Source organism: Scleropages formosus, chromosome 9, assembly GCF_900964775.1.
Source record: "Scleropages formosus chromosome 9, fSclFor1.1, whole genome shotgun sequence".
Taxonomy (NCBI): Eukaryota; Metazoa; Chordata; class Actinopteri; order Osteoglossiformes; family Osteoglossidae; genus Scleropages; species Scleropages formosus.
Genome location: NC_041814.1, coordinates 32,330,832 through 32,398,925, shown reverse-complemented (window position 1 = coordinate 32,398,925; position 68,094 = coordinate 32,330,832). Strand labels below are relative to the sequence as shown.

Sequence of the window (68,094 nt, the reverse complement as noted above, 5' to 3'; positions counted from 1 at the left end):
GCAGCTGTGCTCAGCGCTTCAGTTGGCACTGCAGTGTCCCGGGTCCCAGGCAGCAGTGGCCTTCGCCAGGAGTCGCCGTCCAGGCGCCGTGCCGGTGCGCCATGACGCGCCATCCGGTGCGTGTGCTCGGTCGCGGGTACCAGGAGATGGTGGTTTGGGTAAAGTTCTGTTTGGCCTCGTGGTACCCGGTGTTTCCGTTCATTCCGCTCTCGCACCCAGGGCACAGCAGCGTCACTCGGGCCTCAAGACTGCGCAGTGTTGTCGCGGTGACCTTATTCTCACACAAAGGCCCTCTTCCGATCAACAGCTCCGTCCTGCAGCGCTCAGTGTGAGCGTAACCTACTTCTGAAGAGGAGCGAGAATCACACACACACACAGAGCAGTGATAAAAGACTCTTTATCTGACTCGGAGCTCTGCTGTGGGATCGACCGGGTCGCGATCAGCGTTCAGGTGCCGTTGCCTTCAGAAGGAGGGCCGTCCTGTGTAAACGGCGTCTCCGAATGGACACGCACACCGTCTGCGTCCGGCACGCTGTTCGGGGTCAGCGCCTGCGGAGGAGCGTGTCCCTCTCTGGGCTCTGGTGGCGTCACCGGTTGCGCGTGCAAGAGTGCGGACGGACCGGTGCGGCGGAAACACGTGAGTGTGTGAATAGGGAAGCGAGTGTGTGAATAAGTAAAGGGGCAAAGTGGAGAGAGCAGCACTTGAAAGCACTGAAAGCACCACAAAGCCTGACAGCGGTGCGCAGTGCACTGAACTGCACTCATCTATTATTCACCTAAAGCACTGCAGCGCCCAAGATGACACACGCACACGCACACACAGCACTAACTGGTTCGGTATCGGGCCGAGTACCGCGTGTGAGCTGAGATTGGAGCCAGCTGACTCCTCCCCTCGCGCCCGGGCCGCCTTCCCTGCCGAGGACCCGTCTTCTCTCCTCGAGGCCGCCGAAGGGTCTCGGTTCACGATGACGAATGACGCGCCAGCGCAGCTCGGGGGCCTCGGCAGCCCGACCGGGAGCTGGAGAGGAGCGCAAAGAGGCGTGCGACTGGGCCGGAGGGACGCGGTGGCGCCGCGGGGCCGTCGGAACCGCACTCTCGTGTCAGGGTCCATTACGTCCTGTCCAGGAGCAGGTGACTGCAGCGGCTGCTGGCCGGAACGGTGCCTCTCTCCTCCGCGTCTGCGTCTGCGTCTGGGTAGAGTCACTGAGCGGCAACGGCGCGGCGGCGACCCACGGGCATCCCACAAGCCCCTGGGACTGCAGGCCAGGGCACGCCGCGCCGCTCCGCGTTTCCTCCTCGTTTGCTCCTCGTGAGAAGAAAGCTGTAAATCAGGGGTGTCTCGGAACGGCCGGTTGCCGCTTCTGGAGGCAGAGACGCGTCTCCGTCAGGGTGTCTGCCCCCCTCCCCCAGCCCCAATTAAGCCACACCCACGGGTCTGCTGTGTCAGCATACCCAGGGGTGCCTGCTGAGAACAAGCTGGAAGGATGCGGCTGAGGCCACACGCACCCTGCGAGACCCCACCCACGCGACCCCTAGCGACCCAGCCGGTCGAAAGGCCTCCTCCCAGACCGGAGGAGCGGAGCGGCGAGTCGAACCCGGAGTCGGCGGAGCTTTTCTGGCTTTCGGAATACGAATGACAAGATGAGGGATTTTGCCGTTCGCATTTGAGAGCTCCGCTGTCTGTGCTTAATCCTCGGTGCAGTTAATCCCGCAGGAGGAGAACGAACGAACGAACGAGGAGAAGGCTGCGGGGAGGAAGGATGTTCAAAGAGGAAAAAGGAATTATGGGCCAATAATAGGACAGTGGAGCCCGTCGCCGTGTATCTCGCCACGCCGCAGTGGAGCGAAGCCACTCGGGGGACCAGGCGCTTCTCCGGAGGGCGTGGCCTCACACTGGGTCTCGAACCTGGGGCCCCGCAGTTAGGGCCCTGCAGAGAGCGGACCGGGGTCCCGTTTTCTTGCCGGACCGTGTTGCGTCGGGGGGTGGGGGGGTGGCACCCTCGTTTCTGTCTGCTTGGTGACAGAAAAGCAATATTTGGGTGTAAGAGGATAATCCACTCTTTCCAAAGAGGATTGGAGACTCTCCAGAGGTTTAGCGAGGCCCGCGTTGCCCGCCTCTCCTCAGCCCGTCTTCAGAGAGCCTCTCCCAGTGAATCGTGGGTAATTACTGTTTTGCTTGGGGAGGAGGAGAGCCGCCGCAAGATGTTGAGACAACCCCTGCGAAGATGTTGCGACAGGAAGGGGATGTTGTGTTTAATCTTCTCAGATCAGATGGCTTGGATGATGAGCCCTGGAGATTACGTGTGAGCTGTAATGAGAACCTCAGGAGAAGAGGCTCTTCAGCGCCGACTGTGCGCTCTTGATGGAAGTTCATCAGGCCAAAGAGTCACCGTGGAGTGCAAAGAGCAGCATCATGAGGGGGAAGAGTCACCCTAACCCTAACCCTAACCCTAACCCTAACCCCTAACACTAACCGCTAACCTCCAGCCCCTAAGCGCTAACCTTAACAGCCATATGCGGAGCCTGAATACACACACACACACACACCTGACTGTGCTGCTCTCATTTCAAGTTAAGCACTTTGAAGGCAGCGCGGAGGCTAAGCGGGCGCCGTCAGCGTGATCCCAGGCGCTAAGCTGATTGCGCTCCATTATCCGCGTCTCGGAGCAAGGAGGCGGCGCCGAGGAAGGTGCGAACGTGGGTAAGACGGCGAAGCTCTCCGCGCTGCTCGGGACGACTCAAGGAAACGTACCAGTAACCGGCAAGCCGATGAGAAGAAGGTCAGGGGACGCGGAGCGCGCGGGAGGCAGTCCGTGGCTAAGGCGTGGACCGAGCCGGATCCAGGCTCCGGCTGGTCGCCCTCTGGAGCTCAGTATGATTCTGCACTCGTCTGTACTTCTGGCCGCACGATGAGTCGCTTCCACGAATGACTCTCTCGCACCTTTTCCCTAAGTCCGTGCTGTACAGTGGTTCGTGTCGTCTGCTCTGCCGCGAACGCATCCTCGGCCGGGAACGTTCCACGACCGGGACTCCTTCTCCGCCCTCTTTGCTAAAACCGTTTCCAAGCGTTCGCGTCCCGGTCGAGGTGTTTCGGGCACCGTGTTCCGGTCACGTCTCACCGGTGCGTTGTCCCGCTCCGGCTGCGCACGCTTACACGCTGTGTCCCGGCTGCGCCGAGGACGCCGGACACCAGCTGTTGCTGCCGGATCTCTGCCGGCTTCCTGTAGCCGAGCACCGGGTACAGCAATGAAGACCGTCGATGGATCCGTTCGCCGATACCTGCAGGACTCGAACGCTCCCTACGCCCCAGCGACAGCTCCGTGCTTCTCCGCCTCTGCACGCCTGGTCGCTTCACTCACAAGGGCTGCAAACCTGAAAGCCTGTAGGTTCTCAGTTTTGTCCCTGATGTGGTGACATGAGGTTCCTCTGTCCCTCGTAACTGCTGAGTCCATACAGCATTCAGGAAGGGTCTCAAAAACTCTGCTTTCAGAGCAATTTCTCTCCTGACCCCCTAACAGCTTCTTAAATTTGCATCACATCACCTATGAGCCGCGATGGCGGTGCGGCTCCGCAGTACCGACTGCGCTCAGCCACGTCTGGAAGCGCGTTGAGCCACAATGGCGGTGCGTTCTGCTCTGAGGAATGAGGGCGGCCGACCAAATGGCCGACTGAACGGTTCTGAAGTCGTCTGACCTGTAACTCCGGGCAGAAATGAGTCAACCTCGCCGCCCCCGTCAAGCGCCCAGCTCCACGGTTGCCATGGCGATGCAACGTCAGTCAAGCAGCCCCTCGGGGGTGTTTTGTGCGCCGGTTGGCAGGGAGAGGGAGCTGCGAAGGGAAGCGATGGCTGCGATGGCAGCGACCCGCTGTTGGTACAGCGTGAGTACACACGGTGGAGACCAGAGGACGGAAGCGCTGGACTGAAATGTCTCCACGTGTGCGCTGTGGGTCCCTCAAAATTTTACTGCTTCTTTTTTCTCCATCCTTTCTAGAAAATTCTCAGCCACTTAAGCTTCCCTGATTGTATCTTCCACAGTGTGTGTTTTTTCAACTGGTCACCATCTGACTCGGGTTTCTTCAGCCTCCCTTGCTGTGTGTGTGTGTGTGTGTGTGTGTGTGTGTGTGTGTGTGTGTGTGTGTGTGAGATGCGTGCGCGCGTGTGTGTCTGTTGTTCTAACCTTTGGAGGACCAACTGTTCCCCACAAGGGCAGCGAACAGCGAATAGTGCGGGCTGTGGGACTCCCCCGCGGTAAAACATGGTTTTTTTAAATAGTGACTCAGCTTTTCCATAAAGAGCCAGAGCAGAAACAGTGTGTGTGTTATGAGCTTCGCTGGGTCCATGCGAGCGCGACTGGACTCATGAACGTGAAGCTCGACAGCAGTGTGTGGACAGAAGTGAAGTCCCTGGAATGATGTGTAAACACGAGTGTGTGTGTGTGTGTGTGTGTGTGTGTGTGTGTGTGTTTGCGGGGGCAGCTCACTAAACAAATTCAGATTCTGATTTCTGTTAGGAATCTATATTTTTACTCTGGAATAACTGTAACAGCACACAACCGCCAGAGCGGACACGCACTACCCCCGTCAGCGTGCGTTGGCGCGTGACAGTCCGCGCTCCTTACGATACGACACACACCTCGCACGCTCACACACCTTGCGGTCTGGAGGCAGGAGGCCCGTGCGCTGCCGATTTGGAGATGACGCGTCATCCCGTTACCATGGAGACCCCCCACACCTCCCTCCACGGCGAGGACTGCCGTCGTTGGGACCCGTGGACATCGGGGCTGTGCTGGTCGATAGCTGAAAGCCTGCGGATACGAACACAGAACACGGATGCGAACACGTACACGCAGATATAAACAAACCGCGCGGCGATGGGGGGGGGGGGGGGGGGGGAGTGGCGTGGCCAAATGAGGCGTGTCCTGGGTGGGTGGGCGTGGCTAACCGGGTCCATGCCGTCGCCCTCAGGTGCAAAGGAGCCTCCCACTACGGGCTGTCGGGGGACCGGAAGCGGCGCTCGCAGGAGGGCGACTGCACGGACAGCACGGCGGAGCTGACGGTGGCCACGCTGCCCTCCGAGATGCCGCCCTCTGCCAACGTTGCCCTGCTGTCCGACGACCCCGGCCTGGTGAACCCCGCCTTCGACCCCAGCGTCGAGGACAACAGCCAATCAGGGAGCACCACGAGCCTGGCCGCCCGCAGCAACACCAAGAAGAGTGAGCGTGTGTGTGTGTGTGTGTGTGTGTGTTTGCCCGGTGAGCACTGTAGGAGCACACAACGTGCCCCATGTCACCCAGAAAGAAGCTCTGGGTTTGAGGGGAGGAGCCTTCTCAGGGGCAGAGCGGGCTGCTGATTGGCTGTTACGAAGCCCCCAGCAGTTGGTATCGCTGAGGCTGACGCAGATGAGTCTCAGAGCATCCAGGAGAGGTCGACCCCGACCATAACTTGAACCGTAACCATAACGGTACCTGTAACCGTAAGCCCCCCCCCCCCTCTCTCTCTCTCTCTCTCTCTCGTTCCTGCAGTTCGGAACTTTGACCGCTCCTCAGTGCGCAGCCGGTCCTTTCGCCGTTTGAACCGCGCCTTCAGTGTCCTGCGCAGGACCAAGAGCGGCACGGCGGTGGCCAACGAGAGCGCAGAGGAGAGAGACAACGCGCGCAACGCGAGTGTGCCGCAAGAAGGTGGGAGGAGCTCTCTGCGTCTCGCACGCGCACACACGGTGGCTTGACGCACAGCAACACCCTGACCTCTGACCTCTGACCTACCGCGCCGCAGTGCTGCCCCTGCCTCAGCTGCACCACCTGATCCCTGATGGAGAGGTCACCAGCATCAAGATCAACCGGCCCGACCCTTCGGAGCCGCTGGCCATCAGCATCGTCGGGGGCAACGAGACGCCGCTTGTGCGCATTTTCATCCAGGACATCTACCGGGAGGGGGCCATCGCCCGGGACGGCCGGCTTCTGCCGGGGGACATGATCCTCAAGGTCAGGGCTGCGTGTGTGTGTGCGCGCGCGCCTGTGTGTGTGCAAAGATGGCACTCGCCCGCAGCGTGACGGCGGCGCGCACGCCCACCTCTCCTCCCTCAGGTGAACGGCATCGACATCAGCAACGTGCCGCACTGCTACGCTGTTTCAACGCTGCGCCAGGCGGGGGCGCTGCTGCGCCTCACCGTCCTGCGGGAGCAGCGGCACCGGTACCGCTCGAACCCCCCGCCGCCCGAAAGCCTGGTGCTGCGCGACGACGGCCTGCAGGTGGCGCTCACCAAGAGCTGCCCCTCGGAGCAGCTGGGCATCAAGCTGGTGCGGCGGCCGGATGATCACGGAGTCTTCGTGTTCCACCTGCTCGAAGGCGGGGTGGCGGCGCGCGATGGGCGCCTGCGCGTCAACGACCGCATCCTCGCCATCAATGGCCACGACCTGCGCTACGCCGCGCCGGAGCACGCCGCGCTGCTCATCCAGGTGAGCCGACGGTTACGGGGCGCTGGGCTCAGAACCCGGCCGAGTGTTTGCTGCACCACGGTTTTGCTGTAGAGCTCAGCTTTTCTCTGGTTTACTCTGGTTGAGTCTCTGTTGTAGGTGTGGGTTTACTCTGGTTTACTCTGGTTGAGTCTCCGTTGTAGATGTGGGTTTACTGTGGTTTACTCTGGTTGAGTCTCCGTTGTAGATGTGGGTTTACTCTGGTTTACTCTGGTTGAGTCTCCGTTGTAGATGTGGGTTTACTCTGGTTTACTCTGGTTGAGTCTCTGTTGTAGGTGTGGGTTTACTCTGGGTTACTCTGGTTGAGTCTCTGTTGTAGGTGTGGGTTTACTCTGGTTTACTCTGGTTGAGTCTCCGTTGTAGATGTGGGTTTACTCTGGTTTACTCTGGTTGAGTCTCTGTTGTAGGTGTGGGTTTACTCTGGGTTACTCTGGTTGAGTCTCCGTTGTAGATGTGGGTTTACTCTGGTTTACTGTGGTAGAGAATCTAGTCTTTTTCTGGTCAAGACTGGAGACAGTTCTTCCCACTTCCTGTTTGCTCAGCTCTCTTGTGGGCTGCGATGAAGCAAATTCTCTTTGTTGCCTCAAGATGTTGGCTGGACCTGAGGTCCCGTCCCCTCGGCCACCGAAATCTCAGCCACGGAGCAGAAGACGTGGAGCCAAGAAGGAAATGGAAATGATTCTACGCGTCGTTTCGCTCATGCGGTGCGGTGCGGTGCGGTGCGGTGCGGTGCAGACGCGTGTCCAGAGCTCCTCGCGGCCTGTAGCGCGATCGGTGGCGAGCGGGACCTGCGTCTCGCTGCGAAAGCGCAGCCGGCGGATGAAGGCGTTGGCGGCAGCGCCGATGCGCCTGATCGCGGCTTCCGCTTCACTTTCATCGGACTTCGGTTTGGCTTTCTTTTCGCTTCCTCCCGATTCCTCTTCCACGGTCTGACGCTCTTCGGAACGTCCGCTGACGGCGCAACGCGGTTCGAACGCGGCCCCTTCCCCGGGCGTTACGGAGATGCCTCACGGGTAGTCGGCACGTTTATGACCCACAGGCGAGCGGATCGCTGCTCCCGCTAGCGAATCGGGTGTTCTGCTGCCTGCTTCTCCGGAGGGCCGAGGGTTCGATAACCTTCTGGGCCACTTGGCAGCTGTTGGGACGGGTTTGTTTACGCAGGCTTGTTGGTTCTGAACCCGCTGCTCTCTGCTCTTCAGGCGAGCGAGGAGCAAGTCCACTTCATCGTGTCTCGGCAGACGCGGCTGCAGAGCCCAGACATCCTGCAGGAGGGACCGTGGAGCCTGGATGGTCCTCCGCCCTACTCTCCTGAGGACAGAGAGCCAGGCCTGCTGGTGAGCAGAGCACAGCAAACACACGCACGAACGCACACGCACGCGCACACACCCACCAGCATGCTGCTCCGAGGAGGGGCGGGGAAGCAGTATCTTTCTTTCTCCCTTTCAACTCGACTCATGCTGAATATTCCCTTTCATGATGGAATAATCTGGAGCGCAATTAGTGTGGCCTCAAACGAGGACCCCCCGCACCCATGTGTCGGCACGAGTTCAGGGCCTCTTTCCGGCACCCTTTATTTCAGCCAGAAAACACGAGGAATATGCAGGGGGGGAACACTTGCCTCAGTGCCCCAGTGGGGTTCTCCCCACCTCATTATGCGGAGAAGGCGGAGCCTCCTGGCGAACTACTCTCTTTCTCTTCCTCCTTCTGCTCCGCTGGTCTCAAGTGCTGCCACCACGGGTGTGGGGGCAGGGGTGGGGGCAGGGGCGGGGGCCAGGTGAAGAGCCACCCGCCACCCTGAGAGGTTCTCACATCTCCCACAGTGGAGCTCAAATACTGTAGCTCCCCAGCAGCCGTAACCATAGAAACTGTTGTACAGTTTGTTTACTCGGTCTGCAGCCAACAAGTGACCAAAATGCACACGAGCTCCTGAGAGACCAACATCCACCTGGAGACCCTTCTGACCCTCAGCCCACTATGCGACGTCAACCAACTGGGACATCCCATCGAGTTTCACACACACACACACACACACACACACACACACACACACACGACTTGTCAGGAGGAGCCAGTGTGATGTGAAAGTGGGTCAGGCCTGCCAGATGTGCTCAGCTGCGTCACTTTGTGGTGTGAACACTGCGGTGTAGGGTGCTGCTCCACACACACACACACACACACCATTCCTCCTCTGAGGACAGCGCTCGCTGTCACCTCCCTGCAGGACACCTGCCAGAAGCCGGCCTGCTACGAGAAGACGGTGACGTTGATGAAGGAGCCGCACGACTCGCTGGGCATGACGGTGGCGGGGGGGATGGCAAGCCGCGGCTGGGACCTGCCTGTGTACGTCACCAACGTGGACCCTGACGGCGTCGTGGGACAGGAGCGCTCCATCCGCAAAGGTAACGGCCATCCGGCCCACACGTGTCCCTGCGCCACCCACCCAGGGTACAGGCAGGACGTGTTCCGAGGTCACGCGCTCTCGACTTGTTCGTGAGCTCCTTGCGGTGTGAGCCTAGCCGAGGTAGAGAGACTCACCGTGAGCGCGTCGCACAGCAAAGCGCTCACAGTGCGTGTGTGTGCGTGTGTGTGCGTGTGTGTGCGTGCGCGCAGGGGACATCCTGCTGGGCGTGAACGGGCTCGACCTGACGGGCGTCACTCGGGCCGAAGCCGTGGCCAATCTGAAGAACGCCTCGTCCCCCGTGGTACTGCGAGCGCTGGAGATGCGCCCCCCGGAGGACGTGCCCCCTCCACCCAGTGGCAACGGCTCTCCGCCGTCGCCCGACGACGACTACTCCCCCTTGTGGGTGTCTTGGCTGCAGGTGCCCAGGTCAGTCGGCCCCCCCACCACCTCTTCGGCTCTTTCCCTCTCTCTCCGCCCCTCCTCTTTCCTTTGTCAGACTGCTCTCGTGTCCTTCCTGACTGACAGCGTCCCTCCATGCTGCCCCACGGCTGTCCTCACCCAGACCCCCCCGAGACCCTGTTTACGGCTCATCCCTTGGCCGCCGTGGCTTATCCTCCTCATGAGTTTGCCGGGATGTGATTGTCTCCCTGAGACGGATTAGTGCCGATTTCCTGCTCGTCCCACTGCTCTAGAGCCCAAAGGGGGAGGGCGGGTGGCACTGCGGTGACACTCTGGGGCTACAGATACAGCATCCCCTCAGGACACCCTTGGAAGTGGGCGGCACGGTGGCACAGCAAGTAGCGCTGCTGTCTCACAGCACCTGGATGGTGAGGAAGGACGTGGGTGTAATCTCCACTCAGTCTGTGTGAGTTTCCTCTGGGTGCTCTGGTTTCCTCCCACAGTCCACACACATGCTGTTCAGGTCCCCCCACAGTGTGACAGACAGAGAGAGAGTCTGTTTCACTGATGTATGGATGAGTGACCCAGTCTAAGTAGTGTATCTAGCAGCGTAAGTCACCGCGGTGAATAAGGTGTGTGGCCTGATAGTAACACTACAGGGAGTTCATTGGAAGTTGCTTTGGGGAAAAGTGTCCGATAAATAATAAATGTAAGTGGGCAGTGTGGTCCAAACCAAGACGCGGCTAAAAGTACTGCCTTAAAAACAAGTAGTCGAGTAAAAAAACTCGTTCCAAAGTTTACTAGAGTAGAAGAGAACGAGGTAAGAAAACAACTCTGTACAGTTTTTGCTTTAAATGAGTCTTTTTCAAGTGTTGAACCACTGGCAATGGGAAGAGCTTCAGTGAGACGCTGCTTCTCTCAGTGATTTTCATTAACCGTCATTTAGTGGCGGAGGGGTGCGGTGGCACAGTGGGTTTGACCGGGTCGCGCTCTCCGGCCGCTCTGGGGTTCGAGTCCCGCTTGGGGTGCCCTGCGATGGACTGGCATCCCGTCCTGGGTGCGTCCCCTCCCCCTCCAGCCTTGCACCCTGTGTTGCTGGGTTAGGCTTGGGACAAGCGGCTTCAGCAAGTGTGTGTGTGTGTGTGTGTGTGTGTGTGTGTGTGCGTGTGTCATTCACGGGACCGTTTACGCTGTCCTGTCTGTCCACTGCGTTACACTCACTCACCCATTTATAGAGTGTGGTCATTTTTACCGCGTCTGGGGGAGGGACCTGGGGCGGCGTGCAGCTACAACTCAGTGAGATGCACGGTCGTCCGACTCCAACACCTGGACACAAATCCATGGGTCCTACAGCCGTGTGCTCAGTGATGCACTGGAGAGCGCCAACGAACAAACCAGTGAGGAAGCCCCTCCCCCGCCGTGTCGGCTCAGGGATCAGGGCTCAGGCGTGCTCACGGTCCACACGGTCGTGTCCCCGTCCCGCACCTTCTGCAGACACCTGTCCTGCTGCAAAGACATCGTCCTGCGCAGGAGCACCTCGGGGAGCCTCGGCTTCAGCATCGTCGGAGGTCACGACGAGGTCAACTGCAACCAGTCGTTCTTCATCAGGTCCATCGTGGAGGGAACCCCAGCGTACAACGACGGCAGGATCCGGTACGGTGACCTCTCACCACGTTGCCCCTGCATTGAGCTCTAGAGAGCGCCCCCTATATGTACGCGTGTGTGTTTCCAGGTGCGGGGACATCCTGCTCGAGGTGAACGGGCAGAGCACGTGGGGCATGACCCACGCCATGCTGGTGCGCCTCCTCAAGGAGCTGCGAGGGAGGGTCACGCTCACCATCGTGTCCTGGCCGGGGAGTCTGCTGTAGAGCGGCGCTGCTGACGGACGCCTCGCTCTTCGGTCCGTGTCCGCAGATGCCCCGCCCCCTTTCCGCCCCACGGGAGGCTGCAGGGTGGAGAGGCACACTTGCCAATTGCATTAGTTATCTGTCAGTTATTAAACGCTTTCGAATGGACTTGCGTTATTTCACTGTCACTGTCGGTGTCTCAGCGTCCGGGTTCGAGGACTTGTGCTTCTTCTTCTTCTTCTTCTTCTACGATGGCCTTTGAGCAACGGCTCTCCGTTCGAACTCAGAGTGGTTTCTCTTCCCCTCTGTTGGACACTTTGCCAAGTAGACTTGTGTGGATTTTGTTCTGATGCTGTCAATTTTTCAAAGCGCATTAAAAAAATCTGTTTAAATATACAGTGTACATACATATATACATATATATATATAATGACACGAACACACACACGTCACCATGTTCAGAACGCGTGCAGACGAGGAGAGGACTAAGGAGGCCTTACTCATTTCGTACCTTGCGAGGGAAGTCAAGGGCCGAGCTGCTGGGCCGTTTTACCTGCTTCCGCCTGTGTGACACGTCTCGTGGCACCTTTGGGTAAATAATCAATAAAGCTCTTTGAAAGGACTGCTTCCTGTCTCACTGCCATCTATGAGGGCGGGGCCACACATCCTTACTGGGGGTGGGGGGGTTGCACTTCCTAGAGGCTCCTCTCACCAATCGACTGCACACAAAAGCTCCTCCAACGGGGACAAGCAGCCGCCCAACGAGTCACCGGGAAACATCTCCATCCTCCACATTAAAGGAGCTCGTTTTGACCGCTTACCTCAAGTTTACGGCATCTCAACGAGCATGAGAATCAAGTACACTATTCCCTCCCCCGCAGTTTCCACGAGTAAGAGAACTGAATTCATGTTTCAATTAATCGCATTCCCACTCGCTGGGGGTCTGAAAACCAAAGGTCATTTCTCAGTCCTGTCAGTGCTGTGGTGAAATGAGCTCCGTGTCCCGCCTGGTTGCTGAATCCCTCCCTCATTGCAGAAAGGGCTCGAACCCATCTCTTTGAAAGCCACTTCTCTCCTCATCTCCTGACTGCTCCATCAATGAGTCCAATACCATCTGCTATGATCATCCATGTATTTGCTGTTTGGAGGTCACATCTACAGGAGCTACTGGAGGGATGTGAACCAGCACCATGGTGGTGTGTGTCCCTAGTCTTCTGCATGTGTCTAAAGGTCTTTATCTGCTGCTGAAGACTTTTCTTTACTTGGAGTTGTACGGCACTGCGGAGAAAAGCGTCTTGCAGACGAATACGTGTAAATGAGATTTAATGTTCATACAGACACAGCAGCAGTAAGAGATGCACGCACGGTACACACAGGACCTCCTCATGCCAGTGAAAGAGTCACACAGTTAGGGAAATTCATTTATCAAAAGATTTTTTTATTCAAACAAACACCATTCACGGAGGTCTTGTGGAAAATGAATAAAGAAAAAAAAAAAACAGCAGGAATTGAGACAAATGAGGAAATTTGCGACTAAATTAGAAACATCCTGCTAACTGATTTCCTGCAGAGGGCCGTAGGGTGCAGGGTCGGGGTGACAGGGCGGCGCTCGGCTCACTCCGCAGCGCCGCCGTCCTGGTTCTCCTGCTCGGCCGAGTTCTCCTCGCTGGCCTCCTTGCCCTCCTTGCTCCTCTTGGACTTCTTGTGCTTGTGGCGCCGATGGGCGTCGCCCTCCTCGCTGTCATGTCGCCTCCTGCTGCTGCTGTGGAGGCGGAGCAATGCAAACGATGTGTCACGTGACCGGCTCCCTCACATCCACCAGGAGGGCACGCGCATGCTTGCTGTGCCCCCGAAACACACACACACACACACACACACACACACACACACACACACACACACACACAGCTCTGAGCAGCTGCGTGTTTCTGCTCAGAAAAGGAAGCTGTGTGAAGCATTAACAGGAGTGAAATGACTGACAAAGAATGCAGCTGTTGCACCAGGGATGGGGGGGGGGCCACGCCTTTCCTACCTGCGCGAAGACTTGTGTCGCCCTTCCTCTTTGTCGCGGTGGCGTCTCTCTCGATGCCGCTCCTCCTTCTCCCGACTGGACCGGTCTCTGTGGCGCTCGTAACCACGCTCACTGTACTCACGGTATCGGTAGCGCTCCTCATCGCTGCACGCACACGCACGCACAGAGAGAGAGAGAAGAGACCTCAGTCACTCTCGCTGGCTCATCACCTCAGCCCGTTACTTGCCACGGGCACTCCTCAGTCCTGGGTTCGACACAGGATGGGTACACAAGGTGCTCGTGTGCCTGCCTGGCCACACCCACTGAGGCACCACCAAACAGAAGAGCCCTTCCAAGACTGACAAGCTTCATGTATGAGTTGGGTGCCATGAGCTGGACATGTGTGTCTTGCAACAGAAGATGAAGTGGGGGGGAAGGAAGAGTGAAGCTCTCTGTGAAATATTGATCACCACAAGTGAACGGATGAGTGTGAGGGGGGCAGCTGGAACACACACATACACGACAAAGTATTGGGAAACACGGGAAGTGGGCAAGACTAAACACACGCAGCCAGATAAATGCCCATCCGCAACGAGCCATGTCTGTCTCTCTCTCTCACACACACACACACACACACACACACACACACACACACACACACAAACAAACCTGTGGGCTAAAAGGACTCACCTGTTGTAGGCGGGCGTTGAGGGGCTGTGCTCACGCTCCCGGTCCCGCTCACGCTCCCGATCTCGGTCCCGTTCGCGCTCGTGAACTCTCTCACGGGGCCTGTCGCGCTCTTTGTCGCGCTCACGCTCTTTGTCGCGCCGCGAATAGTAGTCCCACTGCTTGGCGCTGTCCACGACACCGGGCCACGTGGACACGGCACTCGCTAGGGGCGGGAATCCTCCTGAGTGGGATAGGCCACAGATCAGCGTGGCGTAGGCAACACAGGCAAATCAACTGCTTAAAATTGCTCACAGCTTCCTGGGAAGCTGAGCGGTGGTCCGACAGAAAGAGAAGTGAAGAAACAAGTTGAAAGCTTGGGAAACTTGAACAAAACCCACAGAGGGGCTCTTGGAACGGCATGTTCAGGACAGACGGACGGGGGGGAAACGCAGACAGCTCAACACACACACGCACGTACGTACGTACATACAGACACACGCAGGACTGTTTGAGGGCACCCCCCCCTGCAGGCTGTGCTCAGCAGTGCAGCTAACGACCACACGTGATCCAGGTGCAGGCCATTAAGTGCTTGTACCCAAACTGGCACAAGAAAAAAGGGCCCATCGACAGCGACCCCTGAAACCCTCACCGATGCATGCACCCCCCACCCCCCGAAACACCAGAGGCCATATCATCACCTACCTGCGGAGAAGGTGTATGTGGGCACCTGGCGGCTGTCGTAACCTCCCGAGTGTGCGCTGGGAACAGAGGGAACAGCATTAGCGTGTGTGCACAGAGCCTGAGAGACCCCAGGGGCTTTATGAAACGCGCGTACCCTGCCCACCGCACACCACGTAATCGTAAAAGACAGCCAAGGCACCGATCAAGGGGTGCAGGGAGACTTCCGGTCCATATGGAGGTCAGTGGATTCTGGGAGCAAAGCTGTTCCAATTGAACACTTCCCCACTGCAGGTGCGTTACAGCTGGTCCAAACACACACCCCACCGCATAGGTGTGTGATCAAGCACAGATAGGGGGAACAAAGGGAGAACAACAGGAGAAGGAAGGGGGTTTGTAACCAGCAGTCAGATTTCACTGGAGCTGGAGGGAACACAAACAAGTGCAGTTTGATCGCAGGCACACGGCTGAAGAGGAAAGAGGCAGACAGCCCGTGAACAGAGAACGTGGCCACACAGGCGCTGTGACTCTGGAACTGGCCTGAGGAACGATGAGTCGATGCAAACCTCCCATAGACCGGAGCAGGGAGCACGGAGACCGCTATCAGTCCAGCCATTTGGACCCTCACTCGCCCCCCCGCCCTTCCGTTTGTTCCGTGTGTCTGTACTCCAGACTCTCATGACTTCTTGCTTTGCACATGCAGGGGAGGGAGGAAGCGAGTGTTCCAGTTTCATGATCCAGCAGAAAGAGGCACGCGGACCCGGTTCACACAAACACCCAAGAGCACAGATCCCAACTAGACTGAGGTCAAATGTCATGCAGCAATGTGTACGTGTGTGTGTATGTGCGCGTGCACATGCAAGCACTGCCCTGACTTACCTGTCCAAGGTGGGGATCAGAGAAGGAGGCGGTGGGCCAGGAGGGGGAGGGAAACCTGCAACACCAGAGCATCAGTGAATTAACTACAGTGCACCACACCACCCAAAGACAAGGGGGAGGTTGAGGGGCGAAGCAGTAAAGACGACTCGTAAAGAGCGAGAGCGAGCGAGCGAGAGAATTAGCACACCGAAACTCACCGGTTCCGCTCCTGACCAACACACAAGGCGCCAGCGCTCCCAGACATAAACACTGGGAAACACACTGCGCTCCGCCCCAACCACTCTCTCACACTCACACTGACAGCAGTATGGGGACATGGTCACGTGAACACACTTGCAGTCACACTGAGACCTGATTGGTGCGCCCAAGGGGTGCTCAGTGTCAGCACGAAACAGGAAGGGCAGACACGGCACATTTGTGAGACTTGCAGGCAGAACACAGAACGGAGGGTGGAATCGGCCCACTCTCTCCAGGTATCCACCTGCACCTGACCGCTTTGGCTTGTTCCTGCTTACCGGGTGGCGGGACGGTGATGGGTATCCCTGTAGGAGACACACAAACAAAACGAGAAATCAGCCAGGAAGCAGCATCTGTGAAGTCATGCAACACCGCAGCTGTGTGACATATGAAGTACTGACCCCATGACCCAGAGTGCATTGCGCGTGGGACCCTCCCTCAGGGGCCAGACTGCACCGCATGTGTCCCGATGCCCAAAAGATGCACTATTTTTACCCCTCACATGTGGAGCACAAAAGGAAGTGAAGAAAGTAGAACTTCAAAGGGAGACAGAATGGTACAGCAGCACAGTGGAGAGAAGGTGAGCGAGAGAGACAAAAAGAGAGGGGGAGAGCAAGAAAGCAAGAGAGGGAAAGCAAGCGAGAGGGAGGGAGAGAGAGCGCGAGAGAGCCATCCTGGCACGTCTCCAGCCCACTGGAGAATATGTGGGGCCCTTTGAAGCAGTGCAGCCCCACAGCTGGCAGAGGAGCACATCTGGACATGCTGAGCCACATGGCCTACACTGGTCTGCAGGACCACAAGGCATAACCGGCTTTAGGACCACCCCCAGCCCTGCCCACAAAGCCATGAGGCTGACCCCACCTCCCTGGCCCAGTGTGAGGCAGCCTGGGCCCTGAACCGACAAACAACTGGCACCAGGCATTGCTAATCCACTGCTGATGATTAACAAGTGCTGATGATTAACTTTGTGTGTGTGTGTGTGTGTGTGTGTGTGTGTGTGTGTCACTTACTTGGTGGGGGAATAAGCGGAGGAGCGGAGCTCACATTGGGAGGTGGAGGCAAGAAGGGAGGCGGGGGGATGTTGGGAGGGATAGGCCCAGGGGGGAAGAAGGGGGGCATCTTGGCAGGCGTGGGCTCAGCGTCAGAGGACGGGTGTTCCGAGATCACCTGGAACACATGACGACAGCGGGTTTGAATGATCACATGCGGCAAGCACTGTCTGGTCTTGGCCAAAAGTGAGCGTTTCCCTGAAGCAAATGCATCACACCACTCCTCACACACCTCTCACCACACTGTGGCACTGCCACAGCCCCCGCACACGCACACACCTGGATGTTGTTGCCATCCACATTGTGGCGGCGGCGTCCCTCTACGCGACTGATGGTAGCTGTCTGTCCTCCAATGACATCAATGGTGCCAGAGTTCTTCCTGTGGGTACAGAGTCATTTACAGGGGTCTCTCTCTCTCTCTCTCTCTCTCTCTCTCTCTCTCTCTCTCTCTCTCACACACACACACACACACACACACACACACACACACACACACACACACAAACTGCTTATTGCTCCACTTCTCGGTCAGCCACTGGCTGTTCAGTGTGTCTGTATCACAGCACCACACAGAAGCAGGACACTAACCCACTTCTGTCACCAGGCCTTAATCCAAAAAGCCTCAGAATCCTCACGTGCTGCAGATCCGCAACGTGCCGCTTGCTAACGCAAGGGACAGAGGAAGGAGGCGGCAGCGCAGGCGCGTGGCCACATTTCGCCCTTCCCAGCAGAATGGACCGAGGCGGTCTTTCCCCACTGATCCGTACAGCTGTGATGCAGTGACGCCCACTCCTTGGACACTGCACATCCCCACTTCCCTGGCAGTATCAATAGTGATGCGCGTACACTGGGGCGACAGAGAGGAGTGGCGCATATGGTTCAGGGGGTGGAAACACTCAGTGAGTTGTCAGAGAGCTCAAGGCCAACGACAGCTGGGGGTGCAAAGGCATTCAAGACCAAACATTTAGAGAGAGTCGCGTTCAGAGAGGCATCCCACCAAGAGGTAGTCAAAGAGCCCCTCACCCCACGCACGCACGCACGCGCGCGCGCCACCAAGACCCAAAAGGTATCTGGGATCCACCTACAGTGCTAAAGCAAACACAAGCAGTGAAGGAGCTACACCCAGGCCCCAGACCACCCGCGGGCATGCAGAGCAGAGCCACGTAGCCTCAGTCCCTTTGCCTTATTTACAAACAAAGAGTGAACACACCCCCACTCCCAGCCCCACATGACAAAACACACAGTCACACGTTAACTTTGCAGAAATTAAGCTATGTTGACTAGAGGAGCTTAAGAAGCCCCATGGAGAGCTGAGTGTGTCACAAGTCCCTGCCATGAGTGTGTGCAAAGAATAAGTGCTGTGCTCTGCACACTATCATCACATCACCCCCTGTTCTATTATAATACTGTAGTACAATGTGGTAAACACTCTTTGCCCAAGACAGACAACTCATTGTTACCACGAACACCACGGTACAGAGCACAGCTTCTTCCACACGTTTACCTGGAACTCAGCCAGAGCCGTGTCTCGCTGCAAGACACTGTTGCCACAGAACCAGAAGGACTACAGACTAACCTGAACCCAAACCTGAGCCCAGGAGCTGGGGCAGGGGCACTTGAAAGGCAATGATGGGTGTGTAAACTGAGAAAATACTGCACAGCTACAGTCTTTCACACTACAGTCCTAGATGAGCTTTGCTGCCTCCTCCAGCTGCTGGGTTCAATCACTGCACAGGCCCACCGGACACGAGGTGGCAGGCACGGCCACACGAGTGCTCACACACACCGCATACACGCGGTAGATGGATCCTCTGCCGTTGGCACACGACACCAAAATGACAAACCACATGCAGCCCTACAGTCCAGCCCATGCCACACCACGCCACACAAGTACATATCACAGGGCAGGACACGTCACGCAAGTGCTCGCGACACATAGCAGCGGCAGGCCATGCGAGAGTCATGTGTGTTAGGCCATGCACACTTACGTGTAGAAGGAGGAGGAGGAGGAGTCCTGCATGGGGCCACCAGGCCACTGGGGAGGGGAGATCCTGGAGGCGCACGGGGACAGGAAGTCACAGCAAGTCACAGCACAGAGAGAGGTGAGGCAGTACACTGCGCCCAGGGGGATGGGAGAGTCACAGCAACAAGAACAACAACAACAACCCGAAGAGGAGAGAGAGCGAGCGAGCAAGCAAGAGAGAAAGCACTATGCGTTTACTGCTGAGCGACATGGCTCTGACAGCAGGACTGATCAGTTCCTTGACCTCCACCACCACTGAGGAAGGGGGCAGAGTCAGGACTCACAGCACACCATGGTAATTCAGGGTATGGTTCCTTAGCACTAAGGAGCCATGTGCAGAGCACGAGACTCTAAAAGCAGCCTTTGTGTTCAAGGTCATGGGGCAGCTACCGGTCACCAGCGGTCACCTCCTGTAATCTATGGGTTTAGCTCAGACACGCTTAACTTGCTCTTGTGTTGCACTAGTGCAGCGTTTCCCCAACACAGCACGACCGCAACGATGCGCGCGTCACAGAGGAATGCTCGGGTGTGTACACATGCCAAGAGAAGCTGTTTCTGAGCTTCCAGGTGTGGCTCAATGGCACACAGCTCACACAGGGTCACCAACACAGAGAGCATACGCAGGAAGAGGAGCACAGCACTGAGGGCAGACCACGAGTGCCACATAGCAACGAGACAAAGCTGCTGGAAACACCGATGTCTACAAATCCAGAGCAAAAAAATTACCATGTGTGCACACACACACTCACACATGCTCGCACGCACACAATAGAGATGGGACCAACCCAGGGACCTGGCACAGCCCGTTTGCAACACATGACCACTGACCTGGTGGTGGGCGCTGCTGCCTTGTACACACTGCCGGGGGAGGCAAAATCCACCTTGGGGGTGCTCAGAGCAGACTCCCTCTCGCTGTTGCCCGTGCGGCCCTGCTGCACCTATAGCATGGGCAATTAAAAGCCCTGTATCAGCAGGCTCCTCCTACTCGCCTCAGCAGTCACCAGCGCGAACTGTGCAGCTGCCGTATTTACCATGATTTTACTTGTGGCTGATGCCAGCGTCATGACGTCCAGCCCCATGCGCAGCCTCTTCTGCTTCTCACAGTAGGCCTTCCAGGTGTCCTCGTTGAAGCCGTAGTTGAAATAGTCCGAAAGGTCAGCTCCTGCGGGAGCACGGAGAGGTCAGAAAACCACCCTGAGCAGGAGAGCCAGCCACATGCGCGCGCACACACACACACACACACACACACACACACAAGGGCCTCACCCGGCTTCCTCCAGGGCTTCTCCTCGAAGGACTCCATGTCCACTTCAAGTACAGGGATGCCATTGATGCTGCCAGGGGCATCCAGGTCTATGCCCTTTGGCTTGGTGCCAGCTGCAGGATGACAGCAGGTGTGAGCGGGCAGAAAGCTCAAACCCATGGCCAAACCCCTGCGCTTGGTGACGAGGGTGCAGAGCTCAGCGTCCTACCTGGCACGTACGGTCGCCCGCTGGTCTTTATGTTAAGGTTCACAGGCGCTGCTCCGTATGCCCTAAACGGAAGATCCAGAGATGACCTCAGTGGCACAATGCAGCACAGTGCAGCATTCCCCACCCCCCCAATACACGTTGAGTTCGCAACCATGTGCCCCGCTCTCACGGGACTCACCCATACTGCGGGGCCCCAGTCTTTATATCGCCAATGGTAACACGGACATCGTCATCATCGTCATCATCACTGTCGCTATTGCTGTCCTCCTCTTCTGCAGCAGGCTGCTGAGACATTCAGATTTACTCAAGTACATTAACACACACACACACACGCTCAGGACAGCACACTCTACGTCCGGTCACTACACTAGAGTGTAGCCTTGGCAGTCCAACTCCTCAAAATCATGGAGCTCTTCTGGCTGAACAAGTCTACCGACCACCCAAACCCACACCCTGACAGCACACCTGACTGGCCACACCGTTCCCAGCAGCCTCCTCTTCCTCAGGGGGTGGAGCCAAGGCACTGTGGAAACAGCAATGTGAAAGCAACTATTTGAAAGTACAACACAGGACATGTCATGTCATTACCAGACAAGTTACTGAAGTAGTTAACCCAAGTGCACGTTAACCAGCCTGGTTGGTGTGTGGCAGGTGAGCTCATAAGGCTCAGTGGGTCACAGCCCAGTCCAGTCTGAAGGGTACGAGCGCTGTCCCTTTTTGTGGTACGTCTGACGACATGTGAAGGGCAGCAAGTGACGTACAGATTAAAGCTCCTGCAGTTGGAAATTAGTGAAAAACACTGATCCTGTACTAAAAGTAAAATTGGCAAATCACGTGATGTTGTACGTAGTTCAGCGTACAAACACTGCAAGTTGTCCCTGACAAAAGGTGTCACTTAAACAACGATTAATAAAAGGTTTCCTGTTGAGTACTGCGACTACTTCAAAACGATGACATGCTGAGCGGTAAGGAAAGGGCCCAACTACATCTGACAGGTAACATGCAGCACCAACAGTCTAAACAAAACTTCCGAGCTTACTAATAATAATGTAACCCTATCAAAATTAACTATCACTCAAAGCAGCTAGAGCATAGTCACTCATTATCTATCCTGGCTGATGCCATATCCCAGAAGGCATCCTCCTCACACAAAACCAGTTGTTTTATCAGCATGGAATGTACTCAGAAGTGGCTACGAGACCAGAGTGACCTGTCTGTGGCCACCCTCCTACCACAGTGCCTTTCGTACATAACAAAGGCTGGTCTCTAGCTACATGGTCGTTTGCGGTTCCATTTGTGCTGAGCCGCTCTGCGCGTGCTTACTCCATGAAAGAGCCAGATGTGTTCATGAGGTGCTCACAACAAAAAAAAACACACAGAGGAGCACGACAGCAGGTTGCATCCTGAGACTAGGAGCAGAAAACTTGCTACGTTTCTGAAGACATCCAGATTACACATGCGTGTACACTTAATCATTTAGCAGATGCTCCTGTTTACTCTTCAGTTGTAAACTACTTTGACAAAAAGTATCAACAGCACAGACACAGATCCAGACAGGCAACAATCTCAGTACAGTCAACTAGTCCAACAGAATCCTGTGTAGTGGTGCACAGCACACCAGTAGCTGGATGTAGAAGTGAGAGAGAACAGAAGTGTTTTACACTGCATAATGTACTGAAATTTTATGGAGTAGGTAGAAGATCAGAAGATAAGTTGAACCAGAAGATGTGTTACTCCTTGTGAGAGTTGAGACGGATTTAGAACTTCTGAGCGAGGGTGGGCACTCATTCCACCAAAATTCAGCCAAAATCAAGAAGCGTGGGGTTTTGATTTTGGAGCGCTCATGTGGGAGATGCCCGAGCAACAGGTTGCTCTCAAAGAACGTTTTCTACATGATCAAGAGTAAAACAACGTCACACCAATCCAGGCAATGCAGACAGTAGACTGAATGACTAGAGAAGGGTAGGGGAGCAGAGAGGGAGAGGCAGGTGTGGTGGGCTCACCTGGCAGTAACAGATGCCTCCATCTCCTCTCCCTCCTGCTTGCTCTCATTTTCATCTGTCAGAAAGAGACACACAAGCACCACTGCTCACTGGCGCAGTAGAGACTGCTGACATACAGAGACAAGACTGGTGCTGCAGAATGAGACACACAGCAACAACACACACAACAACACTGGTTCACAGGTGATGTATGGAGCTACAGGAGAGACGCTGCAGCCACAACTTGTTCCACCACAGGAAGAGAAGTAGTCCAGCAAGAGCTTAGTTTCAGCAGGCAGCTCTCCGACCCATGACTGCGATGATAACATTTACATTACATTTATTCATTTAACAGATGCTTTTCTCTGAGCTGTACCTCACTGTGGAGAAAATACAATTTGTACATTACATTAGGAGAAAGAGAGACAGAGTTGCAGACATGTGATTCTTAAGTATACCTAGTTTGTTTTTTTCCACTTTATACAGTGACGTTCATCACACGAGAAGGTGCATAAAACTCAGGACAGACAATTCCTGATAACTTTCCTACAGTTTTTTTTTTTTTTAAATAAAAAAAAGTACACAAACATTTACATACAAAACAGGAGCAGTGGCTGTGTAAAGGCGGCTTATCTGGGGATGATCATAAGTTACAGCGCAAGAACATTTAAACCATACATGAGCTTGAAAGATAATGGGCAAAGTTAATGTGGAAAAGACCCTTTGTAGACAGAGTTTCAGCAGTTATGAGTGAGAGGGGGAGATCATTCCACCACATGATGATGATGATGATGATGATGTAGTAACATGATCACAGTGAGCTCACTCTCACTAACTAACCTCTCCTCTGCCCCAACCTCCCGTGAAGGAATATCTAATCAGGGACAACGTGAACCATTCTGAATTCGTGGGAGATCGGGGAGGGGGGGCTGCGAGAGCTGCATCATGATCATCATATCCCTCACCTCCATAGAGCCACTCCTCCTCATCGTCCCCGGCGCTCACATCGGTAGTAGTCCTCTCCGCCTCTTCTGCTGACATCGCGGCCTGGCTGCACTGACTGCTGCACAGAGAGAGAAGGCAGGAGAGAAAAAAGAACACGCGCTTCAGCTAAGAAACGCGACTACAGCCGGAATTAAGCCGCGTCGTGCTAAACAGCCACAGGACGCACTTCTGCTCTGAGAAACACCAGTGATACGTTACACATGACCGCGTTCTCACGCAGCAAGGTACACAAACACCGAATCGCTAAATGTTGAGAAACGACACTAAACAATAGTGAATAAGAAACTACACACAAGCGCGCGTCTCTACAGCGGCATCGTCGTATCACCTTCGACCCGGAAATCGAAATACTACCAATATGACCCGGGAAGTGCTCCGTTATTGGCCAGCGAAAAGCCCCCTTCTTCGCATGACTCAAGAGGTGCTCTCCTATTGGCCAAAGAGAATCCCCGCCCTCGCTGTCTAAAGCCAGAAACGGTCCTCTATTGGCTAGTGAAGCCCTGCTTAGGGTGACACGGGAAGTGCTCGTTATGCAGCGGCTGTCTGTGCATTTGGGTTTGGTATGATTTGTTCAATTAAAAAAAAAAAAAAATTCGGTTTGGTGTCAGAAATAAACACACTTCATTACAAAACTACCATTAGAAAAACGTTAGGTGTTCGTTATTGGCTTCACTTCGGCAGTATCCTGAAGCGTTTAGCATTTCTCCAGTTCTGCGCCTCAGCCGCCTGAGGCAGCGTGAGCGTCCGGCATTAATCATTATCCCTCTGCACGTAGAACGAAGGCGTGAAACAATAATATAGACACGGAATAGCCCTCGGCTCACTAGAGCTCTACTAGCCCGTCAGTTCGGGAGTTCGGCGGTCTGCCTGCTTGCTAAACGCCGCCCTGACCTCACATACCCGTCCGACCACAACCTCCACGCACTCGACGTTCCGTTCGATGTCGGGGGCCTCGCTCGCGACGCCAGGCGCCACGTCACATCTACGTCATCTCGCCGCGACTGGCGCGTGTGTGCGTGTTTGTGTTTGAGTTGCCGCGGACCATGATGACGGCGGAGCGAGTGTACCGTCTGCCGAGTCTCAAGTGGGACGAGGCGCTGTCCAGGGTGAGCGGCGCGGCTGTGTTCATCGACGAGCTCTGCGCCGAGAGCCTCCACTGGAACCGGGGCGCCGCGAGCCTGCTGGAGGCTGGAGCGCGCAGCGTGAGGCGCTTCTCCAGCTTCGAGTCCGGCGCCGAGGACGAGCCCAAGGCCGTGTTCCTCGTGAGCGCGTCGCTCGCGGGCCGCACGGCCGACGTCATCCGGGACGTCGTGTCGCTCAGCCGCTTCCGACACTGCGTGGTGCTTAGCGCTGCGACGCGCACCTCCTCGCCGCGGCCCCCGGCTGACGGTGCGAATCCCGAGCTGGAAGGCGGCGGCGGCGGCGGCGGCGGCTGCCGTCCGCCATTCGAACGCTTCGAAGAGCAGCTGCGCGAGTGGATGGGCGGCGCGAGCTGCGCGGCCGAGGTGGCGCACGTGCCGCTGCTGCTGCTGGCGCCCGTCGCGCCGCGCCTGCTGCTGCTGCTCGCGCCGGCGCTCGCGCGGCTCCTCCCCCCGCCGCTGCCGCGGGACGCGCGCTCTCCGTCGCCCGAGCTGCGCGTGCTGCTCAAGGCGGCCGCGGCCGAGCTGGACGCGCTGCTGGAGGCGGCGGAATTGCGGGAGGAGTGTTTCGCCGTGGGCCCCACGAGCCGCCTGATCGCCGCCGAGCTCGAGGCCGGATGCCGGGCCAGGAGCCGCAGGAAGGCGGCCAGCGGCGGCAGCAGCAGGTCGAGGAGCGCGCCGCCGCCGGGCACCGCCACCGTGCTGCTGGTGGACCGGAGCCTGGACCTGGCAGGTGTGCGAGAGTAGAGCCGGGCTGGGGGAGACAGCGGGAGTGCGAGTCGAGTGGACTCGCTCTCTCAGCCTTCTTTGTGTGTGTGTGTGTGTGTGTGTGAGTGAGTGACTCTCTCTTCTCCTTCGCTGCCAGGTGCGGTTGCTCACCATGGCGACAGCTTGGTGGAGAAGATCCTGTCCGCCCTTCCGCCGCTGCCTGGGCACCGCAGCGACGTGCAGGTGGACATGCTGGAGCTCACGGGCCTTCCTCCCTCGCCGGAGAACCGGCACCTGGTGGCACCGGGCTGCCTGGCACAGCCACAGTAAGGGCGCGGTGTTGGGGGGGGGGGGTGAGTTTCACACCGAGCTCCTCCTGTGTCCCACTGCTGAGTTTCACCCACCGAGAGAGAGAAAAGGCAAACGCAGGTAAAGAGCGTCCTGCGCTGCGGGGGACAGGGGGAAACGGCGCCAGGTTTCCTTCGGACGAGGTCCGCGTTGCCGTTGGACTGCCGTCCCTGGACCGGTATCTGACAGCTGGAACGACGTACTCGCCCGTCCTGGGGGGACAAGGACTCGGTCACCTAGCAGACAGAGAGCGTGAGGAGTCCGCTACCGAGGGAGCGGAGAGACGGAAGGGGTCAAGGGTTCGACGTTGGTGTGGTGATGGGATCCGGACAGCTCGGTCTCTGGAGCTCTCTGCAGGACAGCCTGCTCATCCGCCGCCCCGCTGAGGGACAGGGGTGTCCTCAAGAGTGGACAGGAGAGCAGGACCAAATTCAGATTTTTTCAAATTCAAGTTTTATTTGTCACATACACAGCTGTACACAGTACGACGTGTGGTGAAATGCTTTTATACAGCTGTCCGACATAACAATCTAGAAGGACAAATAACTAAAATCTGAAGAAAAAACATATATATATATATACAGTATAGTTATGCATATGTAAGACCAAAATATATAAATATCTAATTATAAAAATTTGTGCGACATAAGATGCAGTGCAATAGGGTGTGCAACAGTGCATGTAATGTGCAAGATCGCGCAGGTAGTTCAGTTAGAGTTTGTATATATGAAATGGAATAGCAGAGCTGGAGCGCTTCCTGGAGGTGACTGGTTTCTAGTCCTAGGTGTTGTATCGGTTGAGGGCCCCAACAGCCTGAGGGAAGAAGCTCCTCTTCATCCTCTCCTTTTTGGCCTTTAGGGAGCGGAAACGCTTCCCTGACCGCAACAGAGAGAAGAGTCCGTTGCTCGGATGGCCGATGTCTTCCTCCATTTTCCCGGCCTTGTTCCGGCACCGCTTGCTGTAGATAGACTGCAGGTCAGGGAGCTCCATTCGGATGGTACGTTCAGCTGAGCGCACCACCCTCTGTAGAGCCCGTCTGTCCTTCTGGGTGCCGTTTCCAAACCAGGCTGCGATGCTTCCTGTCCAGATGCTCTCAATGATGCAGATGTAAAAGTTTCTTAGCACCTTAGAGGGCAGTCTCAAGTCTCTCAGGTGTCTAAGGTGGTAGAGGCGCTGTTGGGCAACATGATAGGACCATGACAAGTCCTGCATGAAGTGAACACCCAGGTACCAGAAACTGTCTACTCTCTCCACTGGAGTCCCATTGATCATGAGGGGTTGGTAGCTCCTCTCCTGCTTTTGTGCTGAAGTCCACAATCAACTCCTTAGTCTTGCTGACCTTCATGAGAAGGTCGTTCTCCTGGCACCAGTGCTCCGGGCGTGTTATCTCCTCCAGGGAGGCCTTCTCGTTGTTGTCAGAGATCAGGCCCACCACAACAGTGTCGTCAGCAAATTTGATTATGGCAGTGGAGTTGGAAGTGGCCACGCAGTCATATGCGTACAGTGAGTACAGCAGGGGGCTCAGAACACAACCTTGTGGGGCTCCAGTACTGAGGGTGAGGATGGGTGAGACACGTCCACCCACCCGAACTGCTTGTGGTCTGTCCGTGAGAAAAGTTGGAGATCCACTGGCATAGAGATGAGCTCAGTCCCAGCTCCTCCAGCTTGGTGGTGAGTTTGGAGGGAATTATGGTGTTAAATGCTGAGCTGTAGTCAACAAACAGCATTTTAACATAATTTCCCTTCCTGGTGTCCAGATGACTCAGTGCTGTGTGAAGGAGGTACACGATGGCATCCTCTGTGGAACGGTTGGAACGGTATGCAAACTGAAGTGGGTCCAGCGTGTCAGGTAATGAAGAGGTGATGAAGTCTCTGACCAGTCTCTCAAAGCACTTCATCACAACTGAAGTCAGGCCTAATGGGCGATAGTCATTGAGGCAGGCAGGCTGTGGTTTCTTCGGGACAAGGACAATGGTGGACTGCTTGAAGCATGCGGGGATTGTCGACTGCTCCAGGGAGAGGCTGAATATCTCCGTGAACACCGGCGCTAACTGGTCCGCGCAGGCTCTTAGGACCCGACCTGAGACGCCGTGTGGTCCTGTTGCCTTCCTGGTGTTCACCTTCCTGAAGGACCTCCTCACCTCGTGCTCTGAGATGGTGAAAGCGTTATCCGCCCTGGCATTGTCGGCATGCAAACTGGCAATTGCGCCGTTGGTGCCACCAGCGCCGATAGCCCCATTAGCGCCTTCAGCAACGGCAGCACTGCCAGCGCCATTAGCTGCAGCTTCGAAGCGAGCGTAGAAGGTGTTTAGCTCATCTGCCAGAGAAGCGTCTGCATTCACCATTCTGGTAGATGGTGCTTTGTAGTCCGTAATTGTTCCTAGTCCCTGCCATAGGCTTCTGTAGTCACTCTGCTGGAACTGTGACTCTAGTTTCCTTCCATAGCGCTGCTTTGCCTCCTTCGCCGCTCTGCGCACGTTGTAGGACGCAGCCTTGTACTCTTCCATGTTCGTGGTAGCAAGCCCCATGTTGTAGGCAGCGGTGCGAGATCTCGGAGCGTCGCGGATGGTTTTGTCCACCCACGGCTTCTGGTTGGGAAACGTTCTGATGATTGTTTTGTTCACTCTATCATCCGCTAGTTTCCTGATGAATCCTGCAACCGCTTCCGTAAACTCGTTGATGTCATTTGCCGGAACGCGAGCAACACCAGGAACGCACAGAAAGACACAGATCATGAGGGTCAGGACATAGATGGACAGCTGTTGGACGGACACACACACACACACACACACACACAGAGGACCTCATAAATCTGCTAATGGTCTCTCACACCCACACAGATGGCGGTTTCGAAAAATCTCTCGTCTGTCCAAAGTTGCCCTCCCCCAAGTGTTTGAATAATTAGGGGACCAGTTTGGCTTCAGCTCTCCTGTGGGGGGTGGGTGGACGCCAGGGGTTCTGCGGTATCGGAACCGTCCCACAGCTCCATCTGTATCTGTTTGTCGTAGCATCTCCTGCTCCTCCTCCTCCTGTGAACAAATTCGGGACTAGCTTGTCAAACTCTGGGCCACCTATCAAGGCATGGCATTTTGAATACAAAGTCAGCTCGAAGTACAGCCACTCCCATGCATGGACCAATGAGAGAGTAGCGTGCAGTGTGTGCGTGTGTGTGTGTGCGTGTGTGTGCGCGCGCGCCTCTTAAACATACTGCAGGCCTCCTGTCCTCATCCTCCTTCACTGGGTACGGTGTCCATGTCCCCCCACCCCCTTATTGCCATATTGAGGAGACTGTGCTTACCATGGTAATGCTTTGTGAGGACACTTCCTGTTTGAGGAGGGTGGGGCCTCATGCTTGGGCTCCTGCTTTTCCTCCAACAGGGACTCCCCCCCCCCCCCCCCCCCCAACACTCCAAGCTGGGAGCAGATTATATCTGATATTAAACACATGGCAGCAGTTAGTGGTGCGAAGGGGTTTCTCCCCCCGTTAGAAGAGAAGGAAAACGAGGCGCCGGGTGTGGGGTTCGACTGCATCGGCACCTTCCTGTCTGTGAGAACGACCTGAGGGAGAACATCTCCCCCTCGCACTCTCTCACACACACACTCTTTTTCTGTGTAGGCTGGGGTAAAGTGGTAGTAAAGGTGTTATCCTAGAGTGCATTTACTGTTCTTTAGCACCAGAGGCTTTACTGGTGCTGATGCAAAGGTCAGAGGTCAGATGCCTTTTGAGTGGAATCATGTGACCTGTGATCCTCCTCCCCACCGTGTCTGAGTGTGAATCCACCTCTGTCCTGTGTCGTAACTTGCGGGAATTCCGCTTGCAGCCCGGAGCTCTAGAATCCGGTCGATTTCGAAAGTCCCTCTGAGTGTGTGTGCGAGATTCCCCCCCTCCCATGGTTTGTGCGCATGAACCCTGCACACAGCCACGTTTCACACCATTTACTCTTTCTGTGCTGCACACAGTGGCGCTGAGCTCTGCCCCGCCCCTCCCCACGTGACCTGTGTTGACCTTCGACCCCCCCAGGGATGCCGCGGCCCAGGCGCTGTGGGACTCCATGCTGAGCAACAAGCAGAAGGAGGCCGTGATGGAGGTGCGAAGACATCTGGTGGAGGCGGCCAGCAAGGAGAAGCTGCCAATCAAGATGGGTTTAGGTAAGGCCCCGCTCCCTGCCGTGGGCTCCGCCTCCCTGCGGTACCTCTCCTTTGTGAATGAGCAGTCCTTTACTTTTTACACCTTTGTGTCTTCTTGCACATTTCCATAAGTGCTCTGCTCAGCACACACTGTGTTTAGTGAGCTCGTCCTCCCCTGGAGAGCCTCCGCGCCCCCAGACCTCGTCCACGTCCACGTCCGTTGGCCCGCCGACTTCCTGTTCGCCCGCGTTCTGTCTTCCCTCAAGTTGAGGTGAGCCAGCAGCACCTCTGGTCGGCAGACAGGCTCCGAGTGGCTCTGGAAGGGGCACAGTGCCCCCTGCTGGCGGGCCCCCGGTACTCCCCCCCCCCCCCCCCCCCCCACGGCGTGCCCATGTGGCTGAGGAGGAAATGTGAACCACATGTTGGCCGTCTCCACCGTGACTTTTGTTGTTTGTAAATGAGGCACAGGGCTGTGCAGTGGAGGATAAAAATACACAGAGGCACGCAGGCGCGCACACACAGAAAACAAAAACACAGACAGATGTGCCCCCACACACAAAAGCATGCAAACAAAAGTGCAGAAAAAACATGCACGCACACGTACGAATGAAAACATCGGCATGCGCGCACGCACACACGCACACACACATGCGCAGAACTGTGAGCCAATGCCCAGTCTCAGCAGGTCACAAAGCGACAGAGAGCTCACAGTCTCTCTGTGGTTCCGGGTTCAGATTGGCGCAAATGTAGCGGCGCAACGCGCGCGCGCACACGGCTCTCGCAGACGACCCGTACAGGTTCATGCGGAGGTGACGAGAGGAATCGCTGCTGACAGCACTGCTTTGCTGCGGTGAATCTGAGGCCTGGTGGCTTTGCTTTCCTCCTGCTCGGTTCTGGTTCTGGTGTCGTGTTCTTCTGTTGTCTCCCTGGCGCCAAGGAGCATGGACCTCCTTCACATGCAGCAAAACACACACACTCAGACTGAGGTGTAATACGCTTTCTGTGTGGCATTCTCTGAAAGGCGTGTGTGCGCGAGAGCGCTCTGGGAAGTCTGCGTCTCTGACCTGACCCCGTCTCGGCGGTGACGTCACTCGGACCCGGTGTGCCGTGCTGATTCCGACGGAGGTGCTCTCCGCAGGCCCTTGCGTTGCTGCGTTTTGCCGCCTTATTGCTCTGTTCTTACTGGTGCTCGGAACGCGAACGCAGCTCAACGGACGGTTTGTTCGCAGCCTGTTGTCTTTGTAACTCCAGAGTCGGCATCAGCGAAAGGCTGATCATCGAGCCGCCGCTCGCCTTGCTTACCGTGTGTTTCCTGTGGAAATGTGCGAGAAACACTGAGCACAGCTCTTGTACAGCCACTGTAACTACTAAATACCTTTTATCGAAACGTTTTTATTGCCTCTGAACTGCGTTCTTCAACACTAATTTAAATGAGTCAAAAATAACAATTTGTGTCACAAAACCCTGTTCAATGTCACTGATCACGGACACTCAGGAGCTGTAAACGCTGTGGAAGGGAGTTTAACAGAGGCGGTTCCACCCACCGCTCCGCTGTTTTTGTCCACTTCCAGGGTGAACGCAGCTCATGTGCACTCTGCTGCAGACGGAAACACTTGTATATTGGACAGAGTAGCTGAAAGCAAATCAAGTGGCACATGGAACATTTATAGAGCCGTCGCTGGCAATCTGTATTGCTAATGTAACGGGTGATACTGCACTTTTCACGTGGTTTTCTTCCAGTGTCCAGTGGCTCTACTGCCGTCTGCTCCTCGGTGCATTCTGTTATCACGCCGCCTCCTGCCTTTGGCAAGAGGAAGCGTTGGCCACGGAGCTGAACAGGAAATACCGGCACACGAGTCAACACGAGGATGTGGGCGTCCCTGGGTCTTCCGGGACCTTTTGGGCTCCCCTCCACCCTGGCCGGACGCGCCGTCTTGCCGCGAGTCTCCTCACTTGGGGGGCATGCGCCAGCGGTGGCAGGATGGTGCACTTGTCTGAGAGCTGATGTCACATGTAGCCCTGTCTCCTTGTCCACAGGCCGCGTCACAGCGGACCAGCTGTCCTCCTACGCGCGGCTCTTCAAGGGTAATGCCGAGGCACTGGAGAGACACTGCGGGCTCCTGCAGCTCTCTCTGGCCACAGCACACACCCTGCGCCACCCCTCCCTGTCCAGGTGGGACACCTGCCTCGCCTTCGAGAGGCTGTTGCTGCAGGTGAGTCACTCCTCCAGAGGCCATAGCTCCCCAGATGAACGGCAGCTGCTGATTTGCGAAGGAACGTCGCGGCACACAGCGGGGGATTGGTGAATTACGATCCGCAAGCGGTCGTTGCAGGAGGTGGCAGTGGCGATTGGTTAATGGCGGTTGGTGAGCAGCGAATAGCACTGCTGATTGGTCGGTAGCTCTGCCGGGGTTTGCTGCCTCTTGGTGTGCAAATGAAGGAGCTCTTTTTGTACTGTGCTGTACTGTACCGCACCGCATCGCACTGCACCGTGCTGTATTTGCGAGGTGATTGCTATGTGGGGAAGACCGCAGTAAATGTGGTCCTCGGTGCTGCCACTCTTCCCGTTGGCAGAGAGCAGCCAGGCGGGCCATGTCCTTAACCGCGTGTCGCACTGTCGCCATAAGAGCTGCGTTCGCCAGTGAGAGGGTCTGCGCTCAGCCCTTTGACCGCAACCGCGTGGCACCGCAACCTGTCCAGACGTTGTGTGCGCAGTTGGAGTGAGAGAGTGCAGACAGTTCCTCGTGGCAGGAAGCTGGGGGGGGGGGGGTCGACCAGGAAGAGGAGCTCGTGGGCGTGGAGCTTTCCCCATCCACACACACAGCCGAACTGGGAAGCTTTTTGCTGAGAACTGTAATCTCCATAAACGGCTCACGACGACATTCTATATATAATTTTCTGCTTCAGCGGTTTTTCCAGCACAGCTTCCATTTTTAGTGTCCTGTTTCCGCCAAATACCGCAGTACTGCGTCCAGGGGAGTTATCAGCAAGGCCGTGTGCATTTGGGGAGCTAATTAAACGTGATCATGTGAAATGAGTGTGGGTGCGAGTGACAGCGGGTTGCGACTGGAGCACTGCATGGTTAACACGGTACCCTTGGTCTCCACCTGGTGAACCTACTGAGCTTCAGTCACTGCGTTGTACTGTGGTTCTAACTAGTGACTTCCTCCTCCCACCAGCCGACGGGCAGCACGTTGCTCAGTTCGCCCTCCCCTCAAAGCGGTACAGAAATGGGTTATTTTACCCACAAGCCTTTGGGCTTGTTGTCATGTTCCACTTGCTGCTGTGGCAACGGCGGTGCTGTAATGGATACGTGTTTGCAGCGTGAGGAGATGTGGGTTGGGGGGGCTCTCCTTTGGTGCGCAGTGTTGCCGACGCAGTGAAACGCAGGAGCTCATACTGCTCCTTTCGGCCACGTTGCTCTTGGCATTAAAGGCAGAGAAAAGGGTGTAATTTCGGTGTAATTACAGAGTGAACGGGGGCACTGCCTCCTCGGGCATTCAGGGACACGTGCCAACTCTCAAGGCATTGTGGGTATTTTAACCCCACACACGGAAAGGTAGACTCTGCCCACCACACCAGCCTGTGGCAGGAGTGTGGTACGCGCGCACACACACAGAGCCCCAGGTGCTTTGCCTGGGTGTGTTTGGCCAGGGCCTATGTCTGTCAACAGGCTCTTTGAGCAGCTTTCCTGGAAGACATGAGACTGCGTCCATTGGGGTGGCTAGGTGACCTGAACCAACCGGTACACAGCTCCTTGCGCGCCACACACACACACACTCGGCCGGTCCAGCGTGAGCTTCTCTACTGGGGGGGAACGAGGAAACCACACAAGTGTCAGCACTTTCACACAAATATGTTCATGTCAGGACTTTGCGGAGTGCATTTTCCTTCAGAGTCTCATGGAGAAAGTGTCCAGGAGGTGAAGCGGTATCGGCGATCCCTCTTCTCTCACACACATACATACACACACATACACACACGCAGAGGGCATAGTTGCGAGCCGCCTGGCATCTCCTTGCTGGGTGTCTTTGCTCCCTTGTTCAGACATTTCTGTACTCCAATGTGGTCCCCAGAAAACCAGGACGGAGGGACTGGCCTGTATGCCCTTGTGGAATGTGGACTACAGCAGTGAAGTGCTTCTAAGTTGTGGTGGACTGTCCAATCAGAGCGTTGTACATTGGGGAAATCGGCGAAGACTGATAATCAGGCAGGGACAGGGAAACTGGACAGGGGGTAGCAGGGGAAGTGCTCAGGCTGCAGCCCCCCCTGGTGGTGAGAGCAGGAAGTAGCGTGCGGGAAGCTCCTCCCACTGGCTTGGTAACCAGCTCCACCTGGCGCTGCAGGGGACACTCTGACTACACACATATGGAAGGACTTGACAGGTCACTGGTCTTCACGTGATGGACGGCCCAGGGTCCGGTGGCTGGGTCAGCTGGGGTCACGAGGGCGCTGGGAACATGCACGGCCTGAAGGGGCCCTTCCTGGAGCTGTGGCACGGGCCAGTCTGCTCCCTGTGCGCGTGCGTTGGGCACCTTTGCTCATGTGCTTTTTGTAAAAGAGCTGGGTTCTGGGGCGGAGGGAGCATTTCTCACATGTACCCCCCAGGGTACTTCGATATGGTGACACAGTGACGAGCAGTAGGGCGTGGGCTCCAGTTCTGGACATGCAGTTGAAACAGTACCGGTACGAGGGTGTGTCAGTTGCACGCCATCTGCTGCACTCGCGCACACACTTGCACACACTTACACACGCACAGACGTGAATGTTGGGCCCCGGGGCCATCGCCTCGTTCTTGCCTTGTTTACTGTAATGACTGCACCGTGCTGCTCATCTGTCCCTCCTTGTTTACTCTGGGAAAGGCATATGGGATTATGGGAAGCTTGGGCGGAGCTGACACACACACCCCTGCAGGCCCAGGGCCCTCGAAGGGGATGTCCCTCCCTCCCGCTCGCCGTATGGCCCTCTTTTGTCACCTAGCACGGGTGTTCCTGCGAACCTGAGTCCTTCAGGGCAGCGTGTGCACAGCCCCACCTTCCTGCGGAACCGTGTGCGTGCGCTCTGAAGGCCGTGATGCTGTGCACACGCTGCGGACATTTGAGATGGCTCTTCAGCTTACGCACGCGACTGGGACAGACTGTTCGTAACTCCAAAGTCACTTTGTCGCAACGAAAGGTACAAGGTGCAGCTGTCCCTCAGTTTCTTTATGGATTATAACAAATAATAACAATAATATGTTGGAAGACATTTTCCAGACTGTGCAGTTTCCTTCTGCAAAGTGTCACACACACTGACCTTCATGGCTGGTGTGTGTAGCTGTCTAGCTGTCCTCCACAGCAGTGTACACGGTTCCTCTCTCTCTCTCTCTCTCTCTCTCTCTCTCTCTCACACACAGGTATCCTCCAGGACCTTTCAGCCCCTGTCTATTTGACTGTCTAGACGCTTCCTGCACCATTTGTTGTGTCTCATAGCAGGACCAGTGTGGACACGGTGAAAGTGGATGGAAGCACGCTCATAGATCTGTGTGTGTGTACCCATAGCAAACCTCTGGTCGTGAGCAGCAGTTTCTCATCATTTTCAGTGATACTTGTTACTGTAATTTATGAGTTTACACACACTCTCTCGGCGTGTGTTCAGTGTGTGTCCAATGCTGTGTCCGGTGCTCCAGCATTCACTTTCAGTTCACACTTCTGATTTGTCAAACTCACACACACAGGGACAGGAAGTTCATGGTGGCCTTTCTGTGGACATGTGTCCCCACGATGTCCTGCTGGAACTCTGGACCTTCAGTGGAATTTACTTGTGATCGCGGCTATAGATGTGTGTGGCAGATTGATACGATGGGGTGGGCAGGGACAGGATGGGGGCGGGATGTTGTTTTTCTTGCTTTTTGCTGCTTAACATCTGGGAAACATAGAAGGAAGTGTGTGTGTGTGTGTGTGTGTGTGTGTGTGTGTGTGTGTGAGTGAGAGACGGACCTCAGAGCCCAGCTCCCCTTTGTTCCTCTGCAAACATCTCCAGGTTGTTATTTTTAATAGCTGCAGCTGCTATGATGATGGTTATGGTGATAGTAATGTGGATAAAGTCCTATTCCCGTTAATCCCCCCCAGGTACAGAGCATCAGTCAGAATCCCCCCCACCTCTTTTTCTGCTCACTGATTGGCCAATTCCACCTGCAGCTGGCCCTTCTCCCTTTTGATTGGCTGTTTCCAATGCTGGTTCTCCCTCATTTGTTGCCACCAGCTTCACTGCAGTGTTGTGTTTCCCAGTATGGGTTGGTACCCTGGTGTGAAGGCTCTGTGATGAGGTGTGTGTGTGTGTGTGTGTGTGTGTGTGTGTGTACGTGTACGCACATGCGCCTCTGGCTGTTAATGTGGTCACACACCTGTGTGTTTGACAGTTGTGGGACCTGTGCTTCCCATCATGTGGCAGATGTTATACGCCGTGTGTGACGTGTGTGTGTAATGAGTATGTTGGCTAATTCTGGGACGAGTCGCTCTGTACCCACAATGCTTTGCCCTAGGGGGAATGCTGTGGGAGGGGCAATGGCTGCCATATGAGGGGTTCAAACACCCTTTGGCCACACTTTCATTTGGTCTGTCTCGCACGCGTGCACACGCACACGCGCAAACAGAGAGCAGGGTTCACTGCTGCACCACGCAACTGTGCGCGGCACTGCCACCTGCTGGCAATGGGGGTTCCTGCAGCCGCTCTGCTTTGCAGTGATGGTGCAGTGGGCTGCAGCTTGTTGGGCTCCCAGTTTGTACCCTGGTGCGTTGGTCTGAGGCCAAGAGGGTTGCGCCTCCCTGCGCGTCCCTGCGTCTCCCTGCGCCTCCTCTCTAGCTGAATATGCCATGCAGGCTCTTATTCTGATACACACACACTCAGTTTGAAGTGGGCGGTCCTGTTTGCACTCCCCCCCCCCCCTCTCTCTCTCTCTCTCTCTCTCTCTCTCTCTCTCTCTCTCTCTCAAACTGAAATCATATGCCCCCCCCAGCTCTCTCACTCACAGCTGGAGCCCCTCACTCTGTCCCCCCCCCCCCCCCCCCCCCCCCCCCCACAACTGCAGCCCTTTCTTCCAAAGCTGATCCCGCCCCCCCAGCCCTCGTACCCTGTATCCCACTGCTGACCCCATCCGCAGAGCTGGGGACCGCGTGGAGAACGGGGAGGCGGTTACTCCAGTGGACCTGTTCACAGATGGCTGCTGGTTCAAGTCCCAGAAGAGAATCGCCACCTCTTTGTAGATGAGCGAGAGCATCGCTGTCACTGTAAGCGCGCTGGGCGACAGCGGCCTGCAGTGCAAGTGTCACGGCCCCAGAGGGACAGTGTGACCTCGGCGTGCGCTCTCCCGCCACTGTGGCGGCCAGTCTGACCACTGGGGACCACGCACACGCCGGGCCTGTTGCCACACGCTGTGTGTGTGTGTGTGTGTGTGTTATAGTGAATGTCCCAAAGCTGTGTCTCGCCAAGGGATCGCATGCATATTGTTGTGACCTTACGCACGCACGCACGCACAGCAGTGTGTATCCAAAGATCCAGCTGGGTGTGAAAGGGACCCTCTGTAACACACCGATGTTCTAGCTCGGTGGGTTGTGAAACTCAACTACGGCGTGTGTGTGCGCGCAGGGGCGAGGATGGAAATGCAGTGTATGGGTGCGGTGCTACTTGTGAACGTTGTTACTCAGGTTTTCAGAGGTACTTTGCTCTGAGTGGGTCGCTGTGCTCCTCCATCCTCGGTGTCCCTCATCACTGTCCAGCATCACTGTCCCTCTGGTCCTCATGTCCTCCAGCTGTGTGGAATGTGTGACATAGCACAACACACATGTGCACCATCTGCCCACCCCCACCCGCTATTTACACACAGATAGCAGAGTGCAGAGTCACAGCTACTCTGACTCACACACACTGAGACACACATAGCGTGTAGCCTGAGTGCAGCTGCAGTAACACACTCCATGAGCCCTGCTAAGTGTGTGCGTGTGTCACGTGTGGCGTGTCGCTCGCGGTGTCCTGTACTGTGTCCTTCGCACAGAGCCTGGACCCCCGAGGGACAGACGTGGAGACACCCGCTGGATGGACGCTAAGCCTCATTGGCCGTCTTCAGCCGCCATTGTTTAAACAGCGGGGCCTTGGTCCCCCTCCCCTTTCCTCCTCCCCCACCCCATCCACTGGCCCCAAAGAGCCTCTTTGTGCTGTGGTCCTGGTTCGAGTTAGCGCCCCCCTCCAGCACCCAGCGCTGCATCTGGACCTCGTTTCCTGTTGGTGCTGCTCTTGGCGCGGGCGCGAGCGAGCCGGACCGGGGGAGGGGTCCGTCCGAGTGCTCTTGACTGGCAGGACCTCGCAAGGCCCGCGAGCAGTCGCTGTGGTTGCTGCCCCCCGCTGGTGGGAAGCGTTATTACCGCTCCGTTAGAGCTCATCGGGAGTTCTCCGCTACGTCGTCTAAGAGGCCCTCGAACCCGTCTCCTGCTGTCCCCATTGGCTCAACTGTTCCGCTCGCGACCACGATCGCTCCAGCAGCATGGGCGCCAGTGCTGCTTTCGCTCCCGTCTGCTTGGACTGCTCGTCCCAACTTGGATCTGCTCTTCTCAGACCGGACCCATTCCCATGATCCTTCAGGTGACACCGACAGAGGGACCTGCCTCCGCATACCCCGCAGTGTGTGTGTGTGTGTGTGTGTGTGTGTGTGTGTGTGTGTGTGTGTCTGAGAGTGAGAAGAGTGTGTGTGTGTGTGTGTGTGTGTGTGTGTGTGTGTGTGTGTAGTAAGGCGGTCGTGCTGCCCCGCTCTGCGTGCTTTCAGCACTCATTCATCTTCTGGCACACTAATCCTCACACTAAGGCGCCTTTTCCGGCCCGGCGCCATGGCAACGGCTCCTCGGAGTTCCTCGGGAGCAGGGTGTCGACCGCTCTGCTGGACCACGGTGGAGTAGTGCTGTAGACACTGAGACCGTACAGGACCACATTATAGTAGTTGTACACACATTGACCACACAGGACCACGGTACAGTAGTTCTGTTGGGAAACAAACTGGTTTCTGTAGTTTCTGCAAGGATTCATGTTTATTCATGTTTTCCATCGTACAGAACATGGTTTCACCAAAGTGTGGGCTTTGTTATAATCACTGGATTTGGCAACCGTTAAAACAGCTGCGTGTGCGTGCGTGCGTGCGTGCGTGCGTGTGTGTGTGTGTGTGTGAGAGAGCGAGAGAGAGAGAGGAACGGCCCTGTTTTCTCCCCACTGACAGTCTGTTTATGTCTCTTGAGTTTTGGTTGTAGTACTTATATTTAGTGTTTGTTTGTTAATTTTTCTCACACTTTGTTCCCATTTTTACTACAGGGCAATTTGTGCTCTATAAATTCAGGCTTTGTACCACAAACAGGGCAACTGCAGCAGCTACCCGCTGTGCCACGTGGTCCCCTACATTTTACCATAGTATCACTGATGTACGCACTAACAGGACACAGTGTAACTGTGTTGTAAATAGAGCCGCTGCAGCCGGAGTTAGTACGTGGAAGTGACACGCACGCACGCGCCACGTTGTGTGCACAGCGCTCCAGTGTGTTCGCACACCTTTGTGTTTTGTCACTTACATTTATTCATTAGCGAGAAATGAGGCCTTGTTTGTTTACAGTGTTTACAGTGACTTCTTATTTGTTTGTTTTTCCCCACAAGTCAAGGAGGAGAAGGCTTGTTTACAGGGGCTTACTCTGTCTGTCTGTCTGTCTGTCTGTCTGTCTGTCTGTCGCAGGCTCTGGGCGACTCAGACCTGGCTGCAGTGCTGAAGCAGATCCGCGTGCTGGTGGGCGCCAGCGCCACTGGATCCCGGGAGCACTACAGCGTGGACGAAGTGCTCACGCTGCTCGTGTACGTGTACGGCCTGGGCGTGGCCACGGAGCACGAGTCCGAGCAGCAGCAGGAGGAGAGCAAGCTCATCGGGGCGCTCGCCCTTGCCGTCACCATGGAGACGGAGCTGTCCCCTCTGCTGCGCACGCTCACTGGTGAGTCATAAGCGCACGTGTGTGTACACGCACTGTAGCGCCGAGGGCGGAGCCGCACCAAGCGGTCTCACCTTTTGCTCGGTGGAGGGTGCAAACATGCACCAGTGACCGCAGAGTAAGTCTCGGGTGCCATGGCAACGCGGAACAAGCCGTATGGCGACGAGGGAAGCGGCTGTTTAGGTTTCTGCAGCACGTGTCGAAGTGCAGCCGTTCAGGCCCCTTGGAGTAGGCAGTCAACAGCGGAGGCAGAGCTGAAATATGTGAAACAAGTGATATTTCAGAGGAAAAGTGCAAATGTAGCGAGATCATCGAGTGGACAGCAAGCGCAGCTCAGCCGCAGAGCCGCAAAGGCATGATGCGCACACGCACACTGCGCACATGTAGGTTTTCCAGTGTGGAAGAAGGAACATGATGCAGAGTTTCTCTCAAACACGTCACACACAGATGTGGGACACGAGACACAGGAAGTGATGCCGAATGGACATTATTCCAGGAGTCGGACTCCTCGCGCACACGGCCGCCGCCGCAAGTATTGTCGTAACGCGATTCGTTCGTAAGTCCAAAGTGACTTTTGAGCTCCTCGTCCCAGACAGAATCCCGATGTCCTCCAGTCTGCTGTTCAGAGCAAAATAAAGTACTGAAGAAAAACCTGCATGAAACACAGGAACGTTGTACTCCAGATGAGAGAAGACGCTGGACAGTGTGTGTATGCTGCCAGCGTGAGGATCCAGTGCCCTCGGCGGACATGGGAACGCAGCTCGCTGCACCCTCAGTGGGAGTGTCGCTGGCGGAAGGGGCGCGGTGACTGTGTCGCGCGTGTCAGTGCTGTGAGTCGCTCCAGTTGGAGCATGGGAGGGGGGGGGGCTCCCTCTCCAGCTCACTGTGAATCACTCTAATCATTTGCTTCATCCTCATCGCTGTGCCGTGTATCATCGGCAGTGTGCCGTAAAGCAGCTGGACCACGTTCCTCCGCCATCCGCACTCGTCTCTAGCCTCGGTGAGCAGCGCAGGGGGTACTGTTGGCCTCATAGTGTGTGTGCGTGTGCGCGCATGAGAGTTTCGGGGAAGATGATGCCACATCGTGATGCTGAGGCAACTCCTATACACTCTCACACAAACACCTCATGGTTACCACATTCACCATAAGGGATCCTGGCAGCTTTCTCAGATCATTAAAGAACAGGTAGGGACGCAACAGTCATGAGGGGCACAGAAGAGCAGCGCTTGGCAGAGCTGCAGTGGAAGGTGTGGAGGTGATCCTCAAACGAGCTCATGGATCCACAGGAACAAGGAGCGGAAACCCAGAAGACCGCGTGGATGTGGGAGCTGGACACTGAAGAGGGAGGACAGGAGAGACACGCACTCCTGAAACCTGTGCTGTCGGAGGAGACCCTGAAGGACGCCGGGTCGTTCAGCGCTCGGACACGTCACGAGAAGGTCGGGGTCCCCCAACAAGAAGGTGAAGTTCGGAGAAGTTGGAAGACAAGGAAGAGGACGAGCAGCAGCCAGGTGGATGCGCTCGGTCGGGGTGACAGCGGACAGGTCGCTGTCGATGCTAAGGACTCGGGTGCAGCTCAGAACATTCTGGAAGCACTCGGTACATGTACATGTGCTCCACTAGGGTGGAGGTGCACTTGATGGACTTGAGCAACAAGAGGAACAAGAAGCACATTCTTCACCTCAACTTGTTCTGGACCCAGTCCAAGTTTGGCATTGGTCCCCCAAGAAAGCCTGTCCAGGTTGGGGGTCACGTCCCTCAGCTGCAACCCCACCCGTGGCGCCCCCTGCAGTCTGAAGGAGAAAGAGCTGTAGGCCTGCTGTTCTTGCTGCCCCAGCTGCAGTGGCACAGGGGGTGCCGCTGAGCCCAGTGTGGAGGAGTGTGTTCCACCCTGGAGTGGAGGCCCAGAAGCGGGTGGGCGGGCTTGTTGGGCTGTGTGGGCGGGGCCAGGAGGTAGCCACAGATGCTGTGACCCTGGGCTGGGAGCACTGTGTCCCCAGTGTGTCTTTGGCTCCACTGGACCATGGAGGGAACCACGGCACCGCTTTGAGTGACTCACACATACACACACATATCGAGTCACACTCGCAACACAGCTGCAGTCTGCAAGTACTGTAACCTGAGTTTGAGCCCGTCAGCGTGCTACAGTCAGTGTGTTTTACCATGGTACTCAAGCCAGGTGATTTATGACAGGAAACGCTGTGTTGCTCATAAAAGCAGTTTGTAAGTAACAGTTATTATTCTGGGGGGTGGAGTCGGGCTGGAGGTGAGTCCCCCCCCCATTAGTGAATCACTCTGTTTTTACAGCGCCCCACTGGACATGGAGGGACATGCAGATTCGCACACAAGAACCCTTGTAGACGAGTCTGAACATCCGAGCAGTGGTGTGTGTGTGTGTGTGTGGGTGGGTGGGTGGGTGGGTGCAACCAGCTGAGGTCAGTAAAGACACACACTCCCTGCTGGAGTACCGGTGTCTTATATCAGCTCCTGAGAATGTGTGTCCCCACATAGTACAGCTGCAATACACAATTTACCACAGAGGTACCGTAGAGCAAAGAGAGTCTGTCCTCCTTCCTGATCACCGTTTTGTGTGTGTGCGTGTGTGTGTGAACAACTCACACACATCACTGATAGTGATGAGTGCCTGTGTGTCCGCAGCGTGCAGCAAAAAGAGGCCCTTCTGTCCCTCTCACACTCACTGCTCTGTGTCTCCCAGGTCCTGGGTTCTAGTGCTCAGAGCACAGACCCTACACAGACTCCTAGACACAAGCTGTCACTTGGCTTTTTTTTCTCCACTGTAGCTCCACCCCCAATGTAGGTCTTTATCAGTGGGTCCTCTGGGGGCGGGTCCTCTGAGGCGCTTCCGCGATTGGAGGCGCTGCGGACGTCGCTGTTCCAGATGGTTCTTGTCACACCGCTCCAGTCAGCGCGTTTCCTGTGCAGGGGCCTGGTTCCGATCGATGCCGGTACAGCAGGCCCCGCCCACCCAACGGAGGCGTCGAACGTTCAGTGAGGGCCGCTCCGCGCTCGTGTAGCAGGATGGTGCCGGGCGACACTGCCGGGTCGCGGTCACTGTAGGAGTCCAGCCCAGAACCTGCTCCCTCCTCCTGGGGACATTGTGAGCTCTGGGGGCTGAGTGTGGACGTTGGGGGTTGGGGGGGGACATACGGGACGACACCGACTACACCGCTCAAACACACAGGTGGACACGGAGATGCTGAGTTTGTGTTGAGGATGCTGTATGTGTTCTGTCCACCTTCCTTCCCGTGGACCCTCAGCAGTCCTCTGCCTCCTATTTCACACCCCATTTTATGTGTGTGCGCGTGCGTGCGTGCCTGTGTGCCCTTCCTGTTTAGACCCACCCACCCTGGACCCAGTAGGGAAGGTGAGCTGTGTGTGGTACCAGCTGTCACCATGGCAACGTGACCTTCACAGCCCTGTAAGCTGAAGTGGGCTAAATGGACCCTGTAATTGAGTGTGATGTAAACGTCACAACTGCAGACCACCGCTGAGTGTGTGTGTGTGTGTGTGTGTGTGTGTATTAGCGAGCCTCTTTCTGTTTGTGCAGGTACTTGTGTCTGCATGTTTGTGTGTGTTAGTGTGTGTGTATTTTTTCTGCCATGTGCACATTAGGGTGTGTGTGTGTGTGTGTGTGTGTGTGTGTGTGTGTGTGTGTTATTTCTGTCCTGCATCATCACTGAAGGTCCAACAGCAGGACTCTCATTCAAGGCTGTAGATACACACTTTGTGGCCTGTTCCCCTGGAGGGAAGCAGTTCAGGGTGGTCTCCATGCACACATGTGTCTGGGGTGTGTGTGTGCGCGCGTGTGGGGGGCGGGGTACTGTACCCTCCCAGTTATAACTACCAAAAACCTGTGTTTAACGTGTTTTTACAGGCAGGGCTCTAATCTGTCCACCTATACTGCGGCCGTGTGTATTTATATACATCTAGCGTGTGTGTGAGAGAGAGGGGGGGGCTGCCTGGCTGAGAAGCAGACAGGAGCTCTGAACAGGAAATACCCCTGATAAAGTACATGGGATCCTCCTGTCTGATAGCAGTGGCTTCCTCCATCATGTCGTGCACTCGAACCCAGGAGCCTCTGAACCCAGAGCATGTCCCAAAGTGTGCGTGCGTGCGTGCGTGCGCGCACCGCTATCTTCAACATGTGCTGCACCCCTGTGCTAAGCCATCAGTACTGCGAGTGTAGGAGTGTCTCTACTGACTGACGGTTTTACTGCGGTATTACTTATCACTTTGATGGGTGGGGGCTGTGTTTTCGGCTCTGGGGGGCGCTAGTTGGGCTCATGCCCCCTCCCTCCACGCTGTCCGCTAGAAACGGGCCGCAGACACACACAAGGGTCGCAGCTCCAGTGAAATGTCCTTACAGGACTGGACAGCCATGTTGTGTATGTGTGTGTGTGCAGTGTGGTATCAGATGGCACTGTGAGCCATAGTGTGGCCTCCCCTCCAGGGTGGAACACGCTCCTCCACACTGGGCTCAGCGGCGGCAAGAAGAGCAGTTCTACAGCTCTTTCCCCTTCAGACTGCAGGGGTTGCAGCTAAGGGATGCGACCCCCAACCTCCACACACACAGCATTTTCCTATGAGCCCCCCCCCCCAAATTGGCTAACCGTCCCACCCCGCAACACATTGCTCTCTAAAGCCAGTGCAAAGAGTGTGAAGGACTGTCTCCCAGTGCTTCTTTGTGTTTCCTCTGCTCTTGTTCGGTTCACACACACACACCCTCACTTACCTTGGAAGGCTGCTGTAACCAAGTTCAAAAACTCTGTTCGCATTTGTCAGACACTCTTCTCCAAAGCGACTTCCAATGAACTCTACGCAGTGTTACCATCAGCCCACACACCTTATTCACCGCGGTGAATTACACTGCAAGATACGCTACTTACACTGGGTTACTCCTCCATAACATCAGTGAAACACCCTCTCTCTCTGTGTGTCACACACTATGGGTGAAGCTGAATAGCATGTCTTTGGAGTGTGGGAGAAAACCAGAGCATCCAGAGGAAACCCACGCAGACACGGGGAGGACATGCGAACTCCACACAGACTGAGTGGGGTTCGAACCCACGTCCTTTCGCTACTCGCTGTGCCGCCGTGTTTAAAGTGAGTGAAGGGCTCGAGTGTTGTGTTTAAAAGCGGAATAAAAGACACACTGAGCTCCAGTCCTGGTGCAGAAAAGAAGCCTCTTAGTATCAGTGTGTGAGGAGAAGAGAGGAGCGCTCAGCGGTGAAGCACGCAGTTTCAAAGAGTAGGTGTCCAGGAGCGGTAAAATGGCAGCGTTCTCAAAAATACAGTGTGGTTAGAAAGTCTTCAGAAAGGAAGCATGATAAGAGAGTGTAAAAAGAGTTGCTTTACACCGTTGTTACCATGCTCTTTCCCCAGAACTTGTATATACATGATGAGCAATGAGCCTTGCTCAGCTGGAGGAGCTCTACAGCTGGTGTCCAAGTGGCTTCACACCTTGTTGAAAATACTGTGAAGAGCTGCAGGAGCAGAAGCAGGAGAAGGAGCAGGAGCTCCGCTCTATGAGCGCTTCTGGGGGACAAACAGGTGAAGGAGGTGTTTACACTACAATTACCACTAATTTAACATGACTGAAAATAAAACGATGGCGTGGGGCAGGATGGGACAGCTGTGAGCAGAGCTTCTCGCCTCACGGTGCCTAGGCCGTTCGGGCGTAGGTTCGAGACCATCCCGGTCTGTGTGGAGTGTGTGTGTTTTCCCTGTGTCTGTGTGGGTTTCCTCCGTAAGTTCAGATGAATTGTTGGCGCTAAGCTGTGCGTGCATGCATGCGTGCGTGTGTGCGCACGCACATCCTCCTTGACTGTGTGAGAGAAAAAGAGAGCGCGTGCGTTGTCATACGATGGACTGTTATCCCATCTAGGGTGGACCCCCTCAGCTTTCCACCCAGTGATTCCGGGACAGGCTCCGAACCCCCTTGACCCTGATCGGGACAAGTGGTTACTGAAATTGGATGAATGAAAAATGGTGAATCGTGTCACAAACCCCTGTTCAGTGTCACTGTGGAGTCGCTGATCCCATAAAGATGAACAGTGTTGCTCATGTGGTCACTGCTCGCTGACACTCAGGGAGTTGAAGGGAGGCGGTTCCACACGCTGATTTTTACTGCCCTTTACTGCTACCTATCAGTTCGGAGGGTAAATATGGGTCACATTTGTTTTGCTGCAGGCGGAAATTTCAGAAAGAATTAAGTGAGGGAAATGGCGTTTAAAAAAATGTGTAAGTCAACTTTAGCGAGAGGAGTCCGTGTGCTTCTTGTCTGAGGCTGCGTTCTCCATAAGGTACAACAGCAGGTTCTCACTTGGTCCCAGTTTCAGCTCTGAATTCACTTTTATTTTGCTGGAGGTGAGATTCAAACCTGCAACCTTTGGGTCCAAAGACAACAGCTCTAAGCACTACATTAGGTGCTGTCCTGGGTCAAGTGATGTGCAAGTGCCGGAGGCCCCGCCCACGTCACTTAGCAAACCACCAGCGACTACGCAGATCCATGTGGCAGAGCTGTGTGTACAGCTGCGGTGCAAGAGCGAGCCAGGTCGCTGACGCCAAGTGTGTGTGTTGTGAGAAGGTTTAGCCCAGGCGTGTTTCCAGTTGAGCTCCAGGGTGCGAAGGCAGTCAGACGTGGGAAACACTCAGAGGGTTCCTTGGTAACAAGAGCATCGCTCAGTGTGTTTATACATCACACAGCAGGTCAGCAAAGCCAAGCTGCACCATCGGGGTCTTCTCTGAAAGCCTGAGGATTCTCACCGCACACACACACACGTTGGAATGGTCTTGCCTCGCCGTGTGTGTGTGTGTGTGTGTGTGTGTGTGTGTGTGTGTGTGTGTGTGTGTGTGTGTCGTCCCTCTGCTGTACAGCGCTGTGGACACTTGCAGGCAGGGTAGAGGATGTGGGGTTTTGAGTGTCTCACAGGGCGATGGTCTGTGGAAACACACTCACCCATCGCCACGTGGAGTATATGTTACGCTTGATTGTTGGACCTGCAGTGGCAGGGCTCAACAGGATGTAAATGGGAGTAGGAGATCAGAGGTTATAGAAGACGGGTTCTCGGGTGTCTCGCCCATGTAGAGCCGTTCACCCCGGTGCACACGGTGTGAAAGAGGCCACGCCCCCTCCGGAGGATGGCGTGTGATGCTTGTTTGTTCTGTTGTTGTTTGTTGCCGTTCTTCATGCCAAGACGCAGGACAATCTGCCGTGATTACTGTAATCATCTTCCTCACATGTACACAGGAAGGAAGAGATGGGCAGTGGTACCCAAGGGCCCTCGAGGCCCCGCCCACCTCCTCATGGTATGAGCGCACAATGGGGCCGTGAGGAAGACGAGAGCAAGCGCCGATAGCAGCGTGATAACGGTCAGCGGGTCTCCCCGGGGACCGCTCATCTCTGCCCGCAATGCCTCACAGACACGGTCCCCGGTTCATTAGCGTGTGTTGGCAGAGCACCCAGACCCGTTGTGCGATTCTCGATGAACCGGGGAGAGACTTCAGCAAGTGGAAAGAGCACTTGTAGACCCGTTGCCACGACGATTGTTTACCCATCAGCCCTTTCACAGTGCACTGGACGAGCGAAGCAGCCAGACTGCGTCCCTTTTGGGCTCCCCTCATGCATTAAGGTGTGTGTGTGTGTGTGTGTGTGTGTGTGTGTGTGTGTGTGTGTGTGTGTGTGTTTTTCAGAGCAGCCTTATCTCCCCCAGAGCTGTAATGTTGGACACAATCTAGCTGTCGCTCCCCGGAGACACAAACTCCTCCTCATTTCCAGTCAGAGTAATGTTGCCCCTTGGGATTGTGGGTAACAGCAGAGTAGCGCCGGCGCCCCCCGGGCTCACGGTCACGTCGAGGCCCTCACCTCCCACGCCTCTCTAATCTCCGCTCTCTGTGGACGAGGGACGGCGCTTGGAAGGAGCACCAGATGACGCCATGTCCCGTAGGAGGATTATGGGAATTGGGGGTGGGGGCCAGCGGGGTCTCCCCCTGTGCTGCTGCATGGTGCTACACTGCCCCCTGCTGGTCACCCCTGGGCAGTGCAGTGTTCGAGGAGGTCTGCACAGGGTCCCGACCCAACTGTATGTGCCATCTTTAGTTAGCAGAATCTTTTGGCCAGAGAGACACATGAGCCGTGTAACACACGCAGTGTAAGAGTGTACGATGCAACTGATTTTTGAGTCCCTGCTGCAGAAGCGCACACTGGAGACCTGTGCTGGTGACCAGTTGGTGCTGGGCTCAAATCCCAAGGGGAGCGTTGACCCCGAGTAGCACCTCAACAGAATGAGAAGTTTCAGCTTGTTTGCGACCCGAAGTTGCACAGCTGCTTTTATTGGAACTGAAGAGCAGTTTAAAAACAAAACTCTTCCGGTGCCTCATCGATTTACCCTACTTACACAGGCGATGGCTTGATCAGAGGTACTGCAGCAGTGGTGGCAGGAGGCTGCTTAAAGCGCTCAGAGGTTGAAACATGGCTGCAGTGAGTTGGTGGATCGAGTTGCCAGTGAGGAGCACTGTAGTTGTATGTAATCCCGCTGTCCACCTGGTGGGGGCGCAGTGAGCCGGCTGCGATGCAGATGGGCAAAGGCCTCAGTCTGGCGGCCTCCCTGTACTCATCTCTCCGTCTACCTGCTGGATCCGTGCACAGATGTTGCAGTTCGATTGGCGACGCCGCAGATGCTGCCAGTTCACCAGGTGTCCACTGGGGGGGGGCAGCACATCGCGCCACCTCCTCTATTCTGCAAAAGGCGCAGCGGAGCGCTGTGGAGGGGAGGATCTGTGTGCCGCCTCATGCTACAACACGCGTGTGCACCAATGGACACCATACAACATTCAAAGAGACGTGCGGGAGGTGACGGAGACGCACGCGCACGTACCCTGCCTTTTCTTCAGGAGCTCTTCTCGGCGTGGACCACGCTGACCAGCCGTGTTGCCATGCCAACAGCCAATGACATCCTAAACTTGCTTGCTGCAGGCCAGGATGTCTCTCCCTTTGTCGTTTCCTCCCACTGCTCCAGACTACTTTGGACCAGTTTGGACCGTCCTTCCCTTGAGCAGCAGTGCAGGCCCACGCAGCGCTCATGTGTCCTGCAGGCTGGGCTTGGTCTCCAGGGGGACGTCTCCTGCGTTCCCGGTCACCAGCAGGAGTATGTCGTGTCACGGTTCAGGTGAACGTTTCCGCAGCTCCAGCAGGTAGGGAGTCCAGGAGGACTGTTCCGAAACACAGCAGCGCTCCCTCTCGCATGTGCGCTCTCCTGCAGCTTGAGGGCGATCGCTGCGTACCCCGGGGCCGAGACTGTGTCGGTACCTACGAACGTGGTATCGCTTCCGGTCTCCCGACGACACCTGGAGCCGCACATGGACTCCCACATACCGAGAGACACAGGGCTCTGTCCTCCGCCAGGGGTCATCACACAGCCCTGTGGGATTGGAGCTGATGACAGCGGTCACTGAAGGCACTGAGTGCAGTGAGGGGGGGGACTGAAGCCTTGAGGTCTGGAGAACCATGGAGACTCACACGTGCCCAGGAGCAGCGGTTTGTATGTCAGTGCTGGAGCTGCGAACCAAGCGTGTGAATTACCACGTCGAAACATCACTGTAACCACCTTAAAGGACTATTGAACCTGTGCACGTAGGGGGAGTGTAGCAGATGAAGTGGTACCGCGGTGAAGAGGACTATGAGACACTATAATTGCCACGTGCTGCAACATGCAAAACCCATCCAAGTTATCTGTGGTGAAGAGCGGGCAAAGTGCCAGGGTTACTGGAGAAAAGAGCATGTGAGGCGTGTGTCTGTATCTGTGTGTATTCTTGTACTTGACAGTCTGAATACGTTGTACCGCAAACTTCATCCACTCCCTTTAGTACATCTCCAGGAATGTGTCTCATCAGTTTGGTTTGACTTGGTACAGAGCGCTCAGCAGGTCCGTCGCGGTGTATCCGGCGCTCCGCAGCGTACCGGTAGTCTGCGTGCGGTCAGCGGCCGGCCTGTCCGTGGTAGGTCCCGCGGTCGCACGCTCGCCGGCTCACGGTGCACTTCTCCCCCAGGGTGCGAGACCCCTGCGGAGCTGACCGCTGAGAGGGCCCATTCCGCCATGCAGAGGGTGTTTGACACGCTGAGGGGCGTGGCTAGCGCCCGCGCTCACCTGAAGCAGCTGCGCTCTGTGTACCACGCCGGGGATGGCGTGCACCAGGTGAGTGGGACACGCATCCCGTGTCGGCCTGCCCTGGTACGGTTGCTGCTGAGCACAAACACGCTAGAGTTGCAGGGGGCCACGGTGTCTGTCCAGGTTTCCTCTGGAGGGGTCCCTGTACCTCACGAATGGTTTCTCAAGTTGTGCTCAAAAGGTGAATTCTTGTATAATGATGGATGGGTGTCCCGTCCAGGATCCCCCCCCTCCCCCGGGGTGTAGTGTCCTGTGCTTCCAGGATAGGTTCCAGACCTCAAAACACTGTACTGAACAAGTAGTTACTGCTTGGACTTGATGTCCCATGAGGCTTGGAGATCTCGTGAGCTCCTTTGGCTCTGCGGGTGTCACCTTTGCCTGAGTGTCTCGCATTCACTCTTTTACCAGGCGCTTCTTTACCACGGTCTTTCCCCTCTCAGCACTGGGTCAAGTTCTTACCCCCATACTGACTGCGTTCATGTTGCGTTCAGACTGTGCCACCTGCCTCTTCTGTCGACAGTGTACTCCGAGTTGCAGTTGCATCCAGACTCACAAACTCAGCGTTACATCTGTCGTCGTCTCCCCGACATGTCCCATCGTGCCTTGTGCTGCACAGCACTTCCATCTGTCCTCTCCTCACCTGAGGGCCCCCCCTTCCCTCGGTGCTGGAGGGTCACCAGGGATTAGCCGAAAGGAAGGGGTTTCTGGCCATGCGGTCAGTTAGTGGGTGCTGTTGGGGGGGTGGTTCACCTCAGGCCACATTCTTTCCTGTACACTGAAAAAATATTACACATGTGTTCAGGGCTCAGTTCAGTTTGTGTTTCTGCATTTCGTGTGCGATGCCCCTTGAGGACAAATATCGTTACCACCAAGTAGCGCTGCTGGACCGCACTGCTGCTCACTGGACCGCTTGGTGGACCACACTGGGGTCTGTCACCCTGCCACACTGCTGACCACATAGGCCCCCTGCTAACACCAGGAAGCCTCCTGTCTGTGAAAGCACTCATTCTGAAAGGGTGCCAGGTGGTTGTGGGTTCAGGTTACGCCCCCAGGGTGCTTTACTGCGGTGAAACCTGCAGGGCCCCGCCGTTTACACGTCCCAATCCACCTGCTCCTACTCCTGCTCCTGCTCCTGCTGTGCAGGCAGTCATCGGACCGCTGTGGAAGCTCATCTGAGCCGAGACCTCTGCGGTGTAGCTGTGGCCAGTAGGGGGTGTTTCCATGGCAATGAGAGTAACACCAGCACGCGTGCACACACGAGAGTGTGTTTTGGTAGGTGTGGGAGGTCTCCGTCCCTTCCTGTTGGTGCGTCTCCGTGGCCCCGCAGGCAAAGGGCCATGACCGTGTGTGTTATGTGTGTTGTGTGTGTCACGTGTCCCCAGGCGACCTACAGGCCTTTCCTGAAGCAGCTGCTGGAGGAGATCTACCAGGGGGAGCGCGCTGACTGCCCTGATGTGGAACACGTGTCGGCCGGGATCACGGAGCTGCTCAAGACGGGCTTCAGCATGTTCATGAAGGTCAGGGCTCTCATCTGCCTCAACATCTATGCACCTCTGTGTGTGTGATGGGGGGGGGGAGCACGCAAGTGTACAAGTTGTTCTGAACGTGGCGTCTGAAGCAATTCTGACCGTGCTGTGGTTAGAGTGCGGTTCTGACTGTGCTGTGCCAGTTTGTTCGCTGCATGACAGTCCATGTTCCTCCCATGACCACCTGGGGGTGACTCGGCCCCTCTGGCCCGGTGCCTCCTTCCTGCACACGTCGTTACAGGTTTTACCACAGCAGCGAGTCACACGGCCGCCGCTAGGCAGGGGTCCCTTCCCGTTCTGCCCTCTGTCACCACATTGCGTGTTTCCCTTCTGAGCAGGCAGACAGTAGAGTAGTGTGTGTGGAACCGCCTCCCTCCCACAGCATTTACAGCCCGAGTGTCAGTGATCAGTACCAAGATGAGCAGTGTTGTTCATCTTTATGGGATCAGTCACTTCATAGCGACAGTGAACAGGACTCGTCGTGCCCCATGCTTCTAGGATAGGCTCTGGACCACCAAGACCGTGCAGTGGACGAGGGGCCATTGACAGCGTGTGGACGGAAGTGTTACAGACTGTGGTCCGGTTGCGTGGCTCTGTGTGGCCCACCGAGCGCCGCAGCCTGCCGTGGGTGCGCTAAAACCCCGGACCGGGCCCCTTACTCTGCCTCTCTCAACAGGTGAGCCGCCCACACCCCAGCGACCACGCATTGCTCATACTCTTTGTGGTGGGCGGAGTCACACCCTCTGAGTTGCGTCTCATACGGGAGGTGGTCTCCACCCTCAGACCAGGTACACAGGTGAGTGGCCTCGTCTCGCCAGCCCCAACGCTCCGGTTTCTGTGGGACGACTGCTGGCGCTTGTGGAGGTGTGGCCACAGGAATGAGGCTGAGTGCTAGTGATGTAGTGTGTGTGTGTGTGTGTGTGTGTGTGTGTGTGTGTGTGTGTGTGTGTGTGTGTGTGTGTGTGTGTGCCTTCAGCTGCTGGCAACCGCAGTGCAGAGTCGCTACAATAGACACAAGAGATGAAAGGGAGCGGCTGAATGCCACAGGCGCGCACACACACACACACACACACACACACACACACAGTGTGGCACAGTAATGTACTCCACCCCACACACATTCATATAAACACCTTCTTGGTGAAACTGTCCCTTTACTACATGAGCTGGCGACTGTAATTATGCAAATGAGGCCATAATGAGAGGTGAATCAAAGTCCTGGTATTATGAATACTTACATGATCGAGAAAATGCCTCTTGGTGGAGCACTGCTGCTCTAACTCTGTGCAGTACAGTGCAGTGAAGGTGGTGAGTACAGGAGTGCGTGCCAACACCACAGGATTTGTGTGTGTGTGTGTGTGTGTGTGTGTTTCAGTAAGATGAGTGCTACAAGAGCACACATTAACATGAACCCTACTGGGAGTGCTGCTGGTCCACTGGGCCTTGTCCACTGGGCCTTGTCCACTGGGCCTTGCCCACATGGGTCAACTGGCAGGGGTGTGGCCTCTCAGGGCCTGTTTACTGCCCCAGTCTTCTTGGACAGAGCTGTGAGGGTCCAGCTGGTCTCACCCATCCCTCGAACTCTGCAAGGACATCTCTCAACGGCTGAGGAGGTGGTGATGTCCCCCCTCTCCCCACCGATGTCCCCTGCAGAGACTAGCAAGGTGCAGATGGCAGGCTGTGTGGGGCACTGAGGGGCTGCAGCTACACACCGCTCACCATGTTGTAGAAACACACCCTTTCTCCAGCCTCCAGTGCTGTCCTGCAAAGAGCAGAAGGACTTGCTGGGGTTTGTGCCAACACAGGTGTGGCTGCACTCTGTCTGTCTGTCTGTCTGTCTGTCTGTCTGTCTGTCTGTCTGTCTGTCTGTCTGTGTTTGAAGGCTGTTTTCTCAGCAAGATGAAACACACATCAGAAGGAATGCGGCCAGAACACAGTCAGCCCTACACCACGAACCGGCTCTAGGAGAGAGCCTGTGTTTTCAACTCGACTGTGACATCATGCATCTCTTTGACTGGTCACTGAAGGCTTCATTTGTGTGTCACCCTCCTGTCTCTCTACTGCCAGGTCCTGGTTCTATCCACCAGGCTGCTGAAGCCCACGGATGTCCCAGAGCTACTCTTCAGCAAGGACAGCCTCGCACCCGACATCAGCATCTGAGGGGCACAGGGGGACACGCCCACTGGCCACATCCAACCGATAACGCACACAGAGAAGTTAATTTGTCCGCATGCAGTCTGGTGGCAGCACTGTAACTGAGTGTGAGAGGGGTCTCTTCCATGGTTCCTCCTGTTCTCTGCCCTCGCTGCCGCAAATAAAGACAGAGTGAAGCTCCTGGTTTGACCTCATGAGCTGCTTGTTATGAAGCCCCCCTCCCCCACCTTCCCCTGCTGCTGTGTGTATAATGAGTAATGGGAGCCAAGCTGCGTGGAATGGTGTGAAGGTACGCTGGAGGGGAACACACATCTCACTGCTTGGGGTACATTCCACACTAGTGGCTGCTGGGGCCTCTCGGCACCTGCTCGCACTGATGGGGCTCACAGGCACTCTGCGGGAGATTTACTGCGTTGGATCCCCCCCATTTCCACCAGCGTCATTCATTGCCCACGTAACCCTTTGCTCCAAGGCACCTTGGTCAGTGAGGTTAGCCTACTGATGTACTTAGCCGATTTACCTATTTATACAGCAGGGCAAGTACCCTGATGAGCGACTATGACAAGTCATCAGTGAGGCTACAGGCGTACAGAACTGTGGTGGTCAAAGTGCTTTTCACCACTTTATTTGGAAAGAACCATAAATAAACCAGTCGCCACAAAACACCCTCGGCTTCTCAAAGTCTCAACTCTCCTGAATGTGAGTGCCAAGGCCCCGCCCACCAGTGGCACTATCCAGGTGAGGGGGTCAGGGACAAACTCCTACCCCTCCGTGAAGCTCAGCAGAACAAAGAGTCACAAAAAGCCTCAAGGCTGTAAGTAAAAATACCCGTGGTGGTGCATCCTGTGCATCCTCGGTGTGTGCGGTGCAGGGAGACCAAGTGTTGCCTGCATCGTCCAACTTTGTCCCCAGTGCTCCTTGAAGACCCACACGCAGTCCGCAGCACATCCACCGCTCTCCACGGTACTGTTCCCAGGAGGTCAGGGATCGCAGGACCAGGCAGAGTGTGGCTGTGAGTGCACGTCTCTACCCCCCACGCAAGTCGTCCCCAACCCCTCACGGTGAGGTCACGGTCCTCACTTTGGCCGAGAGCACCTGCTTGAAGCGCCGCTTCAGATCCTGCGTGTTGGGTGACCTGGGCTGCGGGAGAAGGGGGGAGCGCCGCTTCTCAGCCCCACCCCCCCCCCCCCCCCCCAGGCCAACTGCTTCCACAGCTCGCGGCACAACAGCTGGAAGGCGCCGTGCACCTGGCTGTAGTCCTCACTGGCCGACACCTCGTAGATGGGGCGCCCTGGTGCCCATCCACCTGCCGCGTGTGGAGCAGGTCCGCCTCGTTCGCCAACAGCGCCACGGGCGCGCGGGCGTCTGGCCGCAGCGTACGCACCTGCTCGTGCAGCTCGCCCGTGAGCTCGAAGCTGCTGCGGTCGGTCACAGAGTAGACGAGGGCGACGGCGTCTGCCCGCTGGATGTAGGGAGTCGCGCGACGGGTAGAGCTGAGCGGGCCGCGGGGCTTCGTCGGTGAACACGGAGCCACGGAGAAGTGTTTCATCCCGAAAGTGAACATCCATGTAAGCGTTCATAGAGGTCACTTATGATTACATGTTTACACGAAGGAAAGGAGTTTTCAGTGTATAAGCAGGACACTGATTACATACGCATCACAGTGGAAGGTGACATTTAGATGCGCGTCTCCTTTGTAGAGAAACTCCTCATAGGTTCGGTTTTTCAGGGTCTACTGAAGGGATTATTGTTTGGAATGCTTTTTTAATCTTACATGAGATTTCACCTCTTAACATTTTATAGTGATTTTTAACATTTGTTGGTATTTAGGAGTGTTTTAGAGTGTTTTTCATTGTTTATTGTTGTGCATAAATTGGGTATTTTGTGGTTCTTATAATGTAGGTGTGATTTCTATGTATGGTACTGTTACAGATGGAGAAAGGCAGATTGAAATTCATTATGTTCTCTGATTTTGGTTGAATATGTAGTTAGAAAACCAAATCACAAAACATGCCATCAGGTTATGAATGTTTAGTGTTAAATTTGAAGTCGTTTATTGTTACTGGTGTTTGCTTTTACATATATCCTGAGTAAAAATGGGAGGAGTTGCCGAGGCCCTGCAGCCCCCTTTGTTGCTCCAGGCCAGAACTCGTGAGAGCAGAGGATGACTGGCACTGCCGTGCCAAAATATGAAATGAGTGCGCGGGGGGCCACGGGTGTAGCGTGTGTTCTGTTTACGCTGTTCTGCTGGATGTTATCTTAAACCATCTCTGGAAAAAGTATCTTGGCCCGTGCAGAGACTTGTTCTCCACGCATGTGCCTGTCACCCATAAACACAGAGGGAGGTAACTGCAGCCTCTAGTTGATCTACTCATTACCAGCAGTGTGAGTGCCCTGTGTGTGTTGTGCTACAGGCACTAGTGTGACTTATAAAGTCCTTGTAGATTCTGGCCTCTGTTTCCTTTGACTAGAAGTGCTCCTCAGTGCACAGGGTTCCTCGTACATAGTTGGGAGGGGCTCGATGTTTCCTCCTCTGCTGTGACTAAACACACGAACCCCACCACAGACCACCCTCTTGTATCTCTCTCTCTCACACACACACACACACGAGCATCCTTGTGGGGCCTGCTAGGGGAAGGGAAAAGCCCTGCAACTCTGTAGCCACATAGTGGGGGTGATGGGAGCAGTCTGGGGGAATGTGGGTGGAGCTTAATTACATTCCCAGCTGCACAGAAACATGAAGTAGGTGACAGACTGAGTACCATCCCATTTGCTGGGAGCTCTTTATGGCAAGTGGTGTGTGGCATCTCAGGTTCCAGCAGCACTCCACCATGGGAGGAGTGAAGCCTGTACTCCCTTGCATAAAGATAGCAGTGCCCAAGCCAGCATGTAACCATCTACTCCCCTTAGCCAGCATGGCTTTTGGGCACAAACACAGCTCCAAACCCAGATTGCTGCTGCAACACAGCCATACAGGTTGAACTCCAGACTCAAGCACAACAGGAGCAAGCAGCAAGACAGGTGAGGTGTAAAAACTTTATTTCACAATGAATATGACTGGAACAGCACAATACCCCTTAACCCCCTTAGCAGTACATACAGCCCCAGAAGTTATATGTTGGTAGCAACATGTTTGTTGCCCCAAACATGTACTATTTTGACAACAGCTGGCCCTTCTAAACACAGCTGCATATTTCTGATCAGCTGATGCACTTCCCTCACTTTGTATAACATTGCTGCTGGGTTATTGAATTTGTGGTCATTGTTCAGGAATGAGGGAAAGACAGGTTTGAGCCCCATCACTGGCTGTGGTACCCTTCAGCAAGGTACTTACCCTAAATTGCTCCAGGAGAATTACCCTGCTGTATAAACTGGTCAACTAACCTTCGCATCAAAGCATGAGCTAAATGTAAAAGTATTCATGATCAGATCTTTAGACATGTTACATGTAAATGGGAAACGAGATGCAGGATTATCAGTAGTATCAACCCAAAAAACATCACTGCAGCTTGGCAGGTGAGAACCTAGCAAACCTGTTTCCCTTTCAATGCCTCATGACCAATTCACATGGTCATCACCACAATTCAATTCAGCTAATACTTTGGTTTGTTCTGAAACAGGCTTCACAGCTTTTACACACCATTGTGTTTTCGGTGTTCTGTCCCGCTCATGAATATTAGGTATAGAGTAGCAGAAGAAACTCATTTTTTTGCAGCATGTTACTTATTTGGGCTTAACACTATGAGGTCAAGTCAGGTTACTGCAAGTCTTACTCAGGGTTAAGAGGCAACATGTGTTCATTGGCACATGATCAGGTCCTTCCCATGGAGGATTTGCACAGCAAGGAGGTGTGGAGGCCCTGAAGACAGAGTCAGTTACTTTACACACATTAAACAACCACAGTGATACATGGTAAACCAGTGAGCTCAGAGCAGATGACTGACATGTTCCTCCCGACAGGATCCAAGGCAGGGTGGTGCCCCACTGCCCAGGGTTACAGAGAGGTCCTCTCTCTCCCCCCCTGTGTTGGCCATAGGAGACACAGAAGGTCTCTATGGGCAAAGCGTGAAGGGTTTTACAAGCACGGTGGCAGCAGCCTCCTCACCTCCTGCTGGGGCCCAGACTGTGGATGGTCTCCTGCTCCTGTGTCTTTGCAGGTGTTCACTGGAGGAAGGGAGGGAGGGGCTTTAACTCCACATTAACACTGATGACACTCTTGCACTCCCTCTTTACATGGGTGGAATATGCAGTCAAAATCTTGACTAGACCACCAATGAGAACTGCCCACAAATCACCCTTCCCCACCTTCCTGTGGCTCCACCCACCTCCCGCACAACTCCTTCCAGGTCACGATCCTCATCCTCACTGGCTGCAGCATCGCGGACTCACACCATCAGCGGACGGTGGTCCATCAGCCCACCCCCCCGTGCACCTTGAGTTCGCACACAGCTGCAGGCATGGCTTCGCACCGCTCCGGCAGCGGACACTCCATGGAGGTGCTACAGAGAGAAAGAGGAACTAGAGCCACAGCCGGTTCCGCACAAAATGCGTGGGCACACGTGACGTAGCACGTGCTCCTCCCGACAGGATCTAGGGCGGGGTGCTGCCCCCACCACCACCACCACCACCCACGGCCACGTTGGCCACTAGAGACACAGAAGGGTCTCACGGAAATGGGCAAAGAGTTCGAGACAGGTTCCGTTTCTCTACCACACAGCGCTTCACAAATAGCTCATGTATACATTTTACCCCTCGTTTAACCATCATCTTCTATTTCACTTGTTTTCGCAGCTGGAGGGAGACCGTCAATCATCATGGCCAGCGAGTCAGTCAGTGCTGCGCTACAGCTGCCCGCACCGAACGTCCACTTGACTTGTCCGTCACTAGGACACCGAGCGAGTTCGGCCCGGCCTCAGTCATCCCTCGAGGCCCCTCTTCCCACCGATGACGAGCGCATCAGTCACGTCGTGCTCACGTCACGTGGCGGTCCGCGCGGCCACAGCCCAGGCCGGGCGCGTGCCCAGAATCGTAACGGCGGGTGGGCATTTTATTATTAAACATACAGGAGAGCGGCGTGAGTAAAACTGTAAATTACTACAACATTTACACATACTATCCATTTAGCAGACGTTGTCTGAGCAACGTACGGTACCAGGCGCTCACAGATGTGTACTACAACATACACATCGTTAGTAAAACATTTGGTTTTAACAATACAGACCAAAAACGCAGCAGACGAGACGGTAACAAAAACCAATACATTTCAAATATGCAAGAAGCAGCTACTTTCGCCACAGAAGTCGCACCGTCAACCGACCTCACACACGAGGCCCGTCCACGCGCTCTCACTCGCGCGCTCCCTTCCGCAGCAGCACCGCAAAGAAAGAGAAGCTCGCGGAGCACGAGGTTATATGCACGGCTCAGAATCTACATCCGGTTAGAGTGACGTCACCAGCTACGAAACGCCAAAAGGCACAAGAGGTACGGACGGAACGGCGGAACGCGATTTTAACAAAAGGATTCAAAATAAAAAAACAAAAACAAAACAGAGTACTCCGGAATTACACAAACTGCGGCATAACCTTTATGAGATGTTCTCTATTTACGGTCCATATGCAGTCTTAATTTTTTTTCCATACTTTATTCAATACCGTATTAAATTCCAACATTCCACATCACAAAAAAACATCCTCACAGATTCCATTTTTAAAAACATTTCTCTGCATAAACGTGACAGAGCTTACTTCTCCAAACATCTTATTTCACTAATACAAAGAGGAATAAACATCATAATTAAACAACAAATATAAATATCCATTTTGACAAAAGGAACCTGAGACTTTAAAACCCCACCAAAAAGTGATTTAAATACAAGATTTCAAAGACCACATTGACAAGAAAAGTACCCAGGCTCCCATGATGTCAAAACCCCCACATTCTGATTTTGCTCTGTCATTAAGAACCATAAAAATATTAAACATTCATATAAGACACCTCTAAAAATAAAACATTTTAAAATCTACAAATTAAAATCAATTATTCGAACAGTTTTTCTAAACAAAAATCTCCCTCCTCCACAGCTGTCGGGTGGGACTCTTCCCCCGACCCTGACGAACCGAAGCTAGTTCGAGACAAGTCGATAACTTGTCCCACCCGAGACAAGTCAATAACTAATAAGCCCGAATGATCGAGTACCGCTATGGAGGAGGGAGCATCTTCTCGGCCCTTTTGAGGGGTCGCGGTCAAGACCGGCACCCCCGGTGTAGTAGCGGAGATCGACCCAGCCTCCCTCCTGCGCCTTTTCTTCTTCCCGGTCACGTAAAGTCCCGTAAAATGTCCGAGCGACCAGGTGTGTCCCTCTCCTCCTCGGCCCGGGACCCCTCAGAAGCGCCTAGCAAATAAGGAGGAGACCGTGCCGCACTGGCCCCGGACAACCGCTCTCTTACCTCAGCACCCGCCGCTGATCCCAGCTGCTCCGCAGCGCCGCCGGACGAAGGCTGGGCTTCCTCGCCGTCCCCCGTCTGCACCGCCCCTGCCCGGACCACTCCGGCATAGGTCGGTTCGCGATGCGGGCAGCTGCGGGAGAGATGATCTTCCCCCCCGGGCTGGGTACAGCGGCGGGGGCCTACACAGTCCTTGGCCAGGTGGCTGATCTCCAAACATCGCTGGCACTTCATTGTCTTGCGTGATCTTCTGGTGTGTCCCTGACCGAGACACAAATGGCAGGAGGGAGGCTGACCAGGATAAAATAGGTAGCCTCTTGCCTTACCCGAGGTGAAGTACGCAGGCGGGTGCCTATAACCGTGCATCCCCGCAGGGTCGGGACACAGGCGAACTAAAAAGCGTCTCCGTCCAGTCCAGATGCCCAGAAGGTCCCAGTCTTCCTCGTGTCCGGGGAAGACGTCAGCAAAATCCCCCAGGGATGTCCGCCACGACATCCACCGACACAAAGGGGTCGAAGACGTGGACAGTTCCAACTCTATCTGTCCGCCAGAGTAGCTTGGAATGCACTGCATTCACCGTACACATCTCCAGTACCCTTCGATAACGTTCGTCGGTTGCCAGCGCGACGTTGAAGAAGGACAACGGTCCATTCCTCTGGATGCAGACAATGTCCTCCGCCGGAAGTCCCAGGAGTCCGAAGACGATCTCACAAACAAATGGAATGAGGTCGTGAAATCCGACGACGTCGTCCCGGTTCCTCCAGCGGAATCGGATGGTATTCTTCAGTGCCTGCATCCTTCCAGCAGTTGTCCTCACAGCCAACGATGATCTCTCGTCTTCCCCAGGGGCAGCCGACGTCTTCAAGGAAAACCTACTCTGGGAAATCTGGTGAAGAATGGCTAAAAACAAAATCTCTGCGTCACCCTGCGGGGGCGGTGGACAAGCCACCCGAAACCCTGCACCTTAGGCTTGGCAGGCTACCCAAAAATAAAATAAAACCCTACAAGGGAGCAGAGCTTCGCCCCAGGAAAGCTGCGGACGTGGGAGGAAACCAGAGCGCCCAGAGAAAACCCACGCAGACACGGGCAGAACGTGCAAAGACATGTGAAAACAGGCATGCAGCGAGGCGCATCCGAACCCGTGCTACCTGCGCCACGGCTTGCATAGAATGTCTTAAGCACGCAAAAAACAAGAGGCATGCGCACTGGTACTTTTACAAATAGTTGCCCTTGTGCGTAGGCCTGCATGTGGCAAGCGATGTGCAAAAACCCAGACGGAGGATCCCGAGAAGAGCTACCCTACAAGGGCAGGCCTACAACGCCTACGTCCTTTACACTTACGTGGACATACATGTATTCATTCAGCACACACTTTTCTCCAAAGCAACGTCCATCTCACAGAAAAATAGAGTTCATTACATCAAGAGAAGGAGAGACTTGGATGCAGACAAGTGATTCTAGAGTAGTCAGTCTGTCGCATACCACAGTATAAACTGCTATACTGTACATTAGAACAGTAGCTGTACGTCAGCTTTTCCACTGTTAAACAAATTATTAAACATAAAGACAAACATTTATGAAGCACCTAGGAGATCAGGGAATACGAGAGTTTTTTCTGAAATGCTGAGAAGGATTCAGCAGTTCTGAGTGAGGGGGGCAGCGGTCATTCCAACACATCAGAGCCAGAACCAAAAACCTTCATGCTTTTCATTTTGGACCCTTCCGGACATGGGCAGCGGGTAGCGTACTCATTAGAGTGGCTACCTTTGGCTCCACGGATTGCAGGTTTGGTTCTCACCTCCAGCTGAGTATCCTTGAGCAACGTACTTCTCTGAAAAATTGCTCTAGTGAGAATACCCAGCTATGTAAAGGGGTAAATAACTGTAAGCAGGTTAATACTTTGCTTGGAGAAAAGTGTCAGTTAAATGAGTAAATGTAATGTAATACTCCTGTGTGTAGGACCACCCAGCGGGCAGAAGTGGAGGAGTGTAGCAGTCCGGTTGGGGGTAGCGAGCGATCGGGTCCTGTAGGCATCGGGAAGGCCAAACACAGCTCGTACCATGGTATTCCGTACTAACGGCAGAGGCCGGGAGACCGGACAGGACAGAGCTGCCATAGTCCATTCGGGATATCGCCGTGCCTTGGACCAGGAGTTACGTACAGTTTCTTGTGAGACACGGTGGGATCCTGCGGACGTATCTGCAGGACCAGGTTGCGGCTTCAACACACGGAGACAAAGACAGACCCGAGTCGATCGTTACTCCCGGACTCTTAGCCGATGAGGTCGGCGGAACGAGCGACTCGTCCGGTTTCGCAGAGTTCTCCCGGAGGACGGACGGACCTGCCGGGAGGTGAAGATCTCCGTTCGGCAGAAGTTGACTTGTAGGTGGTGATCGGAGATGTCCGAGAGGCGAGTTGCGATGCGCGAGGAAACATCTGTAACTCCGGGGGAAAGGAGAGGAAGAGCTGGGTATCGTCGCCATGGTAGCGGGAGGCGTTGACAGGACCGAGGGAGGAGGAAGAGGAGAAGAGTAGGGGCCCCAGTACTGAGCCCTGTGGAACACCAGTCGAGAGAGGCTGAGCAGATGATCGGGAGCCACACCAGACCACTTGGTACGATCTGGCTGACAGGTGGGACTCGAACCCGTTCAACGCTCTTCAGCGTTAGATGGGTAAGGCACGAATAAATAAAAGTGACCGAGGAGTGTTCCAGCGGAATAGTGTGTGCTAGAAGAGAAAAGGGTCATTTAGAGGCCAGCGCTGAAAGAATGATTAACACGACGTGGGAAACACACAGAAAAGAGCAGTCTGCAGCTCGAATCACTGCTGTTGAGCACGTTTCTTCTGAAACGCCGTTGTGCAGTGACATTTACTGCGCTGCGAAACCAACACACCGATTCCCTCTTTCCGTACTTCGCGCACCGACTCCGCTTGCTTTTCGCTAAATCCCGACTGTAACGCCTGTCCTCGGTGGCGCCTGATTGGACGCCAGCCAGCTACGCAGTCGTCTCCGAAACTGTCATTGGCTGCTGAGCCGAGGCGCAGTTGTGCTCCGGAGCCCGATTGGGTCGTCTCGCTGTCCGTCAAGCTTGGCCTCCCGTATGTTTCCCGGAGAGGGGCGGGACTCTGTACCGTAACGTCTGCAACCTGCCGCAGTCGCTCATGTTCGCCGTCCGTCCGCTGCTCCGCCGTGTCCGTTAACCGCGGATGCACCGCGAGGCGCTCGGAGCCTCGGTGCGCGTCGGACACGCTCGCGCTGCCGCTCCGCTCGCACGCAGCTCGCGCTCGGTGGGCACCGCGGCTCCTGCTCCCCGCCGGGCAGGTTTATTCTGTGAAGATGGCGGTGCGGAGCTCCCTGTGAACTAAATGACTGTCAGGAACATCGCGTCCATCTGTAATATGGTGAGTAGCGGAGGGTGTGTGTGTGTGTGTGTGTGCGCGTGTCTGCGCGCGCGCTCTCCTACGTGTACGTGTACGTGTACGTGTGCGTACAGTTGGTACCGTACTGGTTACAGCAGCTGCCTTTGGCTTCGAAGCCAGAGGTTACCGGTTCGGATCCCACCACCTCGAGCCGTAGTGCCCTTGAGCAAGGTACTAACCCTAAATTACTCCAGTAAAATGACGCCTGTAAGTAACTGTAGGTACATTAACAGTGTAAGTTGCTCTGGAGAAAAACATCAGGTGTGTGTGTGTGTGTGTGTGTGTGTGTGTGTGTGTGTGTGTGTGTGGAGGGGCTCAAGCTTGTTGTGAAAGCCGAGGAGCAGGACCATCGATCTGTGCGGTGCTTCGGCGACTGCTGCGACGCCGGATTGTTTACGGTGACCATGTTTACCGCGTACGGTGTCCCCGAGCGAGGGACGCGGTGTTGTCCGGTCCCCCCGATGGGACAGGACCGCAGTGTGGCTCAGGGGCTCCTCACGCTGGACGCCGGGCAGCGCGACTGACCGCTCGCTCGCTGTCCACCTGAACGGCAGGCTGTCACTGTAGCGCCGGTGAACTGATTTTCTCCTCTCTGCGCGTGTGTGCGTGCCGTGTGTGCGTGCCGTGTGTGCGTGCCGTGTGTGCGTGCGTGCGCGCGCCACACCCCCACAGGGCACCAATGCCTCTGCGCTGGAGAAAGACATTGGCCCGGAGCAGTTCCCCATCAACGAGCACTACTTCGGCCTGGTCAACGTGAGTCTCTCCGTGTCCGTCCCCGTGTCCCCGTCCCCGTCTCTGTGTCCCTGTCCCGCCGCTCCTGTAACGTGACCGGAACCGTTCCGGCGACACGGTAAGGAGCCGCCGGGGTTCGCCGCGCCTCGGCCCTCGCGAGCACCGGACGGCAGCCGTAGACGCTGTGCCGGCAAGTTGGATCGAGGAGCTCGCGCGGTGCTGCTCTTTGCCGCCACCCGTTGGCTCGGAGGGGAAACGCATCAGCGGCCAGTGATGCGCGCGCACACACACGCACACTCACACACTTTGCCCACTTTATTTACTGATCCCCCCCCCAGCCACCGGCGCGCACGCGCCTCACTTGAGGTGGCGCTCGGGTCTCTCCCAGCACCTCCGAGTCGGCGCGCGGCGCCCGAGCCTCGAACCCGGCTCCCTCGCTGACGTGCCGCCGTGTGTCCCGCCCGCTCCCAGTTCGGCAACACGTGCTACTGCAACTCGGTGCTGCAGGCGCTCTACTTCTGCCGGCCGTTTCGGGAGAACGTGCTCGCCTACAAGGCGCAGCAGCGCAAGAAGGAGAACCTGCTCACGTGCCTGGCGGACCTCTTCCACAGCATCGCCACGCAGAAGAAGAAGGTGGGCGTCATCCCGCCCAAGAAGTTCATCTCGCGCCTCCGCAAGGAGAACGGTGAGCCCGTCCCCCGGCCGCCGCTCTCGCGCCTTCTCGCCCGACCGCGCGTGACCGCGTTGTCCCCCCGCAGACCTGTTTGACAACTACATGCAGCAGGACGCCCACGAGTTCCTCAACTACCTGCTGAACACGGTGGCCGACATCCTGCAGGAGGAGAAGAGGCAGGAGAAGCAGAACGGGCGGCTCAAGGGCGGCGAGGCCGACGACGACGACGACGACGGGCCGGAGCCGACCTGGGTGCACGACATCTTCCAGGGCACGCTGACCAACGAGACGCGGTGCCTCAACTGCGAGACGGTGAGGCTCCGCCTCCCGAGCCCATCCCTGCTTCTTATTGGCCTTTTTTCTTGCGTGCGGCGCGAGTCCCTGAGCGTCGCGTCGCTGTGACACGCTGCAGGTGAGCAGTAAGGACGAGGACTTCCTGGACCTCTCCGTGGACGTGGAGCAGAACACGTCTATCACGCACTGCCTGAGGTACGGGGACACGTCGGCCGCCCGCTTCTTCGCGGGGGAGAACCGGCGCCGAGGTCGCGGAGCGCGGTCGTAACGTAAAGGCGGGAGGGCCGGTAGCGCGGCGCTTAGACCCGAAGGTCAGAGGTTCGACGCCCCCCTCTGGCCGTGGTACCGTGGTACCCTCGAGCGAGGTACTTACCCTAAAGGACTCCGGTAAAGCTACCCAGCTGTACAAATAACTGCAAAAGTAGCTTAACGTTGCGTGCGCTGCGCTGCGTTTGTGCTCCGGCGTTGCCCCAACCGTCTTGTTAATACGAAACGCGGTTCGCAGGGACTTCAGCAACACGGAGACGCTGTGCAGCGAGTACAAATACTACTGTGAGATGTGCTGCAGCAAGCAGGAGGCACAGAAACGGTCAGTGGGAAGAGTGCGACGCGTGTGCGTGTGCGCGTGTGCGTGCGGGGGGTGTGTTTTTAACGCTTCTCTCATGTGCGTGCGCCAACGCGCAGGATGCGTGTGAAGAAGCTGCCCATGATCTTGGCTCTCCACCTCAAGCGCTTTAAGTACATGGAGCAGCTGCACCGCTACACCAAGCTCTCGTACCGCGTGGTCTTCCCCCTGGAGCTCCGCCTCTTCAACACGTCCGGCGATGCGGTCAACCTGGACCGCATGTATGACCTTGCGGCCGTGGTGGTGCACTGCGGCAGGTAGGAGCATCTCTGCCTCCCTCCCACCCGCGCACGCACACGCTGCTCCTGCTGAGTGCAGGTATGCCACAAAAGTGTCACTGAGGAACCAAACGTGTGTGTGTGTGTGTGCGCGTTTGTTTGTTTGTTCGTTTGTTGACCAGCGGCCCCAATAGAGGACATTACATCACCATCGTGAAGAGCCACGGCTTCTGGCTGCTCTTTGATGATGACATTGTGGAGGTGGGTTTCGGCGCGCACACACACACACACACACACACACACACACACACACACACACACACACACACACACACACACACACACACGGCGTGATGCCCTGCTGTCCTTTGTTCGCACAGAAGATCGACGCCCAGGCCATCGAGGAGTTCTACGGTCTCACCTCCGACATCTCCAAGAACTCCGAGTCCGGCTACATCCTCTTCTACCAGTCCAGGGAGTGACGGCGCCAAGAGCGCCCCCTTGTGGTGACACACCTGACCCCACCCACCACACGCCCCAATCCCTGCTCTCCCCATCCTGCTTATACTTGGGGGGGGAAGGGGGAGAGTGAGGCTGTCCTGTCATGTTTCTCCCAGCATGCAGTGGGCTGCGTGCGCTACAGACCCCCGCGGACGACTCACCTGCACCTGAAGGCACTTTAGGACCCGTCCGCTGCAGGACGGACGTGGAGCTGCTGTCTGGACCACACGTCCAAAACCTGAACCCGACCGCTGCGTCTCCTCGGCGTTCCTGGCCGCAGAACCGCGCTGCGCTCCCTTCCCCGTCGGACAAACGCATCCACAGAGGCGTTTCTGCGCGGGTTCACTTGTCTTTACAAGGAGGACCACGGTTGACGCGCCCTGTGACGCGAAGGCTGTGTTTGGTTTGCCCGTGGTCCGACCGTGTTTCCGTCACCCTCCGGAGGGGCTGAAGGAGCACAGTTAGACTTTGACTGTCTGATGTCAGTGTTGAGCTGCGTTCCTGCGTGCCACCTGTGGGTTGCGCTCTCTGACCGCACAGACACACGTGTGCGGTCCTCACGACCTTAAACAGACGAACGCCACCAAGAACGCTGCGGCCCGCACCGTGCCGCCCCACCCGGTGAGGGGATGCTGCCGTCGTACCGCCGAGGAGGAGCCCAGACACCGGGACGGAGTTTCTTTCACAGCCCTCCTCCATGTTTCCAACCAGGTCCTGGTCCTGCAGGCCAACGACTCGCCTTTGACCGCTGCTGAACCGCTGCTGAGCTGTGGTCTGCGTTTAGCTGAGCATGGACTGCCCTCAATATTCCTGCTCTCCTTCAGTTCTAGAAGCTCTCGTTGTGTCTCGTGCCTCTGCTGTCCCTCCGGCTGCGGTAGAACCGTGGTCGTGGTGGCTGTGTTTCGTCCCTGAAAATGGGGCAGTGGCCCCTTTAAGGCCAGAATGCACCTAAAGAACAATAGGAACGCGATCAAATTCACGAGTCGAACGCGTCCGCAGGCGGCGAGCTCCTCCGCCTCCCAGCGCTCCTCCCGGTGCTCCTCCTCACCGCTCTCGTTGTGGGAGACGGCGTGTGTTACGCGAAGCGCCCCAGAGAGGTGTTTGCCAGGTGTAGCCCCGCCCTCTGCCAAGGTCCCGCCTCCTACCAGCCCTCCCCAAAGCATCGCACGTTTTCGCCGCGTCCCGGTGGGGAGAGTGGGAACGTCACTGGCAACCGCGGCTTTGCTCTGTCGGATGAAAAACGTTGCGATGAGACTTAGTCCTGCAGCAGTTTAGTCCGTGTGTGTGTGTGTGTGTGTGTCCAGATGAAGACCAGGTCTTACACGCTTAATGAGGTGCTCCGAAACGAGGGCGTTCTTGAGTCCCGTAGGAGTGAACGGTTCTGCGGCCCTTCAGCGCGTGTGCAGTCGCTCTCTTGCCGGCTGTGCCATGGCAGATGCTGATTGGTCAGAGTGTTTGCAGCCCCTCCCCCACGTGGGGAGGTGTGTTCGTGACGACAGGGAGTGCGGATACAGAGAGAAGAGCATTATAAACGTAGACTTAACGTTTTAAAACGGAACCGAAACCCAGGGAGAGACCGGTACGAGTCCTGTACTACACTAGACTACAGTGTGCTCTATTACGTTCTACTACGCTGTACTACGCTGCGCTGCAGCAGCCGGATCCTCGTTGTCCAGCTCATCCTCGGGGGCTGTCGACCCCCCGCTGCGTGCGTGCGTGCGTGCGTGTTCCAGAGGCGCGCAGGACAAGCTGCGTAAGAGCGTGCGTTTCAGCCGTCGGGCGCTAACCGGACAGGGTTCGACTGACACGCCGGAGGAAGGAGGGTGCGGTGACCCCACCCCCACCGGAGCCACGGTCCCAGAGTATGTCTGTGACCCTTG

General features: G+C 55.8%; 5 protein-coding genes and 1 long non-coding RNA gene across 20 annotated transcripts in view; 3 read left to right on the top strand and 3 right to left on the bottom strand.

Annotated features, from left to right (window-relative positions):
* The window catches only part of lnx1 (ligand of numb-protein X 1), a 21,679-nt gene extending 9,972 nt beyond the window's left edge, over positions 1-11,707 (top strand). For all 3 annotated transcript variants that reach the window (XM_029254867.1, XM_029254868.1, XM_029254869.1), the window contains 9 exons: positions 4,966-5,213; positions 5,523-5,678; positions 5,773-5,981; positions 6,084-6,455; positions 7,673-7,807; positions 8,695-8,872; positions 9,084-9,300; positions 10,768-10,926; positions 11,006-11,707. In XM_029254867.1, coding sequence (XP_029110700.1) covers positions 4,966-5,213; positions 5,523-5,678; positions 5,773-5,981; positions 6,084-6,455; positions 7,673-7,807; positions 8,695-8,872; positions 9,084-9,300; positions 10,768-10,926; positions 11,006-11,141 — 1,810 coding nt within the window. In that variant the 3' untranslated portion in view covers positions 11,142-11,707. The remainder of the gene's footprint in view (positions 1-4,965; positions 5,214-5,522; positions 5,679-5,772; positions 5,982-6,083; positions 6,456-7,672; positions 7,808-8,694; positions 8,873-9,083; positions 9,301-10,767; positions 10,927-11,005) is intronic.
* A 749-nt stretch (positions 11,708-12,456) lies between these two features.
* Positions 12,457-24,707, bottom strand: fip1l1a (FIP1 like 1a (S. cerevisiae)). Of its 10 annotated transcripts, none has more exons than XM_029254533.1 (18): positions 24,193-24,707; positions 23,086-23,183; positions 22,142-22,196; positions 20,604-20,661; positions 20,317-20,423; positions 20,139-20,200; positions 19,933-20,043; positions 19,698-19,828; positions 19,495-19,604; positions 18,632-18,694; positions 16,923-17,022; positions 16,605-16,761; positions 15,873-15,899; positions 15,358-15,412; positions 14,503-14,558; positions 13,822-14,041; positions 13,153-13,296; positions 12,457-12,879 (listed from the first exon to the last, which is right to left on the bottom strand). In XM_029254533.1, the coding sequence occupies exons 1-18, from the start codon at positions 24,423-24,425 to the stop codon at positions 12,735-12,737; spliced, it is 1,932 nt and encodes a 643-aa protein (XP_029110366.1). In that variant the 5' UTR covers positions 24,426-24,707; the 3' UTR covers positions 12,457-12,734. The 10 variants fall into 10 exon arrangements, with proteins under 10 accessions (XP_029110366.1, XP_029110367.1, XP_029110364.1 ...); XM_029254531.1 differs by having other exon boundaries at positions 12,462-12,882; positions 24,193-24,704; XM_029254536.1 differs by lacking the exon at positions 24,193-24,707 and adding an exon at positions 24,026-24,118 and having other exon boundaries at positions 12,462-12,882.
* Positions 24,708-36,635: 11,928 nt separating this feature from the next.
* On the top strand, positions 36,636-54,102 carry scfd2 (sec1 family domain containing 2). The gene is made up of 6 exons (XM_029254541.1): positions 36,636-38,064; positions 39,194-39,443; positions 49,510-49,655; positions 51,011-51,145; positions 51,831-51,950; positions 53,222-54,102. Exons 1-6 carry the CDS (start codon positions 38,053-38,055, stop codon positions 53,312-53,314), a joined length of 756 nt encoding a protein of 251 aa, XP_029110374.1. The 5' UTR covers positions 36,636-38,052; the 3' UTR covers positions 53,315-54,102.
* Positions 54,103-54,364: 262 nt separating this feature from the next.
* rasl11b (RAS-like, family 11, member B) lies at positions 54,365-54,857 on the bottom strand. The gene is given in 3 exon segments (XM_029254530.1): positions 54,365-54,502; positions 54,505-54,596; positions 54,599-54,857. Coding segments are annotated over 3 exon segments (489 nt in total).
* A 1,473-nt stretch (positions 54,858-56,330) lies between these two features.
* LOC108922762 (uncharacterized) lies at positions 56,331-58,703 on the bottom strand. Its single transcript, XR_001965158.2, has 4 exons — positions 58,626-58,703; positions 57,634-57,807; positions 57,414-57,472; positions 56,331-57,167 (listed from the first exon to the last, which is right to left on the bottom strand). It is a non-coding gene; the product is annotated as an uncharacterized LOC108922762 (long non-coding RNA).
* A 2,944-nt stretch (positions 58,704-61,647) lies between these two features.
* Positions 61,648-67,173, top strand: usp46 (ubiquitin specific peptidase 46). 4 transcript variants are annotated; one of them, XM_029254924.1, is made up of 10 exons: positions 61,648-63,153; positions 63,844-63,924; positions 64,375-64,588; positions 64,662-64,888; positions 64,989-65,065; positions 65,376-65,459; positions 65,555-65,752; positions 65,896-65,974; positions 66,094-66,219; positions 66,331-67,173. In XM_029254924.1, exons 1-9 carry the CDS (start codon positions 63,118-63,120, stop codon positions 66,193-66,195), a joined length of 1,098 nt encoding a protein of 365 aa, XP_029110757.1. In that variant the 5' UTR covers positions 61,648-63,117; the 3' UTR covers positions 66,196-66,219; positions 66,331-67,173. The 4 variants fall into 4 exon arrangements, with proteins under 4 accessions (XP_029110757.1, XP_029110759.1, XP_029110758.1 ...); XM_029254926.1 differs by having other exon boundaries at positions 64,515-64,588; positions 66,094-67,173; XM_029254925.1 differs by having other exon boundaries at positions 64,742-64,888; positions 66,094-67,173.
* The last annotated feature ends 921 nt before the right edge of the window (positions 67,174-68,094 follow it).

What these genes read in the sequence shown, in the direction of transcription:
- fip1l1a (XM_029254531.1), bottom strand. Translation starts at nt 24,425, where the DNA reads ATGACGTCGGCCGTGCGGCCCGCGAGCGACGCGCTCACGAGGAACACG. An exon ending in TCCTCCTCCTCCTTCTACAC is followed by an intron (nt 17,023 to 18,631) that starts GTAAGTGTGCAT and finishes CTGTACCCACAG; the next exon opens with GAAGAACTCTGGCACCATTG. An exon ending in CGACACAAGTCTTCGCGCAG is followed by an intron (nt 12,883 to 13,152) that starts GTAGGAAAGGCG and finishes CCGCCTCCACAG; the next exon opens with CAGCAGCAGGAGGCGACATG.
- scfd2 (XM_029254541.1), top strand. An exon ending in TCTGCTGCGCACGCTCACTG is followed by an intron (nt 39,444 to 49,509) that starts GTGAGTCATAAG and finishes CTTCTCCCCCAG; the next exon opens with GGTGCGAGACCCCTGCGGAG. An exon ending in CCGGGGATGGCGTGCACCAG is followed by an intron (nt 49,656 to 51,010) that starts GTGAGTGGGACA and finishes ACGTGTCCCCAG; the next exon opens with GCGACCTACAGGCCTTTCCT.
- usp46 (XM_029254924.1), top strand. Translation starts at nt 63,118, where the DNA reads ATGACTGTCAGGAACATCGCGTCCATCTGTAATATG. An exon ending in TCTATCACGCACTGCCTGAG is followed by an intron (nt 65,066 to 65,375) that starts GTACGGGGACAC and finishes CGCGGTTCGCAG; the next exon opens with GGACTTCAGCAACACGGAGA. An exon ending in GTGGTGGTGCACTGCGGCAG is followed by an intron (nt 65,753 to 65,895) that starts GTAGGAGCATCT and finishes TTTGTTGACCAG; the next exon opens with CGGCCCCAATAGAGGACATT.